General features: G+C 59.2%; 4 protein-coding genes across 5 annotated transcripts; 2 read left to right on the top strand and 2 right to left on the bottom strand.

Moving 5' to 3' along the window:
• The first annotated feature begins 8,435 nt into the window (after positions 1 to 8,435).
• Positions 8,436 to 11,277, top strand: LOC130017769 (testis expressed protein 56-like). The gene is made up of 4 exons (XM_056108532.1): positions 8,436 to 8,598; positions 9,332 to 9,533; positions 10,888 to 11,107; positions 11,206 to 11,277. Exons 1-4 carry the CDS (start codon positions 8,436 to 8,438, stop codon positions 11,275 to 11,277), a joined length of 657 nt encoding a protein of 218 aa, XP_055964507.1.
• Positions 11,255 to 25,132, bottom strand: ECI2 (enoyl-CoA delta isomerase 2). Of its 2 annotated transcripts, XM_056108535.1 has the most exons (11): positions 25,025 to 25,109; positions 23,924 to 24,061; positions 23,182 to 23,344; positions 20,419 to 20,517; positions 20,107 to 20,292; positions 19,149 to 19,218; positions 17,180 to 17,282; positions 15,838 to 15,958; positions 13,037 to 13,126; positions 11,911 to 12,054; positions 11,255 to 11,472 (listed from the first exon to the last, which is right to left on the bottom strand). In XM_056108535.1, the coding sequence occupies exons 3-11, from the start codon at positions 23,287 to 23,289 to the stop codon at positions 11,317 to 11,319; spliced, it is 1,077 nt and encodes a 358-aa protein (XP_055964510.1). In that variant the 5' UTR covers positions 23,290 to 23,344; positions 23,924 to 24,061; positions 25,025 to 25,109; the 3' UTR covers positions 11,255 to 11,316. The 2 variants fall into 2 exon arrangements, with proteins under 2 accessions (XP_055964510.1, XP_055964509.1); XM_056108534.1 differs by lacking the exon at positions 23,924 to 24,061 and having other exon boundaries at positions 25,025 to 25,132.
• A 7,676-nt stretch (positions 25,133 to 32,808) lies between these two features.
• On the bottom strand, positions 32,809 to 33,675 carry LOC130017768 (translation initiation factor IF-2-like). The gene has a single exon (XM_056108531.1). It carries the CDS (start codon positions 33,673 to 33,675, stop codon positions 32,809 to 32,811), a length of 867 nt encoding a protein of 288 aa, XP_055964506.1.
• Positions 33,676 to 41,605: 7,930 nt separating this feature from the next.
• On the top strand, positions 41,606 to 63,805 carry ELOVL2 (ELOVL fatty acid elongase 2). The gene is made up of 8 exons (XM_056108536.1): positions 41,606 to 41,702; positions 55,930 to 55,993; positions 56,931 to 57,118; positions 61,002 to 61,079; positions 61,930 to 62,101; positions 62,285 to 62,409; positions 62,567 to 62,701; positions 63,552 to 63,805. Exons 1-8 carry the CDS (start codon positions 41,700 to 41,702, stop codon positions 63,672 to 63,674), a joined length of 888 nt encoding a protein of 295 aa, XP_055964511.1. The 5' UTR covers positions 41,606 to 41,699; the 3' UTR covers positions 63,675 to 63,805.
• Positions 63,806 to 67,718: the final 3,913 nt, after the last annotated feature.

The following is a 67,718-nucleotide window of genomic DNA, read 5'->3' as shown; positions in this document are numbered from 1 at the left end:
CGGGCGCCGAGGCGCGGCGGGGCGGCGGCAGGCGCGGCGCGGCGGGCGGCGGCGGCGGCGGCGTCGGGGCGGCGGGGGCGGCGCCGGGCGGGGCCCGCGGGGTCGCCGTCAGCGGCCGCCGCGCCGGGCCGGGCCGCGCCCCCTCGGCCATGGCGGGGCCGCCGCGCCCGAGCTGCCGCAACGCCCGCCCGGGAACGCGGGGCGCCGGGGACGGGCCGTTGGCCACCGCGGGCGGGCGGGCGGGCGCGGGTCGCGGGGCGGGGAGGGGGCCTGGGGCCGGGCCTCGCTCTCTCACGCACACACGCACCTCACACACACCTCACACATTCACACTTCACACAGACACACCTCACACATTCACACAGACACACCTCACACAAAGGCACAGACACACACCTCACACATACACACGTACCTCACACACACACTCACACCTCACAAACACACACCTCACACACTCACACAGACACACCTCACACATTCACACAGACACACCTCACACAAAGGCACAGACACACACCTCACACATACACACGTACCTCACACACACACTCACACCTCACACACACACACCTCACACACACCTCACACCTCACAAACACACACCTCACACACTCACACAGACACACCTCACACAAAGACACAGACGCACACTCACCTCACACATACACTCGTACCTCACACAGACACTCACACCTCACACACACCTCACACATTCACTCACACACTCACACAGACACACCTCACACAAAGACACAGACGCACACTCACCTCACACATACACATGTACCTCACACAGACACTCACACCTCACACACACCTCACACATTCACTCACACATTCACACACACCTCACAAACACACACCTCACTCACACAGACACACCTCACACAAAGACACAGACGCACACTCACCTCACACATACACACGTACCTCACACACACACTCACACCTCACACACACACCTCACATACACCTCACACCTCACAAACACACTTCACACATTCACACACACCTCACACACTCACACAGACACACTCACCTCACACATACACACGTACCTCACACACACCTCACACACACACCTCACACACACCTCACACCTCACAAACACTTCACAATTCACACACACCTCACACACTCACACAGACACACCTCACACAGACACAGACACACTCACCTCACACATACACACGTACCTCACACACACACTCACACCTCACACGCACATTCACCTCACACACATTCACACACTCAGACACACCTCAAGCATACACACCTCACACCCCGCATTCACACACACACATACACACTCACACGTTACACACACCTCACACACACACAACCAGTCACATACCTCACACTCACATTCACACCCTGCACTCACACACACCTCCATGCTCTCACGTACCTCACACATATCACATTCACACACTCCACACTCACATATACCACCACACTCATACACCTCACACACACACACACCCAACATTCTCACATACACACACCCCCCACAACCAAACACACTGCACTCAAACCCCCTGCATGCACACATAAACACACCCGCACTCTCATACACACTCCCCACAATCACACACACTGCACTCACATACACAGCCCCAACACACCCTCAACACACGCACAGTATTCACACCACGCTCAACACACACACCCTGCACTCACAGACCCCACACTCTCTTGCACACACATTGCACTCACACACAGCCCCTGCATTTACACACACATCACTCACACATACCTTTCACCCACAGTCTCACACACACACATACTTACACGTTCACACAAACACACCCCAGCACATGCAAATATCATGCCTTCTAGAGTTAAGCCCCAGAGTATCTTTTTTTTTTTTTTTTGGTGATGTACAGGGCCTGCCTGGCTCATGCACTCAGGAATTCCTCCTGGCCGTGCTCGGGGGACCATATGAGATGCTGGGAATTGAACCCGGGTCGGCCGCGTGCAAGGCGAACGGCCTTCCCAGAGTATCTTTGACATCCAAACCTCCCTCCCTCCCTCTCTCCCTTTCCTTCCTTCACCTGGTGTCCAGGACTACGCCTGCCAGTGCTCATGGCAGCATATGCGTTGCCAGGGATCAAGCCGGGAATTCACTTTCTTTCTGCGCTGCCCTAAGACCACTCCTGGCATTCAGTCCTAGCATGAGACACACCTATGTTTAACCCTTTATTTGCTTAGGTGATCCAAGGAGCGAGCGAAGGTAAAAGACCTCTGCGTGTGACAAGCCCAGAATCATGGTGGAGTGGTTTGAATGGGTGGAAGATGGAGTCTCAAGCCTCTCACTTGGCAAGTCAGCTTGCCTGCTGCCTACCTGCCTCTGGACTGAGGCGATGCTGTTCACCAGGGTGATGGGAAAGCGCTTCGCTCTAGTCTGCTTCTGTTGTTCAGTGTTAGGCAGAGATGCCTGGGTTTCGTCCCTCCCTTCTACGCATCCCTGAGGAAGGCGTCCGTCCTAGCCGGCCTCTCTTCCTGCCAGTCAGAGTTTGTTTTCCACTGCATTGGCCCAAACTGCCTTTCTTTGCCCCAGTTACGGGCTTCATCGTAGCTTACATCTGCCCTAGGTGAATTTTGTTCTGTGTGAAATGCAAAGATTTTCAGAAAGTCAGGACCAAGTCTGCAGTTTTCTCCCCAAACAAATAAGATGCTATGTCAAAGGGAAGCATTTCAAATCAGGTACAGGTAATTTGTTATTTAGTATATGGCTCAGTTCACTCATTTTTCTCCCCCTTTTCCTATGCCTCCTTTCTCCTTTGTCTTTCAGTCTTGGCCAATTATATTTATTCCTGATTTAGGACTCTGTTTCTGTGAGTATTTAGCTTAAATACCCTAATTCTCTGTCTAATTCCATAGTTTTTGCTTTCGTTTGTTTGGGGGTCACATCTGGGAGACTCAGGGCTTGCTCCTGGCTCTCTGCTCAGGGCTCACTCCTGGTGGTGTTCAGGAGACCCTCTGCAGTGCTGGGGATTGAACTGGGGTCCTCCACATGCAAGGCAAGACTCTCTCTCTACAGCCCCTGTTTAATTTCTTTTTTAAGAAAAACATAAATCGGGGGCCAGAGCGATAGTACAGCGGGCAGGGTTTTTTGTCTTTTTTTATTTAGTTTTTTTTTTTTAATGTAGGAGTACTGCTGTTTATTCAGCCACTAGGTAGAGTTTTTGTCTTGCACATGGTTGGCCCAGGCTTGATTCCCAGTATCCCATATGGCCCCCTGAGCACTGCCCACCCACCCCCAATTACATACAAATACACTTTCCATTTGAATTTGTGTCTTTGGTTCTAAAAGTTGCCTTTAATGCTTTGCCTCCTTAGCACTGACATATTCGAGCCTCCAAGAAAGTACATTTAAAGTCTGTTGCTGGGATGGACGTCGGAGGGACAATTACGAATATTTCTAGAGGTAAGATAGACACATGCCTGCGAATTCCGTGTCTGCCTCTATTGCAGCTGGTACTTACGGAGACATAATCACATCCGTCCCCCATTTTTGGATTGTTTTTTTCTGCACGATTTGATTTCTGCTGTTTGATTTTCTGCTTCCTGCATCTCCCTGGGCTTTAGACACCTGCACTCAGAGGCCGGGTTTTCTCAGCCTGGGAGCATAAATTCCCTGTGGGTTTTGATTTCAAGCGTCAGGATTAAAACTTACTTTCTGTTGCCTGGCGGGCTGGAATCCTCTCTCTGGAGGCCGAGACCCTCCCACCTCTGCTTGGAACGGAACACTCTCTTTAGAACGCTCTCTTTGAGGAGCTTGGAGATGATCCTGTCTTTGTGCACGTTACTGAAGAGCCTGCCCTCCGGAAGCCAGCTGAGCTTGTCGCCTCCACCTTGGCAGAAGGGCCGGGGCTGGTCCTCCAGAGCCTTCTTTGGAAGGGGAAAAAAAAAATGACCCAGAAGTTAGGAACTTGTGATCAGCCTAAGTAGGAAAACAAGCCAGCGTCCTGCAGCGGCTCTGCTGTGGGATCAATTTAGTTAATGACATGCTGGCGCCCCAGCAGCACGGCACCCCGCATAGCAACGGTGGGGCAGGAACGCCAGCTGCCGAGGACTCTCGGCAACCTCTTCCTGGGAGGAAACCGTCACAGATGACAAATGCCTTGGCAAAGGTGAAAGCATTGGCCGCTGAAGAAGAGAACTGGGAGTGAGCAGAAGACAGAGCAAGGTGCAGAACGGGCGCTTGTTTCCTCAAAGGCCAGGTCCGAACGGCCGGGCAGAGAGCCCGGGGCCACGTGCAGGACCTCATAACTGCGCCAGCCAGAGCCATCGTCATATGGACTGAGCTTGTTTGGAGGAAGCCTTACCCATTGGGGAGAGACATGTACATGCATCACAAGATTTACTGAAAAAAGAAAACACAGGCACTCAGCATAGAGCACTTGCCCTGTACGTGTGAGACCCACGGTTTAATCCCTGGCACTGCAAAATGAAAACAAAAGCAAGACCTCAGGCCCATTTGTTTGGCCTGTAAGAATCACCTGCAGTTGTTGTGCTTTTGTTTGTTTGTTTGTTTGGAGGCCACATCTGGTTCAGTGAGCCAGGCCGGCTCCTGGCAGTGCCCAGGGAACACACAGTGCTGAGGACTGACCCTGGGGCTCCTGCATGCAAAGCCTGTGCTGCGCTCGACACTTTGAGCCTCTCTGAGTCCAATCAAGAATCGTCTGTGTAAGAAAAGGTTTTAGACCAAATCTAGCAGTGCTCAGGGCTTACTCCTGGCTCTGCGTTCAGGGTCACTCCTGTCAAGGCTCAGGAGTGATTCCAGGGATCTAACCAGGGTTGGCCGTGGGTCAGGTAAGCGCCCTACCCACTGTACCGTCACCCTGACCCCCAGAGTCACCTCTAAATAAATGACTTAAGTCAGTCGCTTCAGTGACATCATCCAGGCTTGGTTCTTCCTCGTTTCTGTAAATGAGGGCTTAGAGCAGCGTTTCTTAGCTGGGACCATAGGGCATCGGTTTTGGGGCAACACCCAGCCGTGCTCAGGGGTCCTGGCCGTGCTCAGAGGCCCATCTGAGGTGTTAAGGATGAAAGCAAGGTGGGGCCATGGAAGGGAAGCACAAGGCTTGTCCCTTAAGCTGCTGTGCTCTCTCCCAGGCCCCTACATTTGCATTTAAACCCTCCACCCCCCCTTTTTTTTTTTGCTTTATGGGTCACACCCGGCAATGCCCAGGGGTTACTCCTGGTTCTGCACTCAGGAATTACTCCTGGCGGTGCTCACGGGCGGGACCATATGGGATGCTGGGAATCAAACCTGGGTCAGCCGCATGCAAGGCGCTACCCGCTGTGCTATCGCTCCAGCCCCATAGAGCAGCCCCCTTTTTTAGTTCGTGTTGAGGCTCTGAGACTTACAGCACAGCTAATGCGGTCTCATGCATACGGCAGTGCAGCACCTCTCCCATCGCCAAGATCCCAAAGGCTCCTCCCTGCCCCTGCCCTCCCCTCACTCGGGAGTTCTATGAACCAACACCAGTTCTGTGGCCTTTGGGCCTCTGCAAGGCACCCCACGTTTGTTGACTGGCTCCCAAAGCTTGAGGTTTGCAAGGAGCAAAGACTGCAGTGCCATTTTCTACCTTCTGCTGTGGACACAAGGGACATTTCATATGAGCAAGCTTGCCAGGCTGAAGCCAGAGTCCTAGCAGGTTGATTCCACTGCTCACACTCCCGCCTCTCTGCGGGGCGAAGTAGGACCCCCGCATCTTAGCTGCCCGAAGTGCCAGAGAGGCTTGAACCTGTCAAGTGGGACTCTGCCTTCTTGCCCTCAGTGCCCAGGGTGGGAGAGTCCTGGGCAGCTGGTTGACTCTCAAGTTCGATGCCGTAAGTCTACATCAGGGCAGGGTATGGTGCCGCCAGGAGGTCAACCTGTACCTGTGGGGTGAGTGCATCAGCAGCCTGATGTTGCCCTCAGGCTTCCTGTCACCCCAAAATTGCCGCTGTGCCTTTGGCTGAACCCCAACATCGTGGGACCAAGTTTACCAAGAAATTAAACAGCCAGAAATTAGGTATGTGGGAGCCACACCCACAAACCACCTCTGGCTCAGCTACACAAGCTCATTTATTGGCCTTATCTCAGAGACCCATAGATAAATCTTGAAAGAGATAAAAAGCCGCAGTTAATCTCTGTGGATGGAACAGACTGGGGTAAGTCGGAGGGGGGCAGGTTGGCCGGTGCCTGTCTAAGCAGAGTCCCCAGCAGCCGCTTGTTTCCACACTCCAAAATTGCCACCATACCCCCGGCCTGACTCCACCGTCTCAGGCCGGACCTCACCAAAAATTCGGGTATGTGGGTTTTGGGACTGAAATCTCCAGGCTTTTACCGAGTTGAGGTGGGCTACCCCCCTCCACTTCCCAATACACATGGGAGCACTGTCAGTGACCCCCATGAACCAGTTCCAGCATCACTCTGTAAACTCTATTACCGACCTTGCTTCAGAGACCCACAAGTAAATCTTGAAGGAGATCTAAAGCCAGAGACACAGCAGCAAGTCCCGGAAAACACCACAGAGTCGGAGATCTCTCTGGGCCCCATACCAAGCCAGTTTCACCAAGGCGCCCCAGATGGAGCAGGTCCAGTCTTCACGCCTACTCCAGATGTTGAATCCCGGCAGCCAAGAGCTTCCACAAGCAAGGCCCAGGTATGCGGGTTCCAGGACTAAATCTCCGTGCCGCATGGCAGCAGAGGACCCGGGCTGTCCCTCCTCAACTCCCCACCCACTTGTCAGCCTGGCTGTCACCCCACAGTGTGCCTCCAGGTGCCATCTTAGCGCACCAACAGCCCTGGTCCAGAGACGCCCAGTTGAATCTCAGAATGGAATAGTGCCCTACAGGAATGTCTCTGGAACCCAACCATTTACAATCTGGGGTTCCAGAAGCGCACGGCCGCAGCACCCATGATATTCAAAATGAACAAGGGACAATAAATGGTCCAGCATCTGCCCCTGGCAGGCAGGCTTGAGTGGTGATGGGAAAATTCAAGCAAAACATGATGCCGAAAAGTTTAACATGGCAGGCAGTTTTCCCAATACTCCCTATGCCCCTCTCGGAGAGCCCGGCAAGCTACGGAGAGTATCTCGCCCGCACGGCAAAGCCTGGCAAGCTCCCCGTGACGTATTCGATATGCCAGACACAGTAACAACAAGTCTCACAACGGAGATGTTACTGGGCCTGCTCGAAAAAATCGAATAATGGGAGGACAGTCCTACAGTGCTACAGTGCCTGCCATGGAGCCAAATGAGGACGGGGATGGGGTGGGGGGATATACTGGGGACACTGGCGGTGGAAAGTGCACTGGTGGAGGGATGGGTGTTCGCTCACTGTACAGCTGAATCTCGAATATGAAAGCTTTGTAACTGTATCTCACGGTGATTCAATTATAAAAAAGTTAGAAAAAAAGAAGAAGAAAAAGATCACATCAGGCAGGGCCAGAGCAATAGCACAGCAGGAGATAGGGCGTTTGCCTTCCACACGGCCAACCCAGGTTTGATCCCAGGCTTCCCATACGGTACGCCCAAGCACAGCCAGGAGTGATCCGAGTGCAGAGCCAGGAGTAACCCCTGAGCATCGTTGGATGTGGCCCCAAAACAAATAAAAATAAAGATTATTATTATAACGAGGACAGGAGGGAAGGTGCTTGCTTGTCAGCTGCATCGGCAGGACAGGGTTCAACACCCGGCATCACACGTGCCCCCCCCCAAACTGAGCACAGAGCGAAGAACGCTGCCAGGTGTGACCCCCAAACCAAGAAAAACAAGAAGACTATTTACAGCTGGGTAGGGACGTCGGCTCAATGGGCCGGAACAGATGTGTGTGGTGGCCCCACCATCGCCCTGTGGCGCTGAGCACTGCTTGGGCAGCCCCTCCCCCCCCACAGAAGCCCCAAGAGACTGTTGAAGGCCCCAAGCTTCCGTTGGGCTGGGAAGAGCGCAGGGCCCTGTACCTGTGTCACTCTGGACATCTCAGCAGGGGCGACGAGGCTTTTTGCTCAGCTGTGCCAGAGAGCAATGCTGGGACCAGCCCTTGGGGTGGTGCTGGGTCCCCCGAGTGCCCCGAGGGAGGGACTCTGAAGGGGGTGCTCACGGGCGTGGCTCCGTCTCTCGAGGCAAGCAGCAGGCCTCGCCCCGGCTGCAGACCCCAGAGCAGAGCGATCCCTGCCAGGGTCCCCTGCCCTGCCCAGCATGCCAGCCCCAGGGACCCCCTTGTTCTCAGCAGGGCAGGTGCAGACTGAGCCCTCGGGGTTCCGGGCGGGGAGAGGCTCATTGTGACCCTCAGAATGGGGAGCCGGAGGCCCGCCGCACACAGGTCCACCTTTGCCCTCGGGGAGAGGCGGGTCAGCATCCCTGTGGGCGCAGAGCTGACCCTGGGCACTGCCCGCCTCTCCCAGGAGCCCCTCGGTGCCGCCCCAGGCCGGCATGGAAGGAGCCTGTGCGGGGCCAGCCAAGGAGAGGAAGAACCACGCCAACCCCCGGGAGCTGGCGCACACCTTTGAGCTGCTGTCCCGGCTGCACCGCCTGCTGCCCAACCAGCTGCTGGAGCAGCTGCACGCCTGCAGGAGCGCCGAGGACAAGCGCAAGTGTGCGCGCCCCTCGCTGTCCCGCTCTCCAGCAGCCCCCCTTTGCTGAGACGGTGGACGGGGAATGCAGGCTGAGATGGTGGGCAGGAGACAAGGGCCGAGACGGTGGACCCATGATAAGGGCTGAGAGTGGACAGGAGACTCGGGCCGAGACGGTGGACCCAAGATGTTCCATTACAGCGGTCTTGCCACAGATGGGCATTTGGATGAGGGGCTGGCTGATAGCAACGTGAAGCAAGGGGGGTGGTGCCCATGCACAGTGCAGTTCGAGTCTGTGTTTTATATATTTTTGTGGGGGAGGGGCACAGCCAGCAATGCTCAAAGGTTCCTCCTGGCTCTGCACTCAGGAATCACTCCTGGTGGTGCTTGGGGGACCAAATGGGCCTCCGGGGATCGATCCTGGGTCAGCCGCATGCAGGGCAAGTGCCGCCCCCACTGCACTGTCCCACCAGCCACTCATGGTCAGTGTCTGAAGGGAAAGACCCGGCGGGCAGGGCGACTGCCGTTGGTTTGTGAGCCCAGCAGACTGCAGAAAGAGCCGCCTGCCCACTGCTGCTGCCCGTGTCTGCTCATGGGCTTGCTGGGATGTGTAGAACCAGGCAGGGGGTCAGAGGCAGGCGTAGCCCTGCAGGGCAGAGGTCAGAGGTGAGCAGCCGTGCAGGGGTGCAATGTTCCTTCCCACGGAGCTTCCCCAAACAAGGAGGCTGAACCCCACTGTGCTCGCTCCATCTCTAGGTGACGATCCCGAATTCTCCACCTTAGAAAGGATCCTGGTGAGGCATGACTTCCCAAAAGCCATCAGTCTGTCCCCAAAGCCCAGCTACATGTCCCCGTGGAGAAGAAAGGCCTTGAACAACCCCAACAAGATGTGTGTGGGGAAGAGCTCCAGGCTGTGGAGGGTCTCTGAGGAGCCCCCGATGCACACCATCATTGTGAGGTAGGTGGGGGTGCGTCCCGACGAGGCGGCAGCTGCGCGTGTGGGTGGCACTTGGCTGAGCAGTGCCTCCCCGTCGGCCTGGAGACACAGGGTGAGCGCGAGAACCATGCCTGACCGCAGTGCTCACCACCCTGTAACAATGCGGGTTATAGGGGCCAGAGTGATAGTCTGGTGAGGAGGGCGTTTGCCTTGCACACGGCTGACCCAGGTTCAATCCCCGGCATCCATTAGGGTCCCCTGAGCACCACCAGGAGTAATTCCTGAGTGCAGAGCCAGAAGGAACCCCTGAGCATTGCCAGGTGTGACCCAAAAAAATCAAAAACAAAAATACATCCACAATGTGGATTACAAACCCATCTTTAAAGAAGGCAAAGAGTTATTACCTACAAAACTTGGAACCGTTAATACAAGACAATGGGCAATACAAGACAATGCAGGTTAGAGCAAGAATAAGGGTAGGTACTATTCTGAGTGATAATTTTCTCTCACTCAAGTCAGATCATTTGACCATTCTTTGGAGTCCTATAGTTAAAAAAAAGAAAATATGTTCAAGGTTCACACCTAGAAAAAGTGTATACACCTTGGGGCTGGAGAGACAGCACAGCGGGTAGGGCGTTTGCCTTGCACGCGGCTGACCCGGGTTTGATTCCCAGCATCCCATAGGGTCCCCTGAGCACTGCCAGGGGTAATTCCCGAGTGGAGAGCCAGGAGTAACCCCTGTGCAATCGCTGGGTGTGACCAAAAAGCAAAAAGAAAAAAAGAAAAAGTATATACACTTCAATTTCAGGTCATTCATACTGTATAATTATATGTAACATAACCCGCCACCATCTCCCTTTCCCTACAGAAGATACAGGGAGACCGGCAGCCCCCGCAGGGCCTGGGCCCGCCGTACCGCAGGGCTAACGCCCCATTTCTTCCAGCCATGGCCCAGGTCTACTTCTGTTCTTTAAGTCTGGAGCTTCCGTGTAGCTTCCTTCTGGGCTCACTGGCTTTGTCCTCATCAGAGTCAGCCAGTGAGGAACTCCTAAGAATTTCCCTTTTATCATTTTTCAGGGAGGCTGTGGTGGGTTCGGGCGATTCAAACCACAGCTGTGTGCAGAGCGAGCGCCCCAGCTCCGGGCCGTCTCCACACACCTCCTGCACGCTCTCTCTCTCCTGTCACTGCACTGTGAAAACGGGAATCACGGGCCCAGATAAGGCACCTGCTGGCAGGCGGCCACGCCCCGTCCCGTCCCTGAGCACCCCCAGGAGTGATCGCCGACCCGGAGAGGAGGGGGACGCAGGCGGAGAGGGGAGAACGAGAGCAGGGTCACGGAGACCCGCCCCGCTCCCCTGTCCTCTGCCCTCTTAGGTGGCTCAGCACCCTGGGGTCGCAGGGGAGCCTGCCGTCGGCCATCCAGTGGCTGTCCATGTTCGGGCCCATCCGCTCGGTGCGCAGGTACGGCCGCGACAGCGCCGTGGTGGTGTTCGAGGACCTGAGCTCGGCCTGCCGGGCCATGAGCGCCTTCCAGAACCACGTCCCCGACAGAGGCCTCCTGTGCGCCTGGCACCGGCTCTTCATGAACAGAGACGTAAGAGCCCGCCCCGCCCCTCGCCTCCGCGGACCCCTGGGGCTTCCCGTCACCTCCCCCTTTCCTCCCCCACCCCCCAACCAGGGCTCTGGGGAAAGAGGGTCACGGGGGCCGGGGGGGACAGACGGATGGACGGACGGACGGACGGACGAGCAGGGCTGTTTATTTAGTCCGGGTGCGGGAATCCAAGCGGAGAGCAGCCCCGCTGCTCACAGGCGGGACTTCTGGGATAAGAAGCTCATGACGGCGTTCATGCACTCGTCCGACAGCCAGCGGGTCTGCAGCACCCGGCACTCCTCGGCGTTCACCGCGTGCAGCTTCTCCTTCTCCATCTTCCTCAGGAGCTCTTTGGAAATCCGCATGGACTGAAACACAACAGGAGGCGCAGGCGCCTAGGTCACGCTTCCCACATGCTTCCTGCATCTCGCACCCCTGCACACGCACGAGCTGTATGTGTGTGGGGGGGGCGGTGGGGGGAGGGGCTGTGTATGGGAGGAGCATAGGGAGCACGTTCTGAGCAGGCAGAGCCTGCCTGTTCCGCCACACAGGAATAACCCTTCCTGGCACAGAGCCACACATCCTCCTCCAACTCACCCCGAGAGTGCTCCCCGAAGTCCACCGACCACACACCTGGGTGCCTACCTGATGACTGTGCCTTTCAGTCTCAGGTTCCCACAGGCTGGATACCACCCAGAAGAGTCTATTTGCCTTTTTTTTTTGTTTGTTTTCAAAAAACAATTCATCTCCCAAAGGAACTGACTGTTTCCCGGCTCCTACCCACGGATGCGAAAGCCAATACTAACATTCGGGGGCAGCTTCGAGAAGGCCTTCAGCCGGGCCCAGACCTCCTTCTGGAAAGTGCTGTCAGGAAAGACTTGGGTCACGAGTCCCTGGTCGAAGGCTTCTCCTGCTGTCAACTTCTTCCCAAAAATAAGCATCTCTGCGGCCTGCAGGGCAGAGGGGAGGCAGAGTGCCGGTCACAGACCGAAGCCCGGGGACAAGGGCCTGTGAACTCCGCGCTCACAAGAGCCCTTGCACTTTCTGCTGGCCGGGGGTTTTGCTCAGGGATCGCCCCCGCGAACCCACAGCAGCTCCTCCTGGGCCGGGGTCCAGCCCTGGCCGGGGACGGTCTTCTGAGGGTGTCTGGGTGTTTCCTGAGCAGCGCCATGGAGGCCCCGCCTCCCGCAAACTGTAACCAAAGCAGAATTCTCACCCCCAAGTCCTCCCACTGGGCCAGCAGGCAGCTGTGCCACCCACACGCTCGCGCCAGTGACGGGAGGGGGCCCAGTGCCAGCACCTCGGGCGCCGGCCACGTGTCCCCACCTGGGGGAAGCCAGCGCTGACCCTCTGACCCCACAACGCCAGGGGCTGCTCAGGGCGGCTGAGCGGGGGGTGTCTGCCCTGCTGGCATGCTGCCACCCTGCAGCCCACCCGCTCGCTGCCTGTCACCTCTGAGGCCACTGGCACTCCCCGCCCCCAACTGCAACGGCAACACAATGGAGGCGAAGGGAGAAAAAGCTGCTTAAAAGGATCAGAACCATGGACCAAATCACCAATCACGAGCTTCTGGTTTTGCTTTTGGGGACACCCCCGGGATTCGCTCCTGTTCCAGTGCTCAGAGAAGCCTGCAGTGCCCAGGATGGTGCAGACCCATGCTCAGGCCACCGGGAAATTAAGGAGTCAACGTTCCCCGAGCCGGGAATTGAACCCAGGGCCTCTGCCCACGCCAGCAGGTCCTTCACGCTGAGCCACAGCCAGTCCCAGAAAAACGAGAACTTTGTTTGGGTTTTGGGTGACACCGGCAGTGCTCAGGGGACCCTACGGGGTGCCGAGGACGGAACCAGAAGCAGCTGCAGGCAAGGCAGGTGCCCAGTCCGCTGTGCACGGCCCCCGCCCCTAGCGGTTCTTTGCAGGGTTTCTGGAAGTTACCTTGGCTGAGCCCATTATCTTGGGGAACAGGTAGGAGGAGCAGCCTTCCGGACTCTGGCCGAGGTGGCTAAAGGGGGTGTGGAAGGTCGCCTGGAGGGAAGAACAGGACAGACACTCATCTTTGGCACATGCTTTAAGAAACCGCTGCTGGCTTCACCATGCTTGGCTGAGTACACCGCAGAGTCGGGATGGCCGCGGCCACACACACACACACACACACACACACACACACACACACACAGACTGCCCACTCCTCGAGGGGAGAGAAGGCCACCACGGCCAGGGAAAGGGCACACCCCCGCTCGCCAGCACCCCGAGATCTGGTTCCAGCATCTGGTTCCAGCCCCGTCTGTCTGCCCCACGAACATCCCAGGAGCGGGCGCTGCAGGGGCAGCCTGGCCAGCTGTCCCCACCACAGGCTTTGTGAGTGACCACGCTGTTCCCTCGCATTGCTCTGGGCCGCGGGGCATTGTCCCTTCAACAGACGAAGCCACGGATGTTGCTCCCAGCATGCTGGTCTGACTATGAATGCAGCCGCCTACCCGACCTGGGCCCGGGGCTCTGCAGGAACGTTTTAGATCCTGCGGGTGACCATTGGGCCACAGGGCCTGGCCTCCTCTCCTGAGGAGGTGCCAAAGTGGCACTTGACATTCCTGCCAGCGAAGAATGGCTGCCAGCCGTGGCGGAGCCCTGCCAGACTTTGTTGCCATCAGGGTGCACGTGCGATGTGTGTGTGTGTGTGTGTGTGTGTGTGTGTGTGTGTGTGTGCAACTGTTGCCGGGGACTGAGCCCGGCTCTCCTGCCCTGCAAGGAACATGCTTTGCCTCTAAGCCACTCACTGTCAATCTGTTCCGATGGAACCATTCTCTCGAATGTGGAGGAAAGGCTCATGGCCGTTTTAATTCACATTTCTACATTGCATTTTTTTTTTTTTTTTGCTTTTTGGGTCCCACCCAGCGATGCTCAGGGGTCACTCCTGGCTCTGCACTCAGGAATTACTCCTGGTGGTGCTTGGACGACCATGTAGGATGCCAGGGATTGAACCCAATTCGGCCGTGTGCAAAGCAAATGCCCTCCCCGCTGTGCTGTCGCCCTGGCCCCTCTACGTTACATTTCACAGACTTTATTCATCTGTTTTGTCGTTGTTCTTTTATCTTTTTGGGTCGCACCCAGCGATGCTCAGGGGTTACTCCTGGCTCTGCACTCAGGAACCCAGGTCGGCTGCGTGCAAGACACACGCCCTCCCCAATGCGCTATTGCTCCAGCCCCCAATTCACCCGTTTTTATATTAGGTTGACAAACTATATAAAGAATATATTGGAGAAACTGGCCTTCATTTTGAGTTCAAAATGGACTTAAACATTTGGGGGTTTCTGGCTGAAAAGATCTCATGACCAGTAACCACCAGAGCCGGTTAAAGCCGTCTGTCCCTTTTCTTCTTCCTTTCTCCAAGGTGACAGTGCTTCAGCAGGACTCGGTGAAGGAGCCGGAGAAGGCTGAGCCCACAGCGGCGGGCGAGGAAAACAAGAACAGCCCCAGTCCCGCCCAGCCCGAGGGGCAGCCGGCTACTGTGTGAGGGACCCGGCCGGCCGGGCGGATGCCCAGGGCAGAGCAGGGCCACTGCGGCAGCTGACACGGTGAGCAGGACCCCGTGAGCGAGGCGGACGCTCAGGGCAGGCTCCAGCCTCTCCGACCCGGCGCTCCTCCATCGGGGGTCCCAGCCCCTCGCAGGCTCCGGGTACCGGAAGCTCACACTCACGCGCCCCCACAGGGAGCGGGGAACTCAGAGCACCCCAGGACTGGTGGGCTGTGGTGGAACGTGTGCTGAGCATGGATGAGGCCCAGGGCTGCTCCAGGCACCAACACGAGCATGATTCCCTCCTGCGTGCCGAAGTTTGGGGGCGACTCTCAGTGTTGCGCAGGGGACACGCCAGCCAAGGCGCGCCAGGAGACACGGCCCCGCCCTGTGAGCTGGTCCCGCCCCGGGAGAGGCAAGACCATCTGCTGCCAAAGCAGCCAACAGTCCTCGCCCGGGCTCATGCGCGCAAAGCAAGCGCCCTGCCTCTCCCCACAGCCCCGACGGGAACAGAGAAAACAGGGTCACGTGGGGGGAGTCCAACCCACACTAACCACGCCTCTCAGTCTGGTGCTTACAAGGACAGACCTTTCAGAACTAATTTCCTTCTGTATCTCTCCCTGATTTGAAAGTGAAACCCTCGGGGCTGGAGCGATAGCACAGCGGGGAGGGCGTTTGCCTTGCACGTGGCCAACCCGGGTTCGATTCCCAGCATCCCACAGGGTTCCCCGAGCACTGCCAGGAGTAATTTCTGAGTGCAGAGCCAGGAGTAACCCCGGTGCATTGCTGGGGGTGACCCAAAAAGAAAAAAAAAAGCGAAACCCTCAAGGGCTGGAACAATAGTACAGCAGGGAGGGCATTTGCCTTGCATGCGGATGACCTGGGTTCGACTCCTGGCATCCCATAAGGTCTCCCTAGGACTGCCAGGAGTGACTCCTGAGTGCAGAGAGCCAGGAGTCGCCCCTGAGAATCGCCGGGTGTGACCCCCTCCAAACCAAATCAAACCAGGAAAAAAAAAGTGCGCCTTCGATGGGGCTGGAGAGAGAATGGCGGGCGGGATGCTGGCCTTGCACACGGCTGACGGGTCCAATCCCCAGCATCCCACGGGATTCCCGAGCCTCCCAGGAGTCAGCCCTGAGCGCCACCAGGTGTGCCCCCAAACCAACCAACCCGAAACAATCGAGAAGCCTGTGAAGGGCCTCGCTGTCCCCGCAGGCGGACTCACCCGGTCAGTCGCGTACACCACGTCGAACAGCCCGAGAAGGGTGACGGAGATGCCCACCGCTGGCCCGTTGACAACGGCGACGAGGGGTTTCGGGAAATCTATGAAGCAGGCCACAAAGTCCCTGCAGCAGTGGGGAGGCAGAAGCAGGCACTGTAGGGGACAGATGGGGCCACCGGCCCCCTGTCCCGCCCCCAGGTCTGTCCTGAGCGGCTCCCGGAGCAAGCCCAGCCGGGCCATGGTCCAGTCTGGGTTCTCCATGGTCCAGTCTGGGTTCTCCGGGGACAGGAAGGTGAGGGCGGTGGGCAGCAGAGAACTCGGGGGTCTGGGAAAGGGGGAGAACCACCCACTGGCCTCCGGGCTTCTGGAACCCTGCGCCCACAGGGATGCGCTGAAGCCCAGACACAGCCTCTCAGGCCTTCCTGCCCGGCCCCCACAGGAGACAGGCTCAGGTGGCTGAGGGACCGGGCAGCTCCCGCCGCAGGGCTGTGCGCAGAGACACCCGCAGGAGTGTCTCTGTGTTTGTTCTGGGGGGTGCGGTGAGGGCCACACCTGTGCCTCTCGGGGGCTCTTCCTGGCTCTGCTGGGATCATTGCTGGCCGTGCAGGGCCACATGCGAGGCACCTGGACGATACTATCTATCTGGCCTAGGATTCGGGTTTTCATTTTTTGTGCAGCTAAATATTGGTTCTTGCAGCCAGAGAGATGAAATACAGAGAGGGTAGGGCACCTGCCTTGCACACGGCCAATCTGGGTTCAGTCCCTGGTCCCCTGTCACTGTGTAGGGTCTCTGGAACCACAGGCCTTACTAGGAGTGAGCCCTGAACTCAAAGCCAGGCGTGATCCCTGAGCACAGAGCCAGGAGTCAGCACCAAGCACAGAGCCGGGAATGAGCCCTGAGCACAGAGCTGGGAATAAGCCCTAAGCACAGAGCCAGTAATCAGCCCCGAGCACAGAGCTGGGAGTTATCCCTGAGCACAGCTGGGAGTGAGCCCTGAGCACAGAAATAGGAGTGATCCCTGAGCACAAAGCCGGGAGTGACCCTGAGCACAGAGCCGGGAATGAGCCCTGAGCACAGAGCCAGGAGTGAGCCCTGAGCACTGAGCCAGGAGTCAGTCCTGAGCACAGAAATAGGAGTGATCCCTGAGCACAAAGCTGGGACTGACCCTGAGCACAGTGCCAGGAGTGAGCCCTGAGCACTGCTGAGTGTGCTGGGCCTACTCCTATCCCTGCCTGGGGTCACTCCCAGCACCCGGGTATGAGCCACGCTGAGGACTGAACCCGCGGCTGCCGCACAGGCTCAGCCCGCCGAGCTCCCTCCGGCGCGGGATGGGCCCCCTCTCACCGCAGCAAGACGGCACTGTTCTTCGCTTTCTCCTCGAGCCCGCCCGGGGGGATGTCCGTGAAGTTCGAGAGGTCATTCCCGCTGCAGTAATAGTCCCCGCTCCCTGCGGGAAAAGACCGTCACTCCGCTCCGCCCGGGACCTGCCCCTGCCGCCGGCTCCCGGGCGCTGCTAAGACGGCCTCTCTTTCCCAGGCGCCTCCTCTCCCTCCCCTGGAAGCTTCCGGAGGTTCCTATACGCGGGATTCTTGCGTCAAGTCAAGGACAGGCCGTTCATCATCGCTGCTCTGTTTCTGGGCCACGCCCAGCGGTTGGGCTAGTTCCTGGTGGGGCTTGGGGGACCGTAAGGGCTGCTGGGGACCGAACCCAGGTCACCGGGCACGTGCAAGGCCCTACCCGCTGTGGCATCTCTCCAGCTCCAAGGACACGCCCTTTCTCTTTGCTTGCTTTCTTTTGAATTGAATCACCGTGAGCTACAGTTGCAAAACTTTCATGTTTGAGTTTCTGTCATACAAGGATCAAACACTCATCCCTCCACTGATGGACACACTTTCCACCACCAACGTCCCCAGTATCTCTCCCCTGCTCCCAACCCTCCCCCTGCCTCCATGGCAGACAGTTTCCCTCTTGCTCCCTCTCTCTCTCTGGGCATTATGGTTTGAAACAGATACTGCGAGGCCATCACGTTTGGTCCTTGATCTACTCTCAGCACACGTCTCCCGTCCCGAGCGATCCCTCCAGCCATCGCTGACTTAGTGATCCTTCTCTCTCCCCGCTGCCTGAGGCAGGCTTCCAACTATGGAGCAATATCGTCCTGGCCCTTGTGTCTACTGCCCTTGGGTGTCGTCTCCTGTTACGGTATTTTATATTCCACAAATGAGTGCCGTCACTCTATGTCTGTCCCTCTCTTTCTGACTCGTTGCACTTAGCGTGAGACTCTCCATGTTCGTCCACTGAGAAGCAAATTTCGACCTGCCCCTTTTCTGTGCCAACAAAGGTCCTCTCGCTTCTCTGTGTCTCTTTACAGCCACACACGCTGCTGCCGGAGAGAACACAGGCTCCTGCTCTGCCTTCACTGCCCACCCGGGGTGCAGGTCAAGTCTGTCTCTCAGACAAGCTAGCGGAACACGACCCCTCACTTGAACGGTACTTCTGAACCTTATTTGCGATTTCCCTTGTCTGGATAGCGCTGGACCGTCTCAGGTAAACTGCCTTACGTTTTGTTCGTTTGGGGCCCACCCGGGGGCTCAGGGGCCACTTCCCGTGGAGTCCTGTGGAGGTCCCAGGGTGCCGGCAGAGCTGGGCTTGGGACCTGGGTGCTTGTGTGCAGCGCGAGCTCCAGCCCTGGCCACCGCCGGGACACGTCCATCTCTCGCTCACCGGCTGGTCCGGTCACTCTTAGGATTTCTCTTACCAATCTGGGTGGCACACCTGGAGGTGCTGGGCGCTACTCCTGGCATGCTGCTCGAGGGCTCATGGTCTGGAGACTGACCATGGCCACACTGTGAGTTAACAATTTGTATCTACTTCTCACATACTGGAAGTATCAGTCCGGGGGCAGGAGACCCGGTCCAGCGGGGAGGGCGTCGGCCTTGCACACGGCCAACCGGGTTCCAGCCCCAGCATCCCATATGGTCCCCCAAACAGTGTGCAGAGCTGGGAGTAACCTCCGAGCCCTTGGCGCCAAAACAACACCACACAAACAGAGAAAGTAGTGGCCCCAGGGCGAAAGCTCTTGCCCACAGGCGGCAGACCCCGCTTGGACCCCGGGATGCCTGTGGTCCCGAGCTCAGAACTGCGGTGGGTCCCGCCAACACAAAACAAGACAGAAAGACCGGTCCTAAATCCACCACGGCTGCTCCGTATTTAAGACGCCGAGTTCCCCAGTGCTGAGAAAGATCTCGGGGCCCCCCCGCTTCCCGTCTGGCAGGACCCTGCCGCCAGAGCTCTGCTTAGGACGGCGACGCGTCACCTGTAAGAACGGTGATGGCCGAGTCATCGTCACCCGCGGCCTTCAGCGCCTGCATGATATCCTGGTACATCTGTGCGGAGGGAGACACGGAGAGCGAAGACCCAGGTTTGACCCCCAAGTCATTCCCGCGACCCAGAAAACAGCAAACCAAAGCGCAGAGACATAGACCCGCGCTGCGGGGAGGCACACTTCCTGCCTCGGCGTGGACGGTCCACTCGAGGGCGGCCGCCGGGACTTTCACTCCCCAGGACAGCACAAGACATCGCACTCATCTCCTGTGTATGTTTTTTCCCAAGGGAAAAGGGAAGAAGGGACCGGAGCAGGGCGGGCGTCTGCCTTGCATGCGGCCGAGCCGAGTTCAATCCCCGGCGTCCCATAGGGTCCCCACCAAGCACCGAGTAATTCCCGAGTGCAGAGCCAGGAGAAACCCCTGAGCATTGCTGCTGAGTGTGAGTCAAAAAGGGGAAAAAAAAGAAAAAAAAAAAACAAGGGAAGGAGTTTTTTCCCCTTCTGCTATTGCTTTGGGTTTTTGGTTCTGAGCCACACCTAGGTGCTCAGGGATCACTCCTGTGGGCTTGGGGACTGTATGTGATGCCGGGGATCGGACCCAGGTTGGCTGTGAACAAGGCAAGCGTCCTGCGCCCTGGGCTTTGGCTCGGCGCCCTGCTGCTGCTGATTTCTGTCATCATCCCAAGTGGCCCTCGTGGCATCGCTGACTGCCGGGAGGGGCCTCCCCCGTCTGTCCCTGGCTCTCCAGGCCGAGAGCCGTGAAGATGCCCTGGCACAGCTGAACCACAGTTTTTCCCAGCTCGGGGCCACACCGGCAGTGCCTCATTCGTCTCCCTGCTTTGTGCTCGGCCGTCAGGACACCCGCGCATTCCGGGCACCCACAGGCAGTGGGCCGTGTCCACACCGCGGACGCCCAAGGAGCGCAGGTGGCTGCACGTGGCGAGGGTACCTGAGTGGTGATGGCGTTCTTCTTGCTGGGCCGGTTCAGCGTGATCTTGGTGATGGCGCCCTCCGAGCTCACCAGCACGGCGTCAGAGCCTGATCGCGGCCCCTCGGCGGTGGGCCGGGCCGGGCGCGGGGCCTCGGAGGAACTCAGCCTGGCAACTAGGTCCACGTAGTTCTGCCTGGCGGTTTCCTGAAAGAGGGCGACGGGGCATCAGCCACAGGCCAGGGAGGAAGCGTCCCGAGAACCCGGCGCAGCTGAGGCCGTGACGTCGGAGCAGAGGTGACGGCGGTCACCGCGGGCAGAGGAAGCGGTCACCTGGGGCAGGCTGCCCAGTTCCTTCCAGGCCTCCCACTTGGCCTTGTTGACGAAGTCCAGCATTCCCGGCTTGGGGGTGTTACAGGGCCCATCGGTGACCTGAGGGGAGGAGAGGGCAGGGAAGGGTCAGCTGAGTGGCCAGGCTGGGGCATTCAGCACTGAAAACTCCCTCAGTGCACAGGTGACCGGCTGCCTGGCCCTGGCCAAGTAGTTCCACAAGGACGCCGCAGACAGTGACCAGAGCGTCTCCCCTCCTGCCTTCCCCACCTCCAGCCTAAATGCAGTTAAAGGCTCAAAGGGAAGGAAGGAAGGAGGGGAGTGGGGGAGGGGAAGGGAGGCAGAGAGGGAAGACTGAGATTAGCTCAACCCCTAAAACCACTTGTTTTTGTTTTTCCAGTGAAGCAAGACAGTTTTTATTTATTTGGTTTTTGGGTCACACCCGGCAATGCACAAAGGTTACTCCTGGCTCTGCACTCAGGAGTTACTCCTGGCAGTGCTCAGGGGCCCCTAGGGGATGCTGGGGATCGAACCCAGGTCAGCCATGTGCAAGGCAAACGCCCTACCCGCTGTGCTATTGTTCCAGCCCCGAAGCAAGACAGCTTTTATTGAAAGAGATTCATACAGAGAAAGATGTGAGGTGAGAAAAAGGAACACGTGCTCATGGGAGCACCCGGGCCTTTCTGGATTGAAAACAGCCCTAAAGTCAGTTATTTTAATGCAGTTTTAACTGCACGCACAGCAGTGCAAAGCAAGGGTTTGGGGCAGAGACACTAACGAGAATCTGAGAGGCTGGAGCAATAGCACTGCGGGGAGGGTGTTTGCCTTGACCGCGGCCGACCCGGGTTCAATCCCCGACATCCCATACAATCCCCGAGCACCGCCAGGAGTAATTCCTGAGTGCAGAGCCAGGCAGGAGTCACCCCCGAGCATCGCCAGGTGCGACCCAAAAAGAAAAAAAATAAATAAATGAAAGAGAATCTGAATTGTCCATTAGTTTGATATCGGTGATCGTGTTTTCCACACACAGGCAACACTCTAGCACACTCTTCAAAGTGACTTGACCAACAAGCACTCAGAAGCTCCACAAAGGTACTAAACACCCAGAGAGGTCGCTGACGTGTGGGTGGTAGGTGAGTCACCGTACTGGGGTTGGATGGCGGTAGGGTACGGCCTCCGGCTGTCAGGAGACAGATCTGGACATACGAAGAGAAAACCACAAGCAACTCGATTTCACCGACTTTAGGGTATGTGGGACAAGTGTGTCGAGATGAAGAAAATACATGCCCAGCTGCGTCTCAGACACAGTGATTCAAAACTCCATGGAACCACCCAATCACTGTGCAAATTTAAACATTAATATAGAGTTGACTGAGAAGGCGCTCATGCCCATCACGGGGTAACAAGCACACACATGGGCCCAGAGGGACCGACTTCTTCCAGGGAAACCTCTGGACACTAGTCTTGGGGGCTGGAGCAACACTACAGCACAGAGGGTGGTTGCACGTGGCTGACCCGAGTTCAATCCCCTTCAGGTCCCCGAGTCCCACCAGGAGTGGTCCCTGAGGACAGCCAGGAGTCACTGCTAGGCGTGCCCGTCCCCCTCTGCCAAAAAAAAAAATCTAAGTTTTTTGTTTTGGCTTTTTTATGAGTCATACCCTGCGGTGCTCAGGGGTTACTCCTGGCGGTGCTCAGGGGACCCTATGGGATGCTGGGAGTCAAACCCTGGTCAGCTGTGTGCAAGGCAAATGCCCTCCCCTCCCCGCTGTGCTATCACTCCAGCCCCCAGGTTACATCTTTTAAATCTCCTTTTCTCTGGAATAATCCAGAGGGATTATCTTTTTCCTTAATTGTATAGATGTCCCGTTACCCAAAAGTAGACCATTCCCTGGTCCAAGAGACAGCACATGGGTGAGAGGTCCTGCTTTGTACATGGCCCTCCTGGCCGGATCACTAGCAGGCAGGTTCCTCAAGCCGCACCGGCTAAGCCCAGCCTCCCTCCTACTCGACCAAGCCCCTGGCCCTCCCCCCAAAAGCCAACCTTTGCCCTAAAACCCTTTGCAAGCTTGGGGCTGGAGAGATAGCACAGTGGGTAAGGCGTTTGCCTTGCACGCGGCAGACCCGGGTTCGATTCCCAGCATCCCATATGGTCCCCTGAGTACCGCCAGGAGTAACTCCCGGGTGCAAAGCCAGGAGTAACCCCTGTGCATCGCCAGGTGTGACCCAAAAAGCAAAACAAACAAACAAACAAACAAAAAAACCCTTTGTAAGCTGGGATGGTGGAAAGAGAACAACCTGTTAATGTGGAATTTCTTTTAGCATTCCCAGACCCCCCTAAGATAACCTACCAATAGCACTTAAAACATCCAGTGACATCACAGAGAGGACAGGACCACTTTGTGACAGGGCCTGCATCTGCTCTGAGGGCTCCGTGAAGTGCTGGGGGCCGGAAGCACCCGCAGGTGCACTGCGAGCTGCTGTGAACTCAGTGCTGACACCTCTCACCCTGGCAGAAGCAAATCTCCCTCTCCACTGCTTCCAGCTCCCGGACCCAGCACTAACGCAAGTGTTTTGCAGAAAGCAAAGTGGTGTAAGGTGAACTTCCGGAAAGCAGGGACACCTGTGTCCCCACGCCCAGTGCCTGTGCTCTCACGCGGCCACTCCAGAGGGGAGCACAGAGCAAGCCCTGCAGCGCGACCAAGTCAGCCAAACACAGAGCGGGTTGATCTCAGGAGTCCGCGGCCGGAAACGCCCGTGGTCCCTCACCTGCTTATACAGCGCGTAGAGTTTCAACTTCACTTCGTTTCCTGGGTCCTTCTTCAAGAGTTTCACCTGATTCATGGCGTTCTCAAAGTCCTGCTGAGTGGCTCTCATGGCTGGCCGGCTCCCGTGCAGCTGCAAGGCCGGGGCGCAGGTGACCTGTACGGGGCTTCGAGCGAGCAGGCTGGTTTCCAAGATGCCCGTCCCTCCCCGGCCAGCGACGTTCTGGCAAAGCACGTGGACCTCATCTACCCTTGTCTGGCGGAAGTGGTGAGAGGTTTCCAAGACGATGCCGAGATAAGAAAGCAAGGCAAAACTAAGGCAAAGAAAGCTACAAATTCAGCATGGGATTTGCTGCGCTTCAGCAACAAGATATACATAAAAGCAACTTGGACCGGAAGGGCTGAAAGGTTACATCGCCTTTGCCAAGGCAAGAAGCAAAGGAAGTAGGAGTGAAGTAGGAGCGAAGTGAGCCACTGACTAGGAGGGCACAGTGCAGGGGCGGGACTCAGTCCTGTGTCCCAGGATCTGGGAAGAGTCTCTGCCCCGCGCTGATGGCACCTCCTCTGTTCAGCAAAACAGGAGTCCCAACCTCCAAGCCAGCCGGGGCCGGGGAGGGGGCGTGAGGCTACAGGAACAGCTTCGGAAGGGCAGGAGCACACTTGCTGGGGTTCGGGACAGACTCTCCCTTCCTCGGGGAACCCGAAGCCGCGGAGACCCTGAGCTGAGCAGATGAACCCCAGCTCACCTGATGCCCAACCCGCCAGCCCGCAGGGCAGAGTCAGCGGTCCCGGGAAGGGGGCGTTAAGCACACAGTGAGAGCAGGGGAGGGAAACCGGCAAGTATTGCAGCCACCAGCACACACAGGATGTTCACAGAGATGGCCCTGAATAAGAAAGTTAATGGCATCAACGGTGATTAATACTGGTTAATGCTGGTTACAAAGGAAGCCCACACCTATGGCAGTACCTCCCCTTGCCTATCTGCAGTGGAGAACAGAGGGGGCAAGCCTCGGTATGCTGGTGTGAATTTAATCGAATAATAATAAAAAAAAATCGGGCTGGAGCCATAGCACAGCGGGTAGGGCGTTTGCCTTGCACGCGGCCGACCCGGGTTCGATTCCCAGCCTCCCATATGGTCCCCTGAGCACCGCCAGGAGTAACTCCTGAGTGCAGAGCCAGGAGGAACCCCTGTGCATCGCCGGGTGTGACCCAAAAAAGAAGAAAAAAAATCAGTCTCCAACACGTTCCGAATTACTGATTTACCACTACCTCGCGGAATGATTTTCTGCATAATTGGGCCCAAATGCCACTCCAGTGAACTGGGCTCGGTCCAGGCGGAACTTGGCAAGCTCCAAGCAGAAAACAAAAGTCGCGCTTAAGCCGCTCACCGGCCGCTTAAAAGGGGGCGACCCCACAAGACGCGGAGCGCAGCCTGATCTGGGAACAGAGTGAGCCGCCCGGGCCGGCGGGGGAGAGAGGACGGGCAGCGAGGGGCTGGCCTTGCAGGGACCCACCCGCAGGGACCCACCCGCAGGGCCCCCCGCCCCCAGCCCGCCCGGGGGGTGATTCCCGGGAGCAGAGGCAGGAGGAAGCCCTGGGCACCGGCACCGGACAAACAGCATGAAGCGAGTGGCCAAGCGAACCCTGCAGAGGTGGCCCCCAGGCCGCGGGCCCAGGAGCGGTCACGCTCCCCGCCGGCCGCTGGCCCGGACGTCCCCTGCCCTGGGCCGCGCCCCGGGTCCCGCTGCAGCTGCGCCTCCCGCAGAGCCCGCGCGCGGGGTCGGGCTGCCGCCCCTGCGCCCAGCGCCCAGCGCCCTGCCGGGGCCCGGGGCCGTGACCCCGCTCACCTCCGCAGCACGCCCGGACACCAGCGCCGCGCCAGCCGCCCCGCCACTCCGGCCATGGCCAGCCACCCCCGAGCCCGGCCCGGGCCCGCACCGAGCCCGCGGGGCGGGGCCGCGGCGGGGCCGGCCGCGATAGGTCGGCGCGGGTGGGCGGGCCCGGCGGCTCGGGACGCGATAGGCCGGAATAAGAATGAGGGGGCGGGGCCGCGACGGGGCCCGAGGCCCAAAGTCCGCAGGGCACGAGCGAGAAGGCGGGCCGGGTAGGCGAGGAGGGCGGCGGCTCGTCATTGGTCAGAAGCGGGGAAGGGGCGGGGCCTGAGGGAGAGGCGCTGGAAGGCAATAGGTCGGCGCGGTGGGCGGGCGAGAGGCGGCCCGGGACGCTATAGGTCAAGGCGAGTCGGGGCGGAGCCGGGACGGAGCCGGGCTGGCGGCTTTGGGGACCGAGTCCCGGGATGAAGTGACTGGATGCCCGAGACCCGCCCACGTTCTAGAAGTTGAAGGATGCTGGCGCCGTGGTCGGCCCCCCGGGGAGCCAGGAGCTGCGGCTCTTCCAGCAGCTCTGGGGGCAGCAGTGGCGCCCCTTTTGCTGCCGTGGCCAGGTTAGCTGGGTGATCTGCCCTGAGGTCGCCCGGGGTCCGAGTCTGAGTCCCAGGTCACCGGCTGGGCCAGGCTGGTGGCCTCGAATCATCTGCCCCTCCCAGGCAGACCTGAGTTCCAGGTAGCTGTGATTCAGACTGAAGGCAGGCAGGACCCTTTGGACTTGCTCAGAGATCTTACAAGGTGACAGAGGGCACGCCCCGCAAGGAAGGTCGCGGGGACCACACGGACAGTCAGGGGATGACCCCTGGGACCCCAGAGAAAACGCGCAGGTTTCAGAGTGCCCGCCTGGACTGTGAAGACCCTTCACAATGCAAGTGACCCGCTGGGGGCAAGGGCGGGTGGAAAGTGAGCTCGTTGTCAGAGGATGATTTCAAAGTGCAGGAGGACCTGAGAGATGGTCACAGGGCTTGACATACTTGGTCTCATGCTGCTGACCTTGGTTCCGTGCTGCCCTGAGCACTTCAGGAGCCCAAGCACTGAAGGGTGTAACACCCTCCCCCAACCCCACATCACCCTCACCAGCGCCAGTGTAGACGTTGGCTGGCTGGAGGCCTGGGTTCAATACTGAGCTCTGCATGATCCTCCCCAAATGAACAGTGGACAGGACCTGCAGTACATCTGGTCCCTTGAGCATAGCCAGGCTTGAGCCCTGAGTACTGCCAGGTAGGGTCCAAAAACCAAAAATCAACCCAAGCTAACACACACACAGAAGAGAGAGAGAGAGAGAGAGAGAGAGAGAGAGAGAGAGAGAGAGAGAGAGAGAGAGAGAGAGAGAGAGAGAGAGAGAACTTATATGCAGAGAGAGAAGAACTTACATCTCCGTTCTCTTTATATATCCAAGATTTAAGCCATTGGTTCGGAAACCAGTAGAAGGGAAGGCAGAAAGAATGTGAAAGGCTGGTTTGTAGAGTCAGTAAGGAAGAATGCTGATAGGTCCCAGGGGCGATACTGGACGGTGTGGTTAACCCCACAGCAATAACGCCATAACCTCCAGCAAAGGCCTTCTAGGAACACCCCCTCCATCCCTCCCGGCCACCATCACTCCTGCGCTCCTTCCTGCGGTGTCTGTGGGAGGAGGTGACAGTGCACAGTTCTGGCAGAAGGTCCTGTTGGGCACCATGGCCTGCAGGAGCTGAGGCCATGGCCTGGTGGGTGAGACCAGTTCTCCCCATCGCGTGACTTTTGTCACTGCCACCCCGGCTTGTGTCCATTGTGCCCACGGGTTTCATTTAATGTGCTGATGCCTGCATGATCCCCAGCGGCTCACACTGGAATGTGTTTTGCTTGTTCTTAGGCCACACCTGGCTGTACTCATAGTTCACTCCTGGGGGGGGGTCTCAGGGGACCATCTAGGGTGCTGGGGATGAAGCCTGGGTCGGCCTCGTGCCAGGCAAATGCCCAGCCCACTGTACTATCTCAGCCCCCTTACAAGCAGTTTTAATCAGCACCAATTGCATCTCCGGGGTCGACACATTAATGCTGGAGCCTGGGAGAGTCACAGGAGAGTGGCCCCGGGTGGTCCCGCCCCACTCAGCCGCTCCCAGCACTAGGGAGTTCAGGGAGGGGCGTCTGTCCGGGAAGGTCCATCCAGTAATGTCTCTGTTGTTTGGCTTTAGGGCTCAGCCAGGCAGTGCTCGGGACTTACTCCTGGCAGTGCTCAGTGTGGTGCTGGGGGTGTCCACCCTCGGTTGTCCATGTGCCAAACAAGCGCCTTCACCCCCTCCTCTGTGTGAAGCCCCTCAATCTCACGGCCCTGCTTGCAGGGGAGGGGGCTTCTGAGAAGGGGACTGATACCCTCCTGGGTCCCGTTGACCCCAGCTGCACCCAAGGGACCATAGCCGCCTCCTGCTGGAACAAACGTTAATGGCCCGAATGCACAGTGCCAGCCGTGGGGACACATGCAGGAACTTGGTCCTCTAGAGCCACCACAGCCAGCACCGCTTGGTGCCTTTGGGTGCCAAGGCTGCCTCAGAGCCCACTCATGCCGGGGGTGTGCTCCCCAGTGAGGTCCCCAGGCCCTAAAGAAATGTATAATTCTCTTTTTCTTCCCCCCTCCCCCCCTCTCCCTCTCTCTCTCCTCTCTCTCTCTCTCTCTCTCTCTCTCTCTCTCTCTCTCTCTCTCTCTCCCTCTCCTCTCTCTCTCTCTCTCTCCCTCTCTCCTCTCTCTCTCTCTCTCTCTCTGCCAGTCGGGGCCCAGAGAGAGACTCATCCCACTCCCTCCTCACAGCCCTTGTTTCTGTCACTTGTCAAGTTCTAGTGATTTTGTTTGTTTGGGGGCCACACCTGTGATGCTCAGGGGTTCCTCCTGGCTCTGAGCTCAGGAATTGCTCCTGGCGGGGCTCGGGGGACCCTATGGGGTGCTGGGGATCAAACGCAGGCCGGCCGTACGCAAGATGAGCACCCTTCGCCCGCGCTCTTTCTCCAGCTCCAATTCTAGTGCGTCTCTCGCCTAAACATTTCTCTCTCCCCACCTTCCCTCTCCACCACCATCCAGTCACATCTCGTCAGTGTTCGGATGCCTGATCATTGGATTGTCATTCCAGATGATTCCCAGTTAGGATTTCCCAATTTAACAACGGCCTGGGAGCCGGGCACGGTCAATGGAAATCCTGCGTTGAATTCCAGTCTTTCCGTGGTGGGGGTCGGCCGTCTCTGAGGTCCTGGGCTCTCCGTGGCTCGCTCCCCGCCCGGTGATCATCAGCTGAAACGCTCAGCCTGGGGCGTCCCCACCATGGCCAGCAGCCTCCAGATACAGTGTTTTCTGTTCCACGTCCCCTTGGGTCTACAGACCCCGCACACTTCCTGCTCCGCCCAGCCCGCCTACCGCCTACCAGCTGACCCCCCAACAGAGCTTTGAAGGTGCCCTCCTGGGGTTCCTCTCTGTAACCGGAAACCTCAGGAATTCGGGCATTGTGCCAGGCCCTTTCACCTCATTCCCTGGTCCTCAACTTCTCTGCTTCTCCTCCTGCGGACTGGGGGAAGGCTGTCCTCATGGCTAGCCCTGCAACCTGCAACCTCCAGCCTTCTGTTTACAGATTGAATATGTGCATTTGCTTTTTTGGGGGGCCACATCCCCGGGTGCGCAGGGCTTCCTCCTAGCTCTGTGCTCAGGGATCACTCCCGGTGGCGGTCGTGGGACCGTCTGTGGTGCCGGGGATTGGACCCAGGTCAGCTGCATGCAAGGCAAGCACACCACCTGTATGACAGAGACTGTATTTTTTTTTTCCTTTTTGGGTCACACCTGGCAATGCACAGGGGTTACTCCTGGCTCTGCACTCAGGAATTGTCCCTGGCGGTGCCCGGGGGACCATATGGGATGCTGGGAATCGAACCCAGGTCGGCCATGTGCAAGGCAAACGCCCTCCCCGCTATGCTATCTCTCCAGCCCCAGAGACTGTATTTTTATGGCCAAATGAAAAATGCTAAAATCCGAGCTTCAGGCCCAGGGAGCTGCTCTCAGCGGGGAAGCCAGGCAGAGGGAGCCAGTTTCTCCACAAGCCCACGGCCACGTGGCCCTTCTGGACAGATGCAGGGGCCGGCTAGCACAGTGGGCAGGTCGCTTGCCTGGGCCTGATTCCTGGCACCCCATTTGGTCCCCGAGCATTGCTAGGAGTGATACCCGAGTACAGAGCCAGGAGGAAGCCCTGAGCACCTCCAGGTGTGGCCCCAAAGCTCCTCCACCATCTCCATTCCCCCGTGTGGCCCTCCCCTCCCTCTCTCCAAGCGACATTCTCCACATTGCCGATGCTGTCTGTCCAGAAAGCCTCGCCTGCAGCTAGGAATTCCTCCGCCCTGGACTCTCCCCAGCCTTCATTCCCCACAGCTCTGGCCTCCTGCTGGCTCCACTTGGGAACTGGCCTCGCTTCTCCCCTCCAGGACACGCGCCCAGCAAGCCACAGCGAACCTCGGAGGATCTGTCGAATGACAGGCGGGCTGGGAGTGTCTGCACTGGCTTTGGTGTCAGGGCTTGCAGTGAACTGTGAGTACTCAGGTGTAGGAGGCATTAATGTCAGTGTTGTGGCATTTTATTTACTTATTCATCTTTTTTTTTTAGATTTTTAGATTTTTGAGTTACACTCAAATAGCCCTCAGAGGTTCCTCCTGGCTCTGCACTCAGGAATTTCTCCTGGCAGTGCTCAGGGGACATATGGGATGCTGGGAATCGAACCCGCTCAGTCCTGTGCAAGGCAAACGCTTTCCCCGCTGTACTACCGCTCCAGCCTGTGTGTCATGGCATTTTGAGTATTTCTTTTCCAGTCAACCTTAAGAAACTTGAGAAGAAATTTGGAGCCAGACAGTTAGCCCAGCCAGAGGACGTTTGTCTCGCATGAGGCCACCAACCAGGTATCTCCTGAGTCCCACCAAGAGTGATCCCTGAGCACAGCGCTAAGATCCCTGAGCACTGCCAGGTGTAAAGTCCCGTGGGACCCTGAGGGAAGTTCCAGAGCTAAACTCTGCTGATTAGTGACTCTTCCTTATCTGCCCCTCACTAGTAGAGCCCTGAGATGTAAATCCTGCCTCCCCTGTTGACTCTTCCTCATCGACCCTCCGCTAGTAACTCTTCCCTTATCCACCTCCATCCGGATGCTGGTGTCCTGAGCTGTAAATCGCAGGGAGCCGGGTAGAGACATCGAAGATAACCAGATGTCTGTCACGAGTTACGAGTTATGAGATACCCGCTAGCCACAATGCCCATGTACATAAATGCTGATCTTTGAATTTATAGGCTAAGGAGTGATGTACTTTTAAATGGATTGGTGAAGAAAGTATATGTTGTTACGAATCCTTTGGCCATGAAATGCACGGGCTCTGCTGTAACGGCCAGTGAAGGGCTATATAAACTCTCCTTTGAAGAAGCTTGGGGTCTTACCTAACCTGCCGGACTTTCGTGTCTGTGTAGGCGGCCCGACCCTGGCTAGCCAGTCTTACAATAAACCCTGCTTGCTGTTTGCAGTTTCTGGAATCTCTTTGTCGTGAAAGGGAGATCACGATCCGCGCTCTAACACCAGGCATGGCCACAAAACAAAAAGAAAAATGTGAAAAAGGAACTTGAAAGATTGCCTGTTTCCTACACCAAAAATGAACTAGAAAAAGTTATTATTTAAAGGCGGGACAATTAGTGGGGAGGCTTACCTTGTCCATGGCTAATCCCGGGTCCTAACCCTGGTACTTCCTGAGGAGTGCCCCTGAGCACGGACAAGTGTGGTCCCCAAATTCCAAATTAAAATAAAATACTCCAAGTTTGTGTGAAAGGCAAGCCCTCCCTGCCCTTTGCTTTGCAAGTCTCCAAAAGGACAGTGGGACTCTCCCTCAGAGGCTTGAAGTCAACTACATCCATGGGCATATTTTTTTTGGATCTGAAAGAGGGTCACAACTGGGCACAGGCAACCCCATGAGCACAGGACGTGGCCGGCATCTGGCTGGGCAGCTGTGCCAGCTGAACCCTCACTCCTGCTTATCTCTCTGCCTCTGGTTGCACCTTCTTGCACAACTCTCTCCCGGGGCACCGTGATCTGAGGGTAAACATTTGCTCTCTGACTGACCTGGCAGGCACAGGGCCTGTTTGCAGAAGGGACTCGGGAGAGGGGGGCGGTCCCTACCCTGGCAGTGGTCACGGGCAGTCCTGGGGAAAGGGGTGCAATGTGGGAGCACAGGGAGGGGCGCCCTGTCTCCAGAACACCCAAATCTACCCTCTCTTAGGAACCAAAGCCCATGGGGCCCGGAACATGCGCAGTTGAGGCCATGTACGTCTCCTTTAGAATCCCAGAGGGTCAGTACAGCAGGGAGGGTTTGATCCCCGGCATCCCATACGGTCCCCTGAACACTGCCAGGTGTGACCCCTGAATACAGAGCCAGGAGTAAGCCCTAATATCACCGCGTATGGCCCCCAAACCCAAACCCAACCAACCCCCCCCCCCCCAAAAAAATTCCACAGAGGGCCAGAGAGATAGTACAAGTTTAAGGCGCTCACAGGGCAATTTCTTTATTTTACTGTCTCTGGAAAACTCATTCCCAGGCTCCCTATCTCTGTGTCTACAATATTTCCTACCTTCTTGGGTGCACAGGAAGATAGATATGTTTTTGGTTTTGTGGTGCTGTGGGGGGGAGGAGTCACATCAAAAGACCACCAGAGACCAAAAATTAGAATTTGGAGGAGTCCTGCTAGGTGAGGCCAGAAGCGCCACCTTTTACTAGGAAAAAGCACATCCCGGGGCTGGAGCGATAGCACAGCGGGGAGGGCGTTAGCCTTGCATGTGACTGACCCGGGTTCAATTCCAGTATCCCATGGGGTCCCCCAAACACTGCCAGGAGTAATTCCTGAGTTCAGAGTCAGGAGTAATCCCTGTGCATTGCCGGGTGTGACCCAAAAAAGAAAAAAGAAAAAAAAAAAAGCACATCCTGGTGCCGGAGCGCTTACGGCAGCATTTTCATAATTTGTTTGAGCACCCCCCCCCCACACACACACACACACAACTCACATCCCGGTGCTCAGTCAGTTGACTCAAGCTCAAGCAAAGCGAATAGCTACAGAAGCCAGAAAAAGCGGTTTCAGCAGGCGTCCATGACGCAAACGATCACTGGCCTTTAACCATGCCCCTCTGGGACCCCAGCCCGCTGTTCCTGTTTGCAATCGGTGGTGGCTTTCGGGCCCCGGTGGGAAGTTCCACGTAGCTATGGAATGACACCGTTAAGTCAGCTGAACAAGACTCAGTCTCCCCTTTGCAGTGGGTGTGACCCAGGGGCTACTCTGGTGGCGCCCTGGGGACCTCTGCAGTGCCTGTTCTGGGACCGGGCTCCCTCCCTCGCCTCTTGTGACCGGGCTCCCTCCCTCGCATCCTTGTGAGTCGGATGTACCGGAGAACAGGTTCTAGAAGGGAAACCCGGCCAGGGAAGGTGTGACCCCCGAATACAGAGCCTGGAGTAAGCCCTAATATCACCGGGCCCCCAAACCCAAGCCCAACCAACCCCCCCCCCAAAAAAAAATTCCACAGAGCCAGAGAGATAGTACAAGGTCAAGGCAATGCAACAAAGCTCATGTGCATCGTTAAGCTCGTGGGCAGCGTGTTTGTAGGTGCCAGGGGGTCCCGGGAGTGGCGGCGGCAGGGGGCTGGGCAGCAAACCAGGGTCTTCACGACCCCCCCGGAAGGAATCACTAGCCTGTCGGGACCCCAAAGTCAGGACAGGGATTAGGCCCAGAGCCCATCTGGTGCCCCCAGGCGGCGCCGGGAGTGATCCCGGTACCAGGTCCGGGTTCGGAGTCCGGGGGGCTGGCCCGGGGCCCCCGCTGCCCGGTCCGTCCAAACGGCCGGTTCTGTTTCTCGACCCTTCGACGCCAGCGGCCGTGGGCGACGCGGGCCCGGGAGGGCAGCGCTGACCCCAGACGGGGCCTGCCCGCCCTGCACGGGCCAGGCCTGGGTCTGACCCCCCCGGGCCGCGGAGACGGCAGAAGCGCCCCTGCCCGGGACCCGCACCAGCCCGGGGCCGAAGGCGCGCGCGACCCGCTCCCCGCAGCCGCTCGTTCCCGCCCGCCGGCTTGGCCGCTCCGGCTTCCCGTCCGCGCGTTGCCATTGGCCGCTCCGGCCCCATCGCGCGTTGCCATTGGCTGGTCCAGTCCCATCCGCGCGTTGCCATTGGCCGCTCCGGCCCCATCGCGCGTTGCCATTGGCTGGTCCAGTTCCATCCGCGCGTTGCCATTGGCCACTCCGGCTTCCCGTCCGCGCGTTGCTATTGGCCGAGCCGGCTTCCCCGGCGCACGTTGCCATTGGCCGCTCCGGCCCCATCGCGCGTTGCCATTGGCTCGGCCGCCGCGGGGGGCGGTGCCGCGGGCGTTCCGAAGATGGCGGCGCCCGTGCCGGGTCCGGCCCCGCGAGGCGCGGCGGCGCCGCGGGCGCTTGGGGGAGCCCCTGGGGCGCCCCCTGGGCGGCCGCCGCCCGTCTCCGTGTCCGCGGGGCCCTCGGCTCCCTCTCGGCGCCCTCCTGCCGCCGCCGCCGGGACTGACCGCCCCGCGCGGCCGCTCTGGCCCCTGCTGAGCTTTCCCGGCTGTTGGACGTCATTGTGGATGAGGCGGGCTTCGTTTTACTTGTTTTTTAACGTTTTTTTCCTTTTGGGTCACACCGGCTGATTACCACTGGCACTTTTGCAAGGCTGAGGCCAGGGTTTATTTTTTATTATTATTATTATTATTTTTTTGGGGGGGGAGGGGGATGAGTGGGGGCTCAGGTCACATCCTGACTCTGCTCAGGGGCCACTGCTGGAGGGACCCGAGGGACCCACCCGGTGCAGTGTCGGGATGGAACCCAGGTCGGTGGCACACAGGACCAGTTCCCTCCCGCTGCGCCATCTCTCTGGCCACAGTGTCTTTCTTTAGCTTGAAGGTGCGTCGGCTGGAAGCTCACAGAAAAAGTTCTGCAGGTGCTTGGGGAGAATGGGGAACGTTTATTTGAGTAGGGGCAGTGAGTGAGGGTCCCCAGACCCAGGCTCTCAGACGTGCGAGCCCCTGTCTGTCCCACAGAGGGCGCCCCAGTACTGCCTTGGCGGTGGAGCTGAGAGAATCAATTATTTTTGGATCAAATATAAACATTTCTTTTTTTTGCTTGATAAAATAAATTTATTTTATTCAAGGCACTTGCTCGAGCGGGCCCAGTAACGTCTCCATTGGAGACAGCGGTAGGGCGTTCGCCTTACAAGCGGCCCACATGGCCGACCCGAGTTCGATTCCTCCGCCCCTCTCGGAGAGCCCGGCAAACTACCGAGAGTATCTCGCCTGCACGGCAGAGCCTGGCAAGCCCCCCGTGACGTATTCGATATGCCAGACACAGTAACAACAAAGTCTCCAATGGAGACGGTACTGGGCCCGCTCGAGCAGATCGACGATCAACGGGAGGGCCTTTTATTCAAGGCACTGTGGTTACAAGACCGTTATTAGGGCTTCCTACCTGAGCATCCTACTTAGGATGTCCTGCAATGACTCCCTGTATTACGTCTCTGGCCCCCGTTACTTTTTTCTTTTCCTTCAGTTCCTTTTCTTTTTCCTTGGGCGGGGAGGGGGGTGGCCACACCCTGTGATGCTCCGAGGTTGCTCCTGGCTCTGCACTCAGGAATCACTCCAGGGGGGTTCAGCTTCTTTCTGTTATGTCTTTCCCTTTCTTCTTTTTCTTTCCTTTCCTTTCCTTTTATTTTTCTTTTCTCTTTTTTTCCCTTGGGCTGGGGCCACACCAAACAGTGCTCCCACCTCTGTGCTCAGGGTCGCTCCTGGCTCTGTGCTCAGGACTCACTCTCTGCTCGGTGCTCAGGGCTCACTCCTGCCTCGGTGCTCAGATCTGCTTGAGGGGTTTGGGGATGTTGAACGTGGGTCAGTCACGTGCGGGGCAGACGCCCTGCCCACGGCACTGTCTCTTCCCTGGCTGTTTCCTAGTCAGATGACCCCGGAAGGAGTCTCTGGTGTGGGCATGTTGCCAGCGGCAGAGAGGGCAGACCAGGAGGATGCCCCGGGGCCAGCAGGCTGCAGCGACCCGACTTCACAACTGACGGCTCCACCGTGCTGTGGAGCCATGAGTGGAGTGGCCTGGCAGTGCAGGAGCCTGCGGGAAGGGCTGAGACCTCAACCACCCTCCGCTCCCGCTGCGCCCCGGGCTGTTGTCACGGTGGCCCCTTGCTGCACATGGACAGGAATCGTCAGGGGCAGGACAAAGTCGGCCCAGTCACTGCCTGAGCCCCACTGGCGGCTTCCCGTGACACCCGAGCCGCTTCTCTCCTATGGGTTTGCGGCTTGGTGCTGGCAGCCCCTGAGAGACTGGGCGCCCCAGGGCACCTTCCAGGAGCCGGAGGGAGGGAGGGAGTGAGGGAGAGAGGGAGGGAGGTGGCGGCCAGTGTCTCACACAGGGGCGGGCCTGGTGGGGTTGCTCTCCGTTCCCGGGGATGGAGGTCAGGAGGGGCGTGTGCCTGGGCGCTCTGTCAGCCTCATGGCCTCTCTCGGTCATTGTCCTTTGGTCAGTAGGTCCCCAGTGACGGGAGCCGGTGAAGGGAGCCTGGCCAGAGCAAGAAGGGGCAGGTGGCTCAGGTGATGATGTGGCTGGTGGCTTCAGAGCAGAGGATGCGCCCCAGGGGCCGGGGAGGTGAGAAGTCCAAAGTTGCTGGTGAAGGCGGCCAGCTGGCACCCTCGGGCCCCTCTAGACCTCTTCTGGTGTCAAAGGTCGGGAATTTGCCAGAAGCCAGGCTGGCTGACGGGGCACAGGCTCCAGGGCCTCGGGGGTGGCCTCGTCCTCGGTGCCCGTTCCGGGTTGTGTGTCTCTCTGCCTGCCTGCCTGCCTGCCTGCCTGCCTGTCTGCTCCTGCGGTGACCCTGGTGGCGGCCACTCGGCCAACCCCTGTGAGCTGACCCCTCGCCACCCCAAAGTTGGCGATTCCCCAGGATGGGCTCCCTTGAGAAGTGCAGAGCCCAGGTCCCGGCGGCTGCGCAGCCTGGTCATGCCACGAGGTGGCGCCAGCGAGCGAGAGGGGCCGCGGCTGTTTGCTCCCGGGTTCTCTAAGACCTTTGCACCCACCGAGGGGACCCAGGGGCCCGGGAGAGCCAATGCTTAGGGCGCACATCTCGCCAACGCCCCACGCCGCTCCGATCCCTGGCACTGCACGGTCCCCCGAGCACTGCTGGGTGCAGCCCCGGAGCCTGTAGCTGACACCTTAGGCAGGACAGGCTTCAGGAGAGGGGTCTGCGGTGATTGTCGCCCGGACCCGGGGACTGGGCAGGAGCAGGCGGGCGTGATCCTGGCAGACGCTGAGCGGGCCTAGGAGAGGCGAGTTCGGCGCCATCCGTGGTTTTCTTTTCTTTTCTTTTTTTTTTGCTTTGCTTTTTGGGTCACACCCGGCGATGCTCAGGGGTTCCTCCGGGCTCTGCACTCAGGAATCACTCCTGGCGGTGCTCAGGGGACCCTATGAGATGCGGGGTTTCGAACCCCGGTCGGCCGCTTGCAAGGCAAACGCCCTCCCGGCTGTGCTATCGCTCCAGCCCCTGCCATCCGTGTTATTGTTGGTTTTTTTTTTTATCCAATCAGAGTAACAGGAGACCAGATGAGGCCTTAGTCCAGACGGCCCCGGTCACTCTCCTGAGTTCTGTCCATTGTCAGTCCAATGCCTCCCAGGACATTTATTTTTTTTTTCTCCTTTTCAGAACGTGGATAGGTTGAAACAAACCCCAAACAAGCAAAATACCCCAAAATAACCTTTGGAAATTTCAGCGGGAACATGACCAATGCAATCACCACGTTGGGCAACACCAGAGATCACAGCGGCACCGTCCAGCAGCCGCGGCCAGCGACGTTTCCAAACGCTCTCCTGACGGGGCTCACGTCTCAGCTCGGAGCCGCCGAGGGTCTGCTGGCTTCTGTGTGGCTGCGTGTGGCCCTAGGCTGGGCGCGAGAGAGCACAGGGGAAGGAGACTCTTTGCACACAACTGACCTGGGTTGAACCCCCCTGCACCACCTGGTCCCTGAGCACTGTGGGATGAGCCCCACGGGGGAGCCAGGGACCCTCAGCACTGCTGCCTCGAGTCCTCGACCTGAATACCAGCCTGGCTGGCGGAGAATCCTGGGGTCCCTGGCTTCTGGAGCACAGGTCTTAAAAGGAGCGAGGGGCTGGAGCCATAGCACAGCGGGTAGTGCGTTTGCCTTGCATGCGGCCGGCCCGGGTTCGATTCCCGGCATCCCATATGGTCCCCTGAGCACTGCCGGGCGTAATTCCTGAGTGCAAAGCCAGGAGGAACCCCTGTGCATCGCCAGGTGTGACCCAAAAAGCAAAAAAAAAGGAGTGAGGAGAGAGGCAGCTGGGATGGAGAAGGGACCACTAAGGGAAGGACGCTCAGAGGATGGCTCGGGTGGGAGACGTGCACTGAGAGGAGACTATGGGCCACGCAGGATGGCTGCTTGCTGCCTGTATTGCAAAGCACGACACCCAAAGGGAGAGGGAGAGAAGGAGGGAAGGTCCCTGCCACAGAGGCAGGGGTGGAAAGGGATGTGGGTGGCGGGAGGGATACTGGGGACATTGGGGGTGGGGAACGGGCACTGGCGGAGGCATGGGTGCTCGGTCATTGTATGACTGAAATGTAATCACGGAAGTTTGTAAGTCTGTAACAATGTCTCACGGTGATTCATTAAAAATATATAGTAAAAAAATCAAAATAAAGAGTGAGGAGCTGGAGTGATACCACAGGGGGAGGGCGTTTGCCTTGCATGTGGCTGACCCAGGTTCGATCCCTGGCACCTGACATGGTCCCCTGAGCTCCGCCGGGAGTGATCCTTCAGTGCAGAGCCAGGAGTCGGCTCTGAGCACTGCTAGGTGTGGCCACAGAACCGAACCAAACAGCGAAGGCCTTTAGGCAGGGTACCAGCCCCGGGCCAGTGCTTGGCCCTTTCAGTGTTCCCCGGATGCCCAGGAAATGGGCCAGTCCCAGGTGTGGCATTGAAATCAGTGTTGGTCTGGTGAAGAGTCCGAATCCAGCTGCCCCTGACCAGTGCGTCTCCGCCAGGCCGTAAATGGGGGCCACAGGGAGGAGGCAAGGCCGGAGGGAGGCTTGGTGGGCAGGTCGAGAGCCTGTGTTGAGGCTCACGGTCCCTCACCCTGGTGGCATGAAGTGCCATCTGGGGACCTGCTTGGTCCTCACTAAAGGACCCGTGGGCACATCACGGTAATAAAAGTGCGTCTTCCAGCTGCTGGTTCGGTTTGGTTTTTATCTCTCACCTTAAAACGTTCCGATTCTTTGCTTCCCACTTAGGATCCCAGACAAGACTTTTGGCTTTGTTGTTTGATGTGTGGCTTAACGTTTTTAAAAAACTTTTTGACCCGGGGAGGTTTATTGTTGAGGGAGGCCACATCCGGCTGTGCTCAGGGCTTGCTCCTCGTGGGCTCGGGGCCCCCTGTGTGGTGCTGAGTCGGCCCTGTGCAGGCAGATGCCCTGTCCGCTGTCCTCTCTCTGACCCTCTCCTTGGCCTTTAAAAGAGGGACATAATATTGATCGATTGATTGACTGGGCTTTGGGCCACGGCCAGGGGCTGCTCTCTGTTCACGGGGTCACTGTGGCTCACAGCTGAGAAACTGCTTGAGAGCAAGAATGTGCATTCGCTACCTGGTTAGAAAAAAAAATGCATGTTAGGATGTTTCTTGGCTGGTAAGTTCATGTTATGACTGGCTTGCAGTGTTTAGGCGCTCCCTTTAGTGGAAGAATTTTTCCCTGTTTCATGAAGTACCGGGAAAGCAAATCGTTGCCTTCGTCCCTTTCCGTCCCAGAACGGTGCTTTAAGAGACAGATAAGAGCACAGACCTCCTTCCCACCCTGTGTTCTTAGACAGCAAACGGAATGCGACAGTTATCAGGAGAAATGTGAGTGATGTGTCCGGCGACCCGCGGTTCAAGAGTCCCTTCCACGTGGGCTCTGCTGAGCTCGGCCAGGGGCCGCCCCGTCCTTAACCTCAATGCTGGCAGAGGGAGGGACAGTGATTTCCTGGATGGGGACAGAATTCAGGGTTCCGATGTGCCTGCGCCCTCCCTCCCTGCCTCCACAGCCTCTGCGGCCTTCTTTTACAAACCCCGATTTCTCCCTTGCACCCGGGGCCTCCAGAATGGCCCCAGGTGTTTAGTTCAAGCCTCAGGGACAGTTTACGCACAATCCTGTTTGAGAATATCTAGATTAAGGATTCACATTCATTCGAGGGGCTGGAGAGTTAGTGGAGGGCGTAAGGGCTGAGCTGTGCTGACCTTGGTCGGGTCCCCAGCACCCTGTGCGGAGTGACCCTGAGGTCAGAGCCAGGAGTGAGCCCCCAGCCCCCAGCTCACAGTTCACTGCATTAGATGTGGGGTGCGTTGACCAGAGAGGGAAACTCGGTCCCAGGCTTCTTAGGGTTCGTCCATGATTCAAAAATGACGGGAAGTATTTTCATGGCTTTGAAAGTAAAAAGGAGCATATGTTGAGAAATCGAAGGGGCTGGAGTGATAGCACAGTGCGTTTGCCTTGCATGCGGCCAACCCGGGTTCAATTCCCAGCATCCCATAGGGTCCCCCGAGCACTGCCAGGAGTGATCCCTGAGTGCACGAGCCAGGAGTAACCCCTGAGCATCGCCAGGTGTGACCCAAAAAGAAAAAAAAATCTAAAAACATGAAAAGGAAGCCTCATTCTATCGTACTGCCGTGCAGGAAAGAGCACCTGCCACTTGGCTGGGTTTCCTCCCACTGGGACCGCTAATCCAAGTGCTCGTAGCTTGTAAAAGGTGAGGCCAGGATTCCTGGCCTGCGGATGTAAAGAAACAATGTATGGTTTGCTGCCTCAGTGTTCTTTCTGTAACTCCTTTTGATGACATCACTATATTGCGCCCTTTAGAGGTACCATGATCTACATAAGGGTGATTCCAGGGCTCTCGGGGGCACACGTGCGTCAGAGAACCAGGGAAGATGGGGCTGAGGACAGAAGCTGAGAGGACAAAGGCGCACGTGCTTGAGAGATCCTGGGGCCTCCATGACGTACATCTCTTCCATGTAACAAACTGCTGCTAAGACCAACCAGCCTGGCCCCCGTTCCCTTCCTTCGCCTGACCATTGCCATCGACCTCCCTGGAGTGGGGGAACGGCCTGAGACCACTGAACGCAGGCGGCGGGAGAGATAGGCCGCTGCCGCCCCCTTGCCCGTCCTTTTTCGTGTGTTTACACGGACTGCCAGATGGCCATCAAGGACGCCAAGGGCTCCTGGTGGTGGGGCTGGGCTGGTCAGAGCGAATTTCCGCTTCCCACGGCAGAGCCTGGCTTTGCATGTGTATTTATCATTCTTTTATTTTGTTTTGTCTCCCAACACTTAAGTGGACAGAAAAATGGGACTAATGGCACTAGTGTTGACCGCAAATGTGATTCTGGATTTATAAAATCACGCCACCATTAAGTAGAATACTGCTTTCTGGCTTCCCGGCCATCAATAAGATCAGTGACCCCAGGCACCCCTGATTTTCGCCCCACGCCCCCCTAGTGTCTTATTCACATTCATCCAATCTCAACAAATTGCGTACGTGCCTTTCAGCCCCCAGTTCACAGGTCCGAAAGCAAGCGCAGAGAGGGCGTGGGGCTTTCCCAAAGCGCACAGCAGCGGGCGAGCTGCAGGTTGGGCTTCTGAGCGCCTGTGTGAGGCTGTGAGACTGTGAGGCTTTGAGAGTGTGAGACTGCGAGGCTGCTGGGGGAGACGTCCCTTTCCCCCAACCTGGGGAGCAAACCCCATCGATCACGTGCCCTAAGGGGCCCCACCCTGGTAAGCGAGCGAACGCCCAGAGTCCAGCCCACCCCCTGCAGGGGCTTGAGATGCTTCGTGGCTGCAGGGCGGTGATGCCTTGGCTGTGTCGGGTCAGGGTCCTGGGATGCGGGATGGGGGTACTGGGGGCTGGAGGTGGGGCAGAGGCTCCGCTGCGAACCTGCCAACTTGGCCTGTGCCTGCAAATCGCGGCCCTGGCCGGCAGGGGGCGCGACGGGGCTGGCCGGGCCGCCCGGAGGTGGGCTAGGAGGGGGCGTGGCAATACGGGCCGGGGCACGGACGGGGCGTGGTCACGCGCGGGGCGGGGCATTGACAGGGCGTGGTCTCTGGGGGCCGTGGCCGCGGCCTGCTGGGGGCGGGGTCTGCCGGGACCGCGGTCTGCCGGGGGCGTGGTCTGCCGTGGGCGTGGCCAGCAAGGGGCGGGGCATCTGGAGGCGGGGCCTGCCGGGACCGCGGCCTGCCGGGGGCGTGGTCTGCCATGGGCGTGGCCAGCAAGGGGCGGGGCATCTGGAGGCGGGGCCTGCTGGGACCGCGGTCTACCGGGGGCGTGGTCTGCCATGGGCGTGGCCAGCAAGGGGCGGGGCATCTGGAGGCGGGGCCTGCCGGGACCACGGCAGCCTGCTGGGGCGGGGCCTGCCGGGACCGCGGCCTGCCGGGGGCGTGGTCTTCCGTGGGCGGGGCCTGCAGGGGCGGGGCTTGAGGGGGGCGGGGCCCGGCGGCCCCGGCCGGACAGCAGCGCGCGGACCAGAGCTGCCCCGGAGGGACGGAGGCGCCGGCCGGCCGGACAGCATCGCCCGCGGACATGGTGCGTGAACCGGCCGCCGCGCGGGCTCCGCGCTGGCCGCGGCTGCAGGGGGCGGCGGGGAGGGGGCTCCCGGGAAGGGCGGGCCCCGGGGTCCAGCCCGCGCCGCGGCGATGCCCAGGGCGCTGCCCCGGTCCGCGGCGCGCGGGGCGCAGGTGCCCGCGTCGGGGCCCGGCCGCGGCGGGACAAAGCGGCGCAGGACAATGCGGCCGCACGTGGCCTCGGGCCGCCCGGCCCGCACCTGCCCGCGCCCCGCGCGCCCGTCCCGCCGGCGAGTTTCCGCGGACGCAGCGCTGTCCCTCTGCGCTGTCCGGAGGGGCCGCCACTCTGCTGGCAGGACTCGGCGCTCAATAATTAAGGAGCCGGCACGGCGAGCGCGGTCGGGCTGCAGACTCCGCCCGGGGGGCGCTGCGAGGCGCGGGCGGGACCCGCACCGCCCCCAGCCCGGGAGTCTGCGGGGCAGCGGGAGGACCCTGCACCCGGGCCCCGGGCGCCATCTGTGCCGGTCCACCCTGGGCCCGGGTGCCCGGAGCATCCGTTAGGCCGGACCGCTTCCTCGGGCTGACCTTTGTCCCAAATGATTGTGAGTTGTGATGAGTAGGAGAACAAACTCAGGCGGGCGCCTGGGTGCTGGAGAGCGGACTCGGGCGGAGAGGATGAGCCCCAGGGGCTGAGACGCCATGTCCAGCCCGGAGCCCAGCGCTGGTCAGCTCACAGGGGCGAAGGCACTCCCCGGCACACGGCTGACCTGGGTTCAGTCCCGACACCCGAGTGGTCCCCTAAGCCTCAGCTGGAGTGCTCCCTGAGCACAGCCGGGTGTAGCCCCCAAACCAAAGAGGCATTTCTGCAGATGCCCTAGAGTCAGTCTGTGTCCGCCCCAGGCAGGAGCCACGGCTGGCCATGGGAAGGGGCTGACCCCCAGAGCTGCCTCCCGGGTCTGCGGCCAGCTCAGCCCCTGTGACTCGGCTGCTCAGACAGCCAACGACATGTCCACTTTGTGGCACAAATTTCGGATTTGTACCGTGCGGCCCGGGGGAGTGGGTGTTTGTCACTGGGAACAAAATGCACCAGCAACTTAACCAGAATTGTGTCTGGACATCGTGTGGGGAGGCCGGCTAAGGGGTCTCCTGCCTGGGGTCTCCTCAGATGGGTCCTAGAGTGGGTTAAATGGTCGATTTATTTTCAGAATCATAACCAGAGCACAAGAAAGACCCCTTGATTTGGACGAGTGGATTTTTAAAAAGTTGTACCCACGTTAATTTTAGTTTGGGGGGCCACACCTGGCAGTGCTCAGGGCTTACTCCTGGCTCTGTGTTCAGGGGTCACTCCGGCGGGGTTTGGGAACCACTCGGGGTGCAGGGATGGAGCCTGTGCCCATCTGCTGTACTGCCCACCATCTCCAGCCCTCGGAGACATTTTTCTTTTCTTTTCTTTTCTTTTCTTTTCTTTTTTTTTCCTTTTTGCTTTTTGGGTCACACCCGGCGATGCACAGGGGCTACTCCTGGCTTTGCAATCAGGAATTACTCCTGGCGGTGCTCTGGGGACCCTATGGGAATCGAACCCGGGTCGGCTGTATATAAGGCAAACGCCCTACCCTCTGTGCTATCGCTCCAGCCTCCCCCCCCCCTTTTTTAAGGTTACTAGTGTTCTGTGTTTCTTTAAGTGTGCGCACGTATGTGGTGCATACTGTGGGACACACCACATGCAGCGATGCCCAGGGCTTCTCTGGTGTTGCCAGTCTTCTCCCTCGCGTGGTGGTGCTCCCACCTAATGTCCCGGGGTCCTGAGTCTGAGAACAGCCTTCAGGGTCTTGATGTGCTCCAGGACACAGCCCACCAGGCTCTGAGCTGTCAGATCCCTAAGCCCGGGGGTCGTGGCTGAGTGGACACTTCGTTGAATGACCCAGATCCCTGACGGCCACTTTAACGCCAGGCCAGGAGGCCCCTGTGCTTTACAGGGTCTTCCAGGCGTGTCCCACACAGGGGAAGGGGATCCTCATGACGTCCCCAGGTCTGATCAGAAAACAGGGGGGCCCTTTGTGTCTGTGGGACGGTCAGCCGTGCCCTCCCTCCCTCCCTCCCCCAACAAGTGTGGGGCATGAGCGGCGAAGGGCAGGTGTGGTCGGGAACACCTGGCCCGGCCCACCTGACATGCGCGAAGCTCTGGTCTGACGGGGAGGGACGGGGCCTCAAGGCCACCTCGGCCACTCGGAGGTTCTCCGAGCCTTTCCGTGTGGAGGGCTCTGCCCAGCGCCAGCCCTTATCTCCCTGCCCTTGGCCCACAGGCCGCTGTCCTCTCTCGGGAGGAGGAGGTGATGTTGGCTCAGAGGCTCAGGCACGGCACACACGGTCCAAGTGGAGGCTGGTCGTGGTGGACGGCAGACGGGTCCCGGACCGTGTGTGCCATGCCTGAGCCCCTGAGCCAACATCTTCCAATGGGCTGTGATTGGGGGCAGCGGCAGTGGCGACTAGCCTGTATGCGATCCCTCTAGTTACGCTGCAAAATGAAAAGGCAGTCAGTCTTTCATCTGTGGGAGAGGGGAGTGCTCTCCGGCGGTGCTCAGGGCTTACTCCTGGCTCAGTGCTCAGCGATGACTCCTGGTTGGGCTGGGGGGACCCCATGGGTGCAAGGCAAGCGCCCTGCCCCCGCTGCGTCTCCCCGCCCCCAATCACAGCTCATCGGAAGATGCCCACGCTGACCGTGTTGGACAGGCGCGGTGTCGGGGTGGAAGCTCGGAGATCCAGCGGGCTGTGGCGGGGGGGCCGGAGCCTGGGCAGCGCCTCCCTAACCCGCCCCCCTTCTCCGCTGGGCTGGACACCCCGAGCAGGACGGGGCGCTCACGTTACAGCCCCGCCTCAGCCCCTGGCCCGCCAGTAATTCCACCAGCGCGTGGGGCTCCTGTGTCTGAAACCGAGGTGCACTCGGGTCTTTTTTCTTTCATACTGTGCCTCGCGTAATCTCGCGTTTGGACTTGGAAATAGCCCCCCGGACCCCTGCCCGCTGTCCACTCTCCCGCCTGCCGGCCGTGCTGTGCCCACCGGCCCCCCCTGCTGCCCTCCTTTGTGCTCTTGTTTCCCAGCGTGTCTTGAGTGCCCATCCTCCTGGGCAGGGCCTCTCACCAAGGGGCCCAGTGCCCGTGGGTTTCGGAGCCCCCCTGCCCCTGCGTTCCCACCCCGAGAACGCAGCCTGCGCAGTGTGGGTCCCGACCCAGCTGGTCTCTGTGTCCCGGATGCTCTGGGCTTTCTCTCCTTCATCCAGAGTCCCCAGGGCCGTGAAGACACCCCCCCCCCCCGTGACCTGCTGTCCAGCAGAGGGCAGGGCCAGGGGCGCCGCCCAGGTGTTGGTCCATTTGCTCCACATACCGGAGACCCGGGGTTGGAGCCCTGAACGCAGAGGCTCATGGTGTAAGCCTGACCACAGGCAGAAGCAGCCCCTGGAAGGGTGGAGTAGCAAAGCGGGGAGGGTGTGGGCTGAATCCCAGGCACCCAGATGGTCCCCCGAGCCCTCCAGGGTCCTCGAACTGAAAGAAAGAAAAATGGCGAGGGGGGGGTCGGGCGGGAAGGGCCGCGGGGGAGGGAAGCGATGGTGGTTCGATGAGGGTGTATTTGGGGCTGTCTCCCTTTCCAGAGGGCAGTGCCCCTCCATGCTGGCCACGGCCGCGGCCACCTCCTTGGCCAGCAGGGAGGACATCGCCGCCCTCTGCTGCCCTGGGAGGCGGCAGTGGCAGCTGGAGCGCAGGGCGGGGGCGCCACGTCCAGGGGCTTGTCGGGCCGGAGAGAGGGGACAGGGTCCAGGTGTTGGTCCTGCACCGGGGCTTGATCCCTGGCGCCTCACAGGGCCCCGAGCAGCACCAGGGGCACCCTCGGGAAGGGCTGTGTCCCCAAAGCCAGAGAGAGAGCAAGTGGCTGCCCACCCCGCCTGGGCCACGCCTGAGCCTGCCCGCACCGCCGGAACCGGGAACTGGGTCTTCCACCTGCGGCACCAACACTCTGGGCCCTCGGAGAAACGTGCGTCTGTCTCTCCCACCCCCCACAGGCCCTGCCTGTCCCGGCCTTTCATTCCTCAGGGGGCCACACCTAGCAGTGCACAGGGCTGACTCCTGGCCCAGTGCTCCAGACTGCCTCATGGCTCCTGTCCTGGTGCCCCCTCTCACCCGCAGCCTTTCCTCCCTGGCCTGCGCCCTGCAGCCCCTCCTCCAGGGCACGGGTCTCGTTTGCTCCGTCCCTGCTATCTACACGCATCCCAGCACAGCGAAGCGTGTGTGCATGTGTGTGTGTGTGTGTGTCTGCATGTGTGTGTCTGCATATGTCTGCATGTGCATGTCTGTGTGTGTGCCTGTGCGTGTGTGTGCATGTGTGTGTGTGTGTGTGTGTGTGTGCGTGTGTGTCTGCATGTGCATGTCTGTGTGTGTGCCTGTGCGTGTGTGAGCATGTGCGTGTGCGTGTGGGGCTCGCCGCTCGGTCCTGCGCCTTCCGTCTGTGGGTTGGCCTGGAGCGGTTGTGGGGTTCCCGGACTTTGCCTTTTCCTCTCCCGAGCGCCCGGCGAGACGGGGCCAGAAGGTTCCCGAGCGCACCTGCCCGGGCTCTGCCGGCCGCTTATCTGCGTGCACCTGGGCCTCGACCCGAGCACGCATGGGTCCCTCCACTCAGCGGGCGCAGTTCCTCCACAGCCTGTTCTCTTGGGGGGGTCTCTCCACCAGCGGGGCCCCAAGAGACACGGCTTGGGAGGGGCGGGAGATCACGGTGGGCGCATCCCGCCCGCCCTCTCTCCCTCCCTTGGCGAGGGTCTGCGTGCCTCTTCCGTGACGGGACCCGGCCAGCCCCTGAAGCAAAGTGAGCGGCAGCCCGGCTTCTCGGAGCCCAACGCCCCCCCCCGGGGCTGAAAAGCGGCTCTTTCTGCGAGGGTTGCCACGGCCTCTAGTTAGATCGGCCGATGTTTGGCTCTGCAGTTCACACCCTTATCTCGGTGGAGTCCTTGCAAAACAGTTTGGAGGGAGGCTAGTCCTGTGTCAATAGACTGACTTGCCAAGGGGAGAAACCGCTTCTAAGAGCATAAATGATCGACCTCAGCGCACATCCTAGAGGGGGCTGCCCGTGCCGAAGCTTCTGCTTCCCAAATACTGCTACCATCGCCTCCTTTTCCTCCTCCTCCTCCTCCTCCTCCTCCTCCTCCTCCTGCTCCTCCTTCTGCTTCCCAAATACTACTACCACCACCACTTCCTCCTCCTCCTCCTTCTTCTTCTTCCTCCCCCTCCTCCTTCTTCCTCCTTCTTCGTCCTTTTTTCTCCTTTCTTCTTTCCTTTTCTTTTTCTGTTTTGGTTTAGGTTTTGGTTTTGAGCACAGTATGCTCAGGGTGACTCCTGGCTCTGCACTCAGGAGTCACTCTTGGTGACCATATGGGATGCTGGGAGTCGGACCTGTGTCAGCCCCGTGCAGGGCAAGCACCTTACCCGCTGTTCTATATCAGGCCAGCCCCAAATGTCCCCTCTACTGCCCAGCTACGTCTCCTGACCCAGAAGCCAGGAAAACACTCTCTTCTTTTGAGGAAGTGGCGTTTCACTCTGTCCTTACAAAGGAGACGGATCAGAATTCTTTCCCAGAGCAATAAGGATAAGCATCACATCTGCATTAAACATGTTCGATACATAGCCAAAGGATACTTTTTGTTTAAAAAAAAAAAAAGAATGTCCTCTCCCTCTGTCCCTAGGGTCCTTTTTAATTGTTTTCTTTTGGGGGGTGCACACCTTGCGGGGTTCAAGGCTTTCTTCCCTGTCCTTTCTGTTTTTCTGTTTCATTCTTTTGTTTCTGAGCCACACTGGACAGTGCTCAGGGGTCACTCATGGCAGGGCTCTGTGGACCCTGGGGTACCCAGGACTGAGCCCGGGTCAGCCACGTGCAAGGCCAGCGCCTCAACCCGCCCGGCCCCGTCTGCAGAGGAACAGAGGTGCTGCCGGCCTGCAGGTGCCGGGCCGTGGACCTGCCCAGGGCTCTGGCAGGAGAAACAGTGGCGACCACAGGATGCTGGAAGCTGCTGTGGTGCCTGTCGCTCTGCGCAGTTCAGCAGGGGGGTCACCCCGAAGACACGCGTCTTGTTTGCCTTGTTTGGGGGCCACCCCGGAAGTGCTGAGGGGTCGCTCCCTGCGGTGCTTGGGGGCCCCTGCCTGGGGCTGGAGATGGAGCCCCGGGTGGGCTGCGAGCGAGACAGGCGCCGTCCCCAGAGAGGAGCAGAGCCCGCACTGTTCGGACGCCGTTGCTCAGGGGTGCGGGTCGCCCCTGGGTTTCTCCCGAGTCCTGTAGCCACCCGGGCCCTGACTGAGTCGCTCCCCCAGTGGTGGGGAAGTGGGCGAGTAGGACCCCGGGGCCCCGCAGGTGAGACCGTACCTGGTGGGGGGAGCCGATTGTTATTATTTTCTTGGTCGGGTCAGAGAGTTTATTGACCGTTAAGCTGCGGGGTGAGATTAAAGATTAACCGAGCCTTTAAAGGAGAGATCAGAAGGTGCCCGCGACTCCCGGCTCGAATCAGGCCATTTCGGTTCTTTTGGACAAACGGGTCCTGCTGATGTGAGCCACCAGCCACCCTGCCAGCTGCAGGGGCCTGGGCCACCCCGGCCTCACCCCGCCCAGGCCCTGCAGGGCCACACGCGGGAGGGAAGGCAGGGCCCATCGCTGGGCAGGCGCGCTGGGAGTTGCAGCCACTCTGCTGCCCCTCGCTGGCTGACCCACGTCCCCAGCCCTGTCCCCTCGCTGGCCAGTCCTGTCCCTCGCTGGCCATCCCTGTCCCCTCACTGGCTGGCCCACATCCTTGTCCCTGTCCCCTCGCTGGCCGGCCCTGTCCCCTTGCTGGCCAGCCCACGTCCCTGTCCCTGTCCCCTTGCTGGCCAGCCCACGTCCCCGTCCCTGTCCCCTTGCTGGCCGGCCCATGTCCTGTCCTTCGCTCTCAGTCTCTCTCTTGCCCGAGGAGGGCATCGTCTTCTTTCCTCTGTCTCAGGCCAGAGTGGGGTCAGGGCTTCTCGTGTCCGCCCACAGCGTGGCCAGACAGCTGCCGCTTCCCGTGTACACAGATGTGTGCAGGAGTGAGCTTTTTCTCTCTTTCGAGAACTTCAGAAATTCTAAATTTTTTTAAGTCGTGGAGGAGTGGGAGGGCCACGCGTGGCAATACTCAGGGCTGGCTCGTGGCTCTGTGCTCAGAGATCGCTCCTGGCAGAGCTCAGGGGAGCCTGTGTTTGGGGGATCGAACCCGGGTCGGCAGCGTCTGCAGTCAGCGCCCTCCTGCTGGGCCTGGGCTGGTCTGGTGGCGGCGAGGACCAGAGCTCCTTCCCAGTGCCCTTCTGTGTCCAGGGCCGGTTGCCCCCAAGCACGTTTTCTTCGCTTCCGCGCCCGTATCTTGTCAGAAGTGGGTCCTGGCCAGGAAGGGGGCTGGGAACTGAAGAGCCGGAGTCATCGGGATCGATAGGGCTGCGGGCTGGGCAGTGTCGCACGGGGTCACCTTTTCCTCTGTTCAGCCGCTGAGTCACTCCCGAGGGGCAAGGACAGTCCCCCCAGGCACCTGAGAAGTCACCCTAGTGAGGAGGGGGTGTGGCGCTTGGAGCGTTAGTGCAGAAGGACCAGCAGCAGTGAGCCCTGAGCACAGAGCCGGGAGTGACCCTGAGCAGAGTCAAGAGTAAGTCCTGAGCACAGAATTAGGAGTGAGCCCTGAGCACAGAGCTGGGAATCAGCCCTGAGTAGTGAGCTGGGAGTGAGCCCTGAGCACAGAGCCAGGAGTCAGCCCTGAGCACAGAGCCGGGAGTCAGCCCTGAGCACTGAGCCAGGAGTCAGCCCTGAGCACAGAGCTGGGAGTGAGCCCTGAGCACAGAGCCGGGAGTGAGCCCTGAGCACTGAGCCAGGAGTTAGCCCTGAGCACAGAGCCAGGAGTCAGCCCTAAGCACAGAGCTGGGAGTGTGCCCTGAGCACAGAGCCAGAATCAGCCCTGAGCACAGAGCCGGGAGTGAGCCCTGAGCACTGAGCCAGGAGTCAGTCCTGAGCCTGTCCCTGAGACGGAGCTGGCTGTGCTCTGGGTGACCTGGGCTTGGTCGGTTTCCGAAGCTGATTAACACTCTCACCCTCAGGTGATGGCCAGTGTTTCCTCCGGAGGTGGAGGAGGACTCAAGGGTCTCCTGGCGGCCGTGGGTCTGGGCTGGGGGGCGCTGGTGGTCCCCAGCATGGCAGGGTCCCACCCGCCCCAGCTGGTTGGCCGGAAGTGGACCTGCCCCCCAGTGACCCTTGGCAGGCCCCGCCAAGAAGGGCCGGAGAGGCAGCGTGCCCGTCAGAGTCCCCAGGTGGGGACGGGCCGTGGCTGTGAGCTGGGCTCGAGGCCTGGCTTCCTGGCCCACGCTCGGCCGCGCTCTGGGTGAGCCTCATGCTGTGTCTGCCCTCGAGAGGGTGTTCTGCCTCCTGCTCACCCGTGGGCTGGACGGTCCCCCGCTCCCTGCGCCAGCTCGCGTGGTCACTCGTCCAGGCCCACCTGTCTGTGCTGCCGCCGAATGTCCAAGACGAATGGCCTTGTTGGACACCACAATGGGCCGGGCACTTGCCTTGCACGTGGCCAACCTGGGGTCCATCTCTGGGACCCTCAGGTTGTCCCCTGGGGCTGCCAGGTGTGAGTCCCGAGTGCAGAGCCAGGGGTAAGCCCTGGGCATCGCCGGGTACGAACCCAAACCAAACAGAACAGAAGACGGGGCCGGAGCGATAGCACAGCGGGGAAGGCGTTTGCCTTGCACGCAGACGACCCGGGTTCGATTCCCAGCATCCCATAGGATCCCCCGAGCACCGCCAGGAGTCATTCCTGAGTGCAGAGCCAGGAGTGACCCCTAGCATTATTGGGTGTGACCCAAAAAGCAAAATGAATTAAACACACACACACACACACACACACACACACACAAAACCAAAGATGATGCTGTGTGAGGCGATTCAACGGTCTACACCGAGTCACCTTGCAGGTGAGGCCACCCCGTATCCTCCCACTCTCTGGCCAGCCACGGAGCCCCACGCCGTCCGCCTTGGGCTTCTTCTCTGTGCCAGTGCCCAGTTGGCTCTGTGGCAAAGAGAAGATCTTTCCCCGCGTGGACGAGACTTCACACAACAGCGGAGGAGGGCTGAGCGGAGGAACCCGCAGGCAGCCCGGGGCTGGGGCTGGGGCCGAAGTAGCGGACCCTGGAACACTCGGCGCTGCTCTAGGGCCGTGGCGGGAGCCGCTTCAGGATTAGGGAGCAACAATGTAGCCCTGATTGTTACTTAGAGCTGGAGGGAGCCGTTTCCCCAGGAGCATTAAAGCGCCTTTGTTCCGTCCTCGCCCCAGGCGGCCGGGCTCTGTTCGCACTTGATAACCAGGGCACATACGAGCAGAATCTCTCCACGCCATTGTGCCCCGTGAAAGGGCTTTATTCTTCCCGGCCCGTTCGGAAGCTGGGCCCGCGCCAGGGTGTCCTGAATGCGCCGGCTCCGTGGCGGCTCTGGCCGGAGGGGGCGCCCCACGTCCATCCCCCGGGAGCTCTCACTCGAGGCGTGTTGGGTCCCCGTCACCAGCTGTCGGGGTGGGGGTGGGGGAATGTGCCAGGCACGGGCCCAGCCTTCAAGGGCGTCTACGCTTCTGATTGGCTCGGTCCGAGGACCCCTGGGTTGCGCAGCCTGGGTGGGGGCAGGGAAGGAGGAGGGGGGAGGCGCCTAGCCTGTGGGCTGCAGCCCCTGGAGGGGGCTTTTACTTTTTATTTATTTTTAAAGTTTTTGTTTGTTTGTTTGCTTTCTTTTTGGGTCACACCCGGCGATGCACAGGGGTTCCTCCTGGCTCTGCACTTAGGAGATACTCCTGGCGGTGCTCAGGCAACCATATGGGATGCTGGGAATCGAACCCGGGTCGACCGTGTGCAAGGCAAATGCCCTACCCGCTGTGCTATCGCTCCAGCCCCATCTACTTTTACTTTTTAAAACTAGAGTTTAATTAATATGATTATAGTAGTGTTTCAAGCGATAGCACAGCGGGTAGGGCATTTGCCTTGCACGCGGCCGACCCGAGTTCGATTCCTCTTGGAGAGCCCGGCAAGCTACCGAGAGTATCTCGCCCGCATGGCAAAGCCTGGCAAGCTACCCGTGATATATTCGATATGCCAAACACAGTCACAGCAAGTCTCACAATGGAGACGTTACTGGTGCCTGCTCGAGCAAATCGATGACAAACAGGAGGACCATGCTGCAGTGCACAGTCGTGTTAAGGTTTATGGTGTCAGCAGGCAGATGGCTGGAGTCCCATGCCCGTGTCCCCCCTCCATCCTATCTCCTCCCCCTGCTGTGAGTCAGTCAGTGGTCACTGTCCATGTCTCTGTCCCAGATCAGTGTCTTCCTCCCCCAATATGCTGGTTCCGTGCAGGCAGCAGCCTCTTGCGTGGGACCCGCGTGTCCCCCGTGTGGAATGGGCACGACTTCTCTAGCCATGGACCGTGCCGCGTCTTGGCTGTCCCACTCTGAGCTGCCGTGGGCAGGAGGGCGGCACAGGTGGACATCGGTGGTGGGGGGGCAGGCATTCATTCCTGGCAGGGTTGGCACCATCCGGAGCCTTGCCGGGAACCGGGGCTTGTCCGTCTGTCCGTTGGGGACCCGCTGTCTCTCTGTAGCGCTGGTGTAGACGGTGCCTCGGCTGCAGCCGCCCTCCAAGCCCGCCCTGTCCGTCCTCACTCTCTGCGTGCGAGGCAGGCCGGGGCCCGGAGAGTCGTCAGAGGGGAAGGAAGGTCCTCAGTGGCCCGTCCCCAGGAGCACAGGGCTGACTCATTCGCTCACAGCTGAAAGCGCCAAGCCGTGTGTGCATTCCCAGGACTCGAACCCGGGTCAGTTGCACGCACGGCGAGCCCTGAACTCGCTGGGTCCCTCTCCAGACCCACCCTTCTGAAATCCATCTAGCCACTCGGTCTTTTTATTGGCGAGTCTGAGTCCATTCAAGGGCTTTTGTTTGCTTTGGGGGTGCCAGGGCTTATCCTTGGCTTGAGGGACCCTCTGCAGTCTGGGGTTCGAGCTGCAGCTGGCCATACTGCAAGGCAGGCGCCCTCCCCCCGTCCCGTGTCCCGGACCCCGAGACCGTTCGTTATTTAGGAGACGGGCTGCTATCCTTAGATTTTCCTGGACGTTTTCTTTCTGGTCTTTGGCTGTTTTATTTTATTATGCACCATCTGTCCACCGTCCTTCCTTTCTTCCTTGATTTGCTCGAGCGGGCACCAGTAACATCTCCATTGGAGACTTCTTGTGACTGTGTTTGGCATATCGAATAGGCCACAGGGTGCTAGCTTGCCAGGCTCTGCCGTGGGGGCGGGATACTCGCAGTAGTTTGCTGGGCTCTCCCAGAGGGATGGAGGAATCGAACCCGGGTTGGCCACATGCAAGGCAAATGCTCTACCCGCTGTGCTATTGCGCCAGCTCTTGTTTTATTATATTTTCCCTTTTTGGAACATGGTGGAGAAATAGCACAGACATAGGGCATTTGCGTTGCGCGCAACTGGCCTGGTCGACCCGGGTTCAATTCCTCTGCCCCTCTCGGAGAAGAGCCCGGCAAGCTCCCGAGAGTATCTCGCCCGCATGGCAAAGCCTGGCAAGCTCCCCGTGACGTATTCGAGATGCCAAACACAGTCACAACAAGTCTCACGATGGAGACGTTACTGGGCCCGCGGGAGCAAATCGAAGAACAACGGGAGGACAGTGCTACATATCCTTTTTGGACCATATCTAGTGGTGTTCAGGGGTTACTCCTGGCTCTGCACTTGGGAGTCACTCCTAGTGGTGCTCAGGGGACTGTCTGAGGTGCCGGGATTGAGCCCAGGGTGGCCGGGTGCCAGGCAAACGCCCTCCCCGCTGTGCTCTCTCCAGCCCCTTGGCCCTCCGTTCTATCTGACTTTATTTGGATGGCTTGAGCTGGTGCCGGCTATTTCCCCCCGAGTGTCCCTGCCTACTGACTGGACATGGGGTCCGGGCGAGGGCTCTGGTCCCTGGGGCTCCTGACGGCCTCTCCGCCTGGTCAGTCTCGGCTGGGACCTCCCGCTACTCTTTCTCACCACAACTCGCGGCCTGTTGATTTGCTTTTTCTTTTCCTGGACAATGAGTCCTTCCCACGTGTCTTGTAGCGCAGAAAGTGGGTTTCTCCCTCACGCTTGGCCAGTAATTGGCAATGCGTGGAATGTCCTTGGCCGCTGATTCCCCGGGCCGCCCGGGCTCTGCGAGGGGGCTGGCGGGTCCCACTGCGGCAGCCTCCCTCGCCGGAGTTTTCACCACTTTTTTTTTAAATTGTTATTGAATCAGTATGCAATATAGTTACAAGCTTTCATGTTTGAGTTTCAGTTTTTACCACTTTTAAAAATCATTGACTCCAGTGGGGCTGGAGCAATAGCACAGCGGGTAGGGCGTTTGCCTTGCACGCGGCCGACCCGGGTTCGATTCCCAGCATCCCATATGGTCCCCCGAGCACTGCCAGGAGTGATTCCTGAGTGCATGAACCAGGAGTAACTCCTGTGCATCGCCGGGTGTGACCCAAAAAGCAAAAATAAATAAATAAATAAAAAATCATTGACTCCGGGAGCCAGAGACAGTAAGGGATGGGGGGGGAGGGGAAGGGCGTTTGCCCTGCACGTGGTTGACTTGGGCTCAGCCCCCAGCACCACACAGGGCCCCTGAGCACAGAGCCAGGAGTCAGCCCTGAGCACTGCTGGGTGTGCCTGAAAAACAAAACCAAGTCACTGGCTTTCCACAGCGCGGGGACGTGTGTCGGTGGTGACCGTCTCCTGCGGGAGTGCGGACCAGCTTCCCGCTGGGTGGTGCTGGGTCCATGGCGGGGGCAGGAGGAACCTGCTCTGAGTAGATGCCGGGGTGCTGGTTACCGAGTCACCCTGTGGGGTCGCCACAGTCCCTCCTCCAGGAGGTGGCCGGTCCCTCCCCACAGCATGGGGAAGAGGGGAGGCTTTCTAGTCTAGAACTCTCTCTGGTCCTGGCCTGTGTGGACCACCCTGGACTCTCCCTGTGGGCCTTCCCTGGACCCAGGCTGTGCTTTTCCACACCGGCCTGCTCTGTACTGCCAGGCCCCAAGCGGGCAGGCTGCTCTGCCGTGGTCACTTCCACTTCCAGGCAGTCCCCTGGGTTTTCCCTGGACACTGCTAACTCTGTGCTCAGGGCTCACTCCCGGCTCTGTGTTTAGGGCTGACTCCTGGCTCTGTGCTCAGGGCTCACTCCCGGCTCTGTGCTCAGGGCTCACTCCCGGCTCTGTGCTCAGGGCTCACTCCCGGCTCTGTGCTTAGGGCTGACTCCCGGCTCTGTGCTCAGGGCTGACTCCAGCTCCACGCTCAGGGCTGACTCCTGGCTCCGTGCTCAGGGCTCATTCCCAGCTCAGTGCTCAGGACTGACTCCTGGTTCGGTGCTCAGGGATCACACCTAGCTCAGGGCTCACTCCCAGCTCTGTGCTCAGGCCTGACTCCCAACTCAGTGCTCAGGGCTTATTCCCAGCTCAGTGCTCAGGACTGACTCCTGGTTCGGTGCTCAGAGATCACACCTAGCTCGGGGCTCACTCCCGCCTCTGTGCTCAGGGCTCACTCCTGGTTTTGCACTCAGGGTTCACTCTTGGAGGGGCTCAGAGGACCACCTGGGGTGTGAGGGTCCGATGCCAAGGTTTGATAACCTTGCACGTGAGGCAAGCACCAAAGCTACTGCACTCCTGCACTCTCCTGACCCGAGCAGGTCACTTTAACCCTGAAGCTTCTTCCGCCACCCCCTCACCCCCCACCACGATCCCCCCAAGTGGGTTTAAGTGGTAGTGATTGATCTGGTGGAACCAGGTGCCTACTAAGGTACTGGTAGTACTAATCACGGCAACGCTTGGAAAACAGCCTAAAGGCGTAGGGACAACAGCCCAGGGCTTCATTTCCTGATCAAAATTTAAAATAAAGAAAAAGCCTTAGGCGGAGCCTCGGGCCGCCCTGGCAGCGGCTTCTCACCCTCGGGGCTGGCCCGTGGGTCTGCGCACACCCCTCGCTGACACCCCTCACTGGGACTCAGTCGTGGGAGCTGCCTGGCCCGCGGTTGCCCCCAACACTGGCGGGGAAGGAATGAGGCGCTTCCGGGCGGTTTTCCAGGCCGCCTTGTGCCCGAGTCATGAAAGGCAGATTGTTCCTCGGACCCGCCTTGTCCCGCGGTTCCCAGCACCCTGACCCCTGCCCTTCCCTGCACAGGAGGCTCTGAAGGCCTTCGACGACGACCTCAACGCCTTCCTGGAGTACATGTTCGGGCCTCGAGGTGAGCGAGCTCCCGGCGGGAGCACCCTTGGGACGAGCCCGTCACGGGTCACGCTGCAGGGTCCCTGAGCAGGCTGCCCTGTGACCACGCTCGGGGACCCCCCACTCACCGTGGCAGGACGGCCCGGCCCTGTCTCTGGGGCTGGTCCTGCAGCTGTGGGGGTCCCCCCTGCTGTGTGTGCCCGGTCTTCCGGTGCTGTCCGTCCTTCCAGACAGACCCTCCCCGACAGACAGACAGACAGACAGAGACAGACGCTCAGGCCCTCTCCTCCCAGACAGGCCCCGTCTGCCGGGTTGGGAGGTGCCCCCCGGAGTCTGTGTCCGTGAGAGACACCCCCGAGGGTGGGAGCCCCAAGGCGGGCCCCAGGCTCTGGGTCTGAGGAACCCCTCCCGGAAGGGGTGGCCAACCCAGGACCCCACGGCCCCCTCCCCCCGAGGCCCCTCGCCCACGACCCCACAGCTGAGAGCCGCCGGGACATGGCGTGTTCCATGTTGCTCACACCCGGCAGGTTCCCAGGGGCTGGGCAGGGGCTGGGGTGGGGCGGGCACTTCAGCCCTTGGAGTAGACCCCCGCGCCACTGTCTCCTTGGCCGTCTGTTTCAGGTGGGTCACCGCACCCCACAGGCGACCTGCCCGTCCATCTGTGACTTTAGGAACCCCAGGCCCAGGGTTTGCCGGGTCGGTGCTGCAGGCCCCTGCTGTGTCTGTGGCTCAGGTGAAGGCGACCCTCCAGGCTCCGACTCTTGTCAGGCGTGTCTGGGCTGCAGCCCCGCCCCCTCACGTGTTCCCCGACACCGTGGCCCTGTGGCCTGGCCGCTGACTGGGCCCTCACTCACCTGTCCCCAACACCCGTGGCCTCGTGGCCTGGCCGCTGACTGGGCCCCCACAGGCCGGCGCGCTGGGCCGGGAGTCAGGCGCCCGCTCCTCCCGCCCTGCAGATGCCCGGGTGCGAGGCTGGTTCCTGCTGGACTCCTACCTGCCCACCTTCAGCCTCACCGTGCTCTACCTGCTGGCCATCTGGCTGGGCAGCCGCTACATGAGGACGCGGCCGGCGTACTCCCTCCGGGGGACCCTCACCGTCTACAACCTCGGGGTCACGCTGCTCTCGGCGTACATGCTGGTGGAGGTGAGTGGCGGCTCCCTCGGCCCCTGCGTGGGAGTCAAGCGTCCGAGCCGCGTCAGTGCCCGCGACCCTCGTGGCCCCCGCAGCCCCCCACCCCGCAAGCTCGGTGACCGGATGTGAAGCTGCCTCCGCTCCATCCTGCCCACGCCTGCGCTGACCCTAGCACGGCCAGTGGCTCCCCAGGGTTTCCCGGACTCATTCACGATGGTCCCTCCCGTCCCCCCACGCTGCGGAGGGCTACAAGGTCACGGGCCCTGTGGTCACTGCGGAATCAGGCTCGGCGCTGACCCGGCAGGAATCGGCCGGCCTTGGGGGGAGGGGGTCGTGGGGGCATCTCATACGGTGCCAGGCACGCTCCCCCCCACCCCTCTCTCCCTCCCTCCTTCCTCTCCGTCCCTGTCCCTTGCTCTTTCTCTCTGTCTGTCTCTGTCTCCCTGTGTGTCTCCCTCCCTCTCCCTGTCTCTCTGTCTCTCCATCTCTCTGTCTCTCTTTCCCCATCTCTCCCTCTCTCCCTCTCCTCTCTCTTTTTCTCCCTCCCACTCCCTCCCTCTCTCTGTCTCTGTCTCTCTCTCCTGCTCTCTTTCTCTGTCTCTCTCTCCCTCCCTCTCTCTCTGTCTCTCCCTCTCTCTGTCTCTCTCTCTCTTCTCCTTCTCCCTCTCCCTGTTTCTCTCTCAGTCTCTCCTCCTCTCTCTTCCTCTCCCTCCTACTCCCTCCCTCTCTCTCTCTCTCTCCCTCCTTCTCTCTGTCTCTCTCTCTCTGTCTCTCTCTCTCTCTGTTCTCTGTCAGCCTCCTCTGCTGCTCAGGCCAGGTTGGCCTTTGGGCATCTGCCTGTTGTCACCTGCTGACTTGTCACCCCAGCTCAGGCGGGCGGGTCAACATTCAGCAGAGGGGCCCTGAGTTGCTCTGCCTTGTCAGCCCCGAGCGCCCCACAGAGGCTGGAGCATACCTCGTGGGAGGGCTTCTCGGAGGAGGTGATGTTTGAGCTGGGAGTGAGCAGAGCCAGCGGGGTAGGCGCGGCAGACCTGGGGCGTGTGCAAAGTCCCCGTGCACAGGATGAGGTGGGGAGCCATACCTGGCTCCTGAAGGCCTTGAGCACTGGGAGTGAGGGGAACCGGGTTCAAGGAGCTCGAGACCTGCCTCTGCCAGTTGCCTCGCACAGAGGTGCAGAGAAGTGGGAGGGAAGGGGGTAGGCGGAGCTGGGGGGAGTGTGTTTAGCTCGATCATGATCTTGGCCATCCTGTTGTTCATAGATTGCCTCAAGCAGGCACCAGTAACGTCTCCTTCTCGTCCTTGCCCTGAGATTTTAAAAAGTGCCACATTCGAGGCTCTTTCAGGGTTAGGAAAATGAGACCCTTCATTGTTACTGGTATTTGGCATATTTGGTGCGCCACGGGGAGTTTGCCAGACTCTGCCGTGTGGGCAGGTTACATTCGGTAGCCTGTCAGGTTGTCCAAAGTGAGAATGAGATAATAAGATGTCACTTCCGGGAGCTGGGTTTTATAGTCTCTGGGTCTTGGCCACTGATGGGATTCCACGGCGCCAGGGGGCCAGTTGGTGGGTGTGACCCCTGGAAGATGGAGGAACTGGGTGGAGGATGCTCAGCCTTGATCCGAGCAGGCTTGGTGTTTAGCGCAGGGGAAGAAATTTATTATAATCGCACAAATACAATAGAGAAAATGGCTTGAGAATCTGAGAATTAAAATGTTCAGATACTGCATTTTTCAGTTCTTATATTATGAAATATATGAAAATAATTATATTAAATATATTTTATATAATTATGTGCACAACTTAATTGCACAATATATATATATAGGTTTGGGGGCCACACCTGGTTGTGCCCAGGGGGCAAACCCAGGCTGGCTGCAGAGAAGCGCCCTACTCGCTATATTAACTCTCCAGCCCCTAAAATTAATATAGTTTTTACAAAAGTTTTAATTGGGATTCTGTGGTTTATAATATTGTTGACAGCGGTTTCTCATAGCCGCAATTCCCTAGAACTCATATTTAAAAATATTTCTGAGGGCCTGAGCAGTAGGACAGCTGGGAGGGCGTTTGCCTTGCACGCGGCCGACCCGGGTTCGATTCCCAAGCATCCCATAGGGTTCCCCGAGTACCGCCAGGAGTAATTCCTGAGCATCGCTGGGTGTGATCTAAAAAGCTGTCACTGTCACTGTCCTCCCGTTGTTCACCAATTCGCTCAAGCAGGCCCAGTAACATTGTGAGACTTGTTACTATGTTTGGCAGATCGAATACGTCACGGGGAGCTTGCCAGGCTTTGCTGTGCGGGCAAGATACTCTCGGCAGCTTGCTGGGTTCTCCGAGAGGCACGGAGGAATCGAACTCGGGTCGGCCATGCCGGCCACATGCAAGGCCCTACCTGCTGTGCAATCGCTCCAGCCCGTGCTATCAAAATAAATATATAATGGCCCTCTTTCAAAAATTTTTTTTTTCTTTTTTTTTCTGTGTGTGTGCTTTTTGGGTCATACCCGGCGATGCACAGGGGTTACTCCTGGCTCATACACTCAGGAATCACTCCTGGCAGTGCTCAGGGGACCATACAGGATGCTGGGAATTGAACCCAGGTCAGCCTCGTGCAAGGCAAACGCCCTCCCCGCTGTGCTATTGCTCCAGTGCCCCCCCCCCAAAAAAAAGAGATTTCTGTTGAAAACAGTTTTATTTGGGGTAAGTGGTTTGTTTTCCAGGACAGGCTCTAGGCTTGGACTTGGGCCCTTGGACTTGGTGCTTCCTTCCTGCACCTGGGACCCCACACACGCGCCTGGCTCTTGTCGCTGCCCTTTCTGTGGACTCAGCCCTCCCCGCTTGCCGGTTCATTTTCCTGTCTGAGGGACCTTCCTGTGCACTTCCTCACCTTGAGTCCGGAGCTGGGAGTCTAATGATTTGCGAAGGGTCCTTCTAGGAAAAAAGGCATTTGATAGTGGGAGTTTCTAACAAAATCTTGTTCAGAATGCTTCAGAATATTTGTTCCTAAGTTGTTCTTGGGTAAGAAGTTCCACCTTTTGCCCATGGAATATAGGTGCTTGGAAATGTTTTGTTTTACAGCCTAATTCTAATCTGGTCACAGTGGATTTTCTGGCGTGATGTCTTAGGAAAATCCAGGCTAGGTTTCTTTTTTTTTTTTTTGCTTTTTGGGTCACACCCGGCGATGCTCAGGGGTTACTCCTGGCTCATGCACTCAGGAATAGCTCCTGGCGGTGCTCAGGGGACCATATGGGGTGTTGGGAATCGAACCTGTGTCGGTCATGTTGGCTGCGTGCAAGGCAAATGCCCTACCCGCTATGCTATCACTCCAGCCCCCAGGCTAGGTTTCTTGTGTCCCCACCAGCCATCTATAGAAGGGTAGCATGGTAGCACTGTCCTCCCATTGTTCATCGATTTGCTCGAGTGGGCACCAGTAACGTCTCCATTTTGAAACTTGTTCTTACTGTTTGGCATATTGCGTATGTCATGGGGAGCTTGCCAGGCTCTGCCATGTGGGTGGGATACTGTCGGTAACTTGTTGGGCTCTCCGAGAGGGATGGAGGAATCAAACCCGGGTCAGCTGTGTGGAAGGCAAACACCCTCCCCGCTGTGCCATCGCTCCAGCCCATAGACGGTACATGGACGTTTTTCAGTGGTGCCATTTTACATGGACATTTTAAAGTGGACCTTCACGAAGGCAGTGAGCTGAGCGCCAAGCCAGGCGTGAGCATCGCAGGCCTGTGACCTGCGCCTCTAGCGTCAGCCCCAAGGACAGCATGTCCTGAGCCCTCGGCCACGACGGTGTCCGGCCCCGGTCCCCGGCCGATGCCGGTCAGTATGTGGGGGGGGACGTCCAGCCTTGCCCTGCCCAGCTGAACTGCCCCCACCCCCCGTCTCTCTGCAGCTCATTCTCTCGACGTGGGCCGCGGGCTACAACCTACAGTGTCAGAACCTGAACAGCGCGGGCGAGGGCGACATCCGGGTGAGTCCCCGGGGACGCGGGCGGGACCCCTGCGTGGCTGAGGGGGGCCCAGCCTGCCTTTCCCCCTCAACACTAGCAAGATAAAATGAACAGATGCTCCCAGAGAGAATCATTACAAGGGGCTTTTATTATTATTTCTTTGCTTTTTTGCTTTTTGGGTCACACCCGGCAATGCTCAAGGGTTACTCCTGGCTCAGGCACTCAGGAATCACTCCTGGCGGTGCTCGGGGGACCAAATGGGATGCTGGGAATTGAACCCAGGTCGTCCGGGTACAAGGCAAATGCCCTCCCCGCTGTGCTATCGCTCCCACAAGGGGCTTTAAATCACAGCATTTGGGGGCTGGAGAGAGAGTACTGGGGGCCAAGTACTTGCACTGAGCTGGATTCAAGCCCTGGCATTTTGACTGGCCACACCAACTCAGATCCATCTTAGCTAGCACTTTACACCGTGTTTATTGAGATACTGGTATCTTAGTGCTCATCGAATATTACACGGCAGCATTGGTGCGAAAATAGAGGAATGGGGGCCAGAGCGTTAGCACAGCGGGGAGGGCGTTTGCCTTGCATGCGGCTGACCTGGGTTTGATCCCTGGCATCCCCATCCCCAGCACTGCCAGGAGTGATTCCTGAGTGCAGAGCCAGGAGGCAGCCCTGAGCGAAGCTGGGTGTGACACAAAAAGCAAAAAAAAAAAAAAAAAAAATACAGGAACTAGCGTTTTAGGAAGAACAGTGCTGGAATTGCTTCTCGGGGCTGTCGAAGGCCGTGGGTGGCTCACGGCAGGAGTATCAGGGACTCTGCTGGAGGCGGGGGAGCCGGCAGCGACCCCCTCCCTCCTGTCCCCCCCCCCAGGTGGCCCGGGTGCTGTGGTGGTACTACTTCTCCAAGTCGGTGGAGTTCCTGGACACCATCTTCTTCGTCCTGCGGAAGAAGAGCAGCCAGGTCACGTTCCTGCACGTGTACCACCACGCCTCCATGTTCAACATCTGGTGGTGTGTGCTCAACTGGATCCCCTGCGGCCAGAGTGAGTCCAGCCGCCCTCTGCTGGGGGCTCCCCCCCCCCCCCCCCCCCCCCCCCCCCCCGTCCACCTCCAGCCGCTTCCTCCCCTTCCCCGCAGAGGCGGTTCCCGCCGCCAGAGCTGAGCTGGCCCTCAGGGGGGCCGGGGAGGCTCTGCGGCGTGGCCGCGCTCAGCCGCTGTCTCCGCAGGCTTCTTCGGGCCCACCCTCAACAGCTTCATCCACGTGCTCATGTACTCCTACTATGGCCTGTCCGTGTTCCCGTCCATGCACCAGTACCTGTGGTGGAAGCGGTACCTCACGCAGGCGCAGCTGGTATGCCCGCCGCCCCCGGGCTCCGAATGAAGCCGGGCCGCGACCTCTGTCCCCGGCACCCCCTCTGCCCCCCCCGACCCAAACCCAGAAGGCCCACAGCTGCCCCCTCACCCCCTTCCCCAAGACGCGCCGGGCCCCTCACTCGCATCCGCCGCAGGTGCAGTTCCTCCTGACCATCACCCACACGCTGAGCGCCGTGGTCAGGCCCTGTGGCTTCCCTTTTGGGTGCCTCATCTTCCAGTCCTCCTACATGCTCACCCTCGTCATCCTCTTCCTGAACTTCTACGTTCAGGTGAGTGGCCGGGGACCCACGGGGCGTCGCCGCATTCGGGGGGCCCCAGAGAGGCAGGGCAGAGTGATCACACCGTGGGCATCGTGCAAGGCCCCAGGAAGGCAGGGGTGTGCGGGCTAGCTCCTGGCGCCCGCGCTGTCCAGTTCTGCCGCGGATCACAGGGGGGTGGGTGGGCAGATGCCCCCGGAGAGGCGAATGCTGTGTGGGTCCCCAGAACCGACGTGAGCATAGAGGGGTGTGGTTTCATAATAAACAGGAAGGGGCAGATTACAAACGAGAATTCTCAGTGGCCTGGGGCTGGAGCGATAGCACAGCGGGGAGGGTGTTTGCCTTACATGCGGCCAACCCGGGTTCGATTCCCAGCATCCCATGTGGTCCCCTGAGTAGCACCAGGAATAATTCCTGAGTGCAGAGCCAGGAGGAACCCCTGAGCATTGCCGGGTGTGACCCCAAAAAGAAAAAAAAGAATTCTCAGTGGCCGGGGCAATTGCATCGGGCTGAGAGTCTTGCTTTGTAATGGACTCTGGGTCCGGCTCCACACAGTGCTCGGAGCCCCAGCCTAGAATAGACAAGACGGGGCTGGAGCAATAGCACAGCTGATAAGTTTGCCTTGCACACGGCTGACCCAGATTCGATTCCCAACATCCCATATGGGCCCCGGAGCACTGCCAGGAGTGATTCCTGAGTGCAGAGCCAGGAGTCACCCCTGAGCTTCGTCGAGTGTGGCCCTCCCCCACCAAAAAGAAAAGCAAAAAATAAACAAGACGCATCGGCCCGCTGGGCTGCACTGCCCGAGAGAAGGGCAGGCACAGAACCCAGTCCTCTCTTCCCCTGGTGTCTCGCCCGACAGACATACCGAAAAAAGCCGATGAAGACAGACAGGGCCGAGCCGCCGGCGGGAAAGGAAGCGAATGGGTTTTCCCCGGCGTTTCCCAGCTCTGCCAACGGGGTCCGTGCCAGGAAGGTCCAGTAAAGGGCTCAGGAGGGGCCTCCCGGAACCGCCTCGCAGACCCTCGAGCTCTACAGCACAGACTGCACGCAAGCCTGTCCGTGCCAGCGGGAACTAATTCCTCTGTTTATAAATCATTTGTGCCTGGAAACGTATTAATATATGGCGATTAATCTGTTAACGGGCCTCTCCGGGATGGGGCTTCACGCTAACGCCTCACGGCCCCGCGCCCCCCGCCCTCGAGATAAAGCGCTCACCTGCGTCCAGGCAGAGGGACTTTCCAGGAGCAGCAATGGCCTGGGGTCACCAGCACCTTTGTCCCTTGAGGGTCCCCCCAGGAATTTTTCCAAGGCATCATGAACGGGACACAGACCGTCCCCAGAGCCACCGTCTTCCCCGAGTCCCCATCCGGTGCGGTTCCTTGCCTGGCTTTTGATGGAAGGAAAGCTCTTCCTCCAAACGCCCATCGCTCGGCCCAAACGCAGGTTCCCCGGGTGCGGCCTCCAGGGCAGAACCCAGCCAGGCCCACGCAGCTGGGTCGGTGGGTCCCGTCACCGTTTGGGTCCTGGACTAGACCCGGCTGTGAGGGGCTAACCTCGATGCCCAGGACGGCGTCTCTGCTCTTTCCTCTGGTCTGAGGGAGCCGGCCGTGTGGGTGTGGACCCGGGTCAATCACAAGACCTGCGGGGTCCCCGCGAACGAGCCCGGGGTCCCGTCTCAACCCACGAGCTTCGCTTCCTTGAGCCCGACCCGTGTGGGACTCGGGGGCTCCGTGCACTCACCAGACACGCCCCAACTCTGAGGGAAACTCTCGGGCCCCTCAAGGCTCCATGAGGCTTAGGGGGGTGGGGTGCGGCACCCCCAGACAGGGCCTGCCCCCAAGAAGCCTTCCCCATTTTCACAAGGGAAAGGCCCATGGCCCCGTTTAAGCCTCAGCGCAAACACTGGCTGGCCCCCACCTTCCAGATCCTTCCAGCTCCAAGTTTGTAGGGGACTCACCTGCGCTCTGGCGGACGGTCCCGGTGGCTGGAACGAAGCACTTCCGGGCTTGGTACACTTGAGGTTTGGTAAAGAATAAACTAGAAGAAACAGCCTTTAAGTCGGGCTCCCCCCCACGCCCGCTGAAGCAGGTACATATTTTAAACTGTCATAAGCGTTCCAAATTTATATATATATACATATATGTATGTACATACACATGAAACCTAGGCAAAGCCTGGCAAGCTCCCCGTGGCGTATTCGATACGCCAAACACAGTAACAACAAGTCTCACGATGGAGACGTTACTGGGCCCGCTCGAGCAAATCGATGAACAACGGGAGGACAGTGACAGGCAAAATGAAAGCAAAAGATTTTTTTTCCCAAAATTTCCTCTTACGGGAATGAGACTTTCACTGCAGGCGTATCTACCAGTAATTTTTAAAGCAAGCAGAATGTTTACTTTATGGAGTCGAACAGAGAAGCTTTTCCTCTGTCCACAGAGAGAGGGTTAGGCGTTTGGGGGAACAAGGTCACTCCCTCCAGAGGTATTTATTTCTAAGGCCAAAATGCTGTTTATTCTGAAGGGCAGAAGAGCACTTTGTCAGGAGCCATGAGACTCTTCCCTGGGTTTCTAACCCACTCTGTTCTCCCTCCCTGGGCTTCCCTGCTGGGGAATCAGTCACTTTACTTCCCTTTGAAGTCGCTTGTACCTAGAGAAAGTCGCCTCCCGGCTGAGCGTGGTCGCGGGGGCCTTTTCCTTTGTAGACAGAAAGGCGTCCTGTGTGACCGCTATATAATAAAACTGCTTTTGACACTAACACATTCTGCAGTTGCATTTGACTCAGAGATGTCAGGACGTTTGCTCGGGCCGTTGAGGGGCGCGGGGAGACTCACACCCCACCCCAGGCCCTGAGAGCCGCCCGTATCGGATGTCAGGCGAGCAGAGGACAGGGACACACAGGCCTCGGGACTGCGGAACCAGGACGCCCCGACTCTGGGCCAAGGGCACAGGCGGGTGTCAGTCTGGGGCGTGTCAGGTGGCCCCAGGGGAACAGGAACCTCGGGGAAAGGCACGAGTGACGGACTTGGGCTTCACTGGGGGGACGACACACGCTTGAAAGTGCCTCCATCCGCCCCCAGGCCCAGGATTTTAGCGCGCATGCATGCGTGTGTGTGTGTGTGTGTGTGTGTGTTGCGTGCAGGGGTACTCGGCTGGGCTCAGGGTTGCTCCTGGCTCTGTGCTCTGGGGACCAGACGTGGTGCTGGAAGCTGAGTCCTGAGCAAGGAAAGCACCTTCCCGGCGGCTGTCTCAGCTGAAACAAGGGAAGAAGCGGTTGGTGAAGCCTCAGGCCTGGAGAGTCGGCACTGCGGGGCTGCTACAAGGCCCACCCCGTCACCCCGGGACGCCCTGCGCCTCCCCAGGAGTGACCGCTGGGTCAGGAGCCCTGGGCCTCCCCAGGTATGCCCCCACCAAAAGAACAAACCCCAGATCCTAGCCAACTTACTTCCTGCTTCAAACCTGAGGTGAAGCCGCATCTTTGCAGCAGGCCTGGGACGGCTCAGACCTTCTGTGTGTGTGTGACTTGGGTGGCCGCGTGTGTCTCTAGGACACAGGAGGAGAGGCACCCAGGAGGAGTTCTGCACTGCCGGGAGACCGGCCCAGTCCCCCCAGCCCTCCCGACCTTCAGGGAGGCTGGACCTTCAGCCCTGGGCCCAGGGACACGCCATCGACCGGCAGATCGGTTTCCGTGGGGAGCTGCGCTCCAGGGAGGAAGCTGAGACCAGCTGATACTCCCTTCCCCTGCCCCCGGGTCCCCGAGAGCCACCGGACACCCGCAGCGCAGTGGCCAAGGGCAAGCAGATGACAGTGGTCAGTGGCAGGGATGGGCAACTCTCACTGTGACTTGTTGGTCGTGGAAGCCCTGAGGGTGTGAATCGTGACTCCTGGGCACCAAGCAGCCAAAGAATCACCGGCCCCTCTCCCCTGACCAGCTGCGGGTCCTTCTGGTGATGACGGATACGGCAGAGGCCGCACGTTTCTGGGGGAGTTGAGTGAGGAGAGCTTCAGCCTGTCACTCTCAGGGGCCACGCCTGGAGCCGGTCAGCGTGTGGTGCTACGGATGGACCCCGTGTCCTGCCCACAGAGCCTGCCCTCAGCTCTCGGGGCCGTCGCCCTGGCCCCATCATTCTTTTAGATTTTTGGGTGCTCAGCTCCGAGTATGCCCAGGGTGTTCAGGGATGACTCCTGACTCTGTGCTCAGGGGTCACTCCTGGTGGTGTTGGGGGGACCATGTGGACTGCTGGGGACCAAACCTGGAATGGCCAAGGGCAAGACAAGTGCCCTCCCTCTGTCCTCTCTCTGCTCCTGACCCCCGATTTTTTTTTTCTTTTTGGGCCACACCTAGCAGTGCTCAGGAATTACTCCTGGCAGTGCTTGGGGACCCTATGGGATGCTGGGATTGAACCCGGGTCAGCCACGTGCAAGGCAAACACCCTTCCCGCTGTCCTATCACTCTGACCCCATGACCCTCAACTCTTTTTTTTGCTCTTTTGGGTCACACCCAGCAATACATAGGGGTTCCTCCTGGCTCATGCACTCAGGAATTACTCCTGGCGGTGCTCGGGGGATCATATGGGATGCTGGGAATTGAACCCGGGTCGGCTGCATGCAAGGCAAACGCTCTCCCTGCTGTGCTATTGCTCCAGCCCTACATGCATCTCTTCCTCTTCACCTTAGTTTCATCCATGCCCTATCGTCATTTCTGTGCATCTTATTATTATTTTGCTTTTCTTTGGGTCACACCCATCGATGCACGGGATTACTCCTGGCTTTGCACTCAGGAACTACTCCTGGCGGTGCTCGGGGCACCATATGGGATGCTGGGAATCGAACCCTGGTCGGCCACGTGCAAGGCAAACGCCCTACCCGCTGTGCTCTCTCTCCAGCCTCCAACCCTTGATTTTTAAAGCTAGTCTCAGGGGTGGGTAGTCTGAGCAACCCTCGAGTGCTGACGCCAGCCCTGCTTTGCCCCGTGTGGTTCTCACCCCTCAGTGCGCCCTGCAGCTTGGGAGCTGGGCCCTGACTTT

This window comes from Sorex fumeus, unplaced genomic scaffold (genome assembly GCF_029834395.1).
Source record: "Sorex fumeus unplaced genomic scaffold, SorFum_2.1 ptg000218l, whole genome shotgun sequence".
Lineage (NCBI taxonomy): Eukaryota > Metazoa > Chordata > Mammalia > Eulipotyphla > Soricidae > Sorex > Sorex fumeus.
This window is presented reverse-complemented; position numbering and strand designations above follow the sequence as displayed.

Bases quoted from the DNA above. Each gene is read 5' to 3' on its own strand.
- LOC130017769 (XM_056108532.1), top strand. From the start codon at position 8,436: ATGGAAGGAGCCTGTGCGGGGCCAGCCAAGGAGAGGAAGAACCACGCC. The intron at 8,599-9,331 runs GTGCGCGCCCCT...CTCCATCTCTAG, and splicing joins CGCCGAGGACAAGCGCAAGT to GTGACGATCCCGAATTCTCC. The intron at 11,108-11,205 runs GTAAGAGCCCGC...CTCTGGGGAAAG, and splicing joins GGCTCTTCATGAACAGAGAC to AGGGTCACGGGGGCCGGGGG.
- ECI2 (XM_056108534.1), bottom strand. From the start codon at position 25,080: ATGGCCGGAGTGGCGGGGCGGCTGGCGCGGCGCTGGTGTCCGGGCGTG. The intron at 23,345-25,024 runs GTGAGCGGGGTC...GCTCGCTCGAAG, and splicing joins TGTCCGGGCGTGCTGCGGAG to CCCCGTACAGGTCACCTGCG. The intron at 11,473-11,910 runs GTTAGTATTGGC...GTTGTGTTTCAG, and splicing joins TCTCGAAGCTGCCCCCGAAT to TCCATGCGGATTTCCAAAGA.
- LOC130017768 (XM_056108531.1), bottom strand. From the start codon at position 33,675: ATGACGTCCAACAGCCGGGAAAGCTCAGCAGGGGCCAGAGCGGCCGCG.
- ELOVL2 (XM_056108536.1), top strand. The intron at 62,102-62,284 runs GTGAGTCCAGCC...CTGTCTCCGCAG, and splicing joins CTGGATCCCCTGCGGCCAGA to GCTTCTTCGGGCCCACCCTC. The intron at 62,702-63,551 runs GTGAGTGGCCGG...CTCGCCCGACAG, and splicing joins TCCTGAACTTCTACGTTCAG to ACATACCGAAAAAAGCCGAT.